The sequence below is a fragment of the Muntiacus reevesi genome, chromosome 2, assembly GCF_963930625.1.
Source record: "Muntiacus reevesi chromosome 2, mMunRee1.1, whole genome shotgun sequence".
NCBI lineage: Eukaryota > Metazoa > Chordata > Mammalia > Artiodactyla > Cervidae > Muntiacus > Muntiacus reevesi.
Window position 1 is genome coordinate 216,517,684 of NC_089250.1, and position 60,948 is coordinate 216,578,631.

General features: G+C 45.6%; 3 protein-coding genes across 9 annotated transcripts; all 3 read right to left on the reverse strand.

The window, feature by feature from the left end:
• Positions 1–2,689: 2,689 nt before the first annotated feature.
• TMEM170A (transmembrane protein 170A) lies at positions 2,690–16,362 on the reverse strand. Of its 2 annotated transcripts, none has more exons than XM_065925029.1 (3): positions 16,045–16,362; positions 8,315–8,416; positions 2,690–5,805 (listed from the first exon to the last, which is right to left on the reverse strand). In XM_065925029.1, exons 1-3 carry the CDS (start codon positions 16,175–16,177, stop codon positions 5,675–5,677), a joined length of 366 nt encoding a protein of 121 aa, XP_065781101.1. In that variant the 5' UTR covers positions 16,178–16,362; the 3' UTR covers positions 2,690–5,674. The 2 variants fall into 2 exon arrangements, with proteins under 2 accessions (XP_065781101.1, XP_065781100.1); XM_065925028.1 differs by having other exon boundaries at positions 8,246–8,416.
• A 3,363-nt stretch (positions 16,363–19,725) lies between these two features.
• CHST6 (carbohydrate sulfotransferase 6) lies at positions 19,726–38,249 on the reverse strand. 4 transcript variants are annotated; one of them, XM_065925036.1, is made up of 6 exons: positions 38,127–38,249; positions 37,731–37,999; positions 32,319–32,473; positions 28,823–29,012; positions 26,718–26,793; positions 19,726–25,923 (listed from the first exon to the last, which is right to left on the reverse strand). In XM_065925036.1, the coding sequence occupies exon 6, from the start codon at positions 25,905–25,907 to the stop codon at positions 24,720–24,722; it is 1,188 nt and encodes a 395-aa protein (XP_065781108.1). In that variant the 5' UTR covers positions 25,908–25,923; positions 26,718–26,793; positions 28,823–29,012; positions 32,319–32,473; positions 37,731–37,999; positions 38,127–38,249; the 3' UTR covers positions 19,726–24,719. The 4 variants fall into 4 exon arrangements, with proteins under 4 accessions (XP_065781108.1, XP_065781107.1, XP_065781109.1 ...); XM_065925035.1 differs by having other exon boundaries at positions 28,823–29,104; XM_065925037.1 differs by lacking the exon at positions 32,319–32,473.
• Positions 38,250–39,216: 967 nt separating this feature from the next.
• Positions 39,217–60,441, reverse strand: TMEM231 (transmembrane protein 231). Of its 3 annotated transcripts, none has more exons than XM_065925040.1 (8): positions 60,207–60,441; positions 59,931–60,100; positions 45,966–46,094; positions 45,232–45,375; positions 43,090–43,171; positions 41,886–41,991; positions 41,481–41,525; positions 39,217–41,068 (listed from the first exon to the last, which is right to left on the reverse strand). In XM_065925040.1, the coding sequence occupies exons 1-8, from the start codon at positions 60,343–60,345 to the stop codon at positions 40,981–40,983; spliced, it is 903 nt and encodes a 300-aa protein (XP_065781112.1). In that variant the 5' UTR covers positions 60,346–60,441; the 3' UTR covers positions 39,217–40,980. The 3 variants fall into 3 exon arrangements, with proteins under 3 accessions (XP_065781112.1, XP_065781111.1, XP_065781110.1); XM_065925039.1 differs by having other exon boundaries at positions 41,477–41,525; XM_065925038.1 differs by having other exon boundaries at positions 39,217–41,525; positions 60,207–60,436.
• Between the last annotated feature and the right edge of the window lie 507 nt (positions 60,442–60,948).

The following is a 60,948-nucleotide window of genomic DNA, read 5'->3' on the forward strand; positions in this document are numbered from 1 at the left end:
TTTAAATCCTTATGATAAACCAGTGATCTAGTAAGCAGTCTGAGTTTTGTGAGTCACTCTAACAAAATTAATTGAACCCAACTTATAGTCAAATCAGTCAGAAGCACAGATGTCTGAAGTTGGGGGTTGAGGATGGGGGGTTGGAGGTGGGTGGGGTGCTACTTCTGGGTAGAGTCAGAATTGAGTTGAATTGTTGAACACCCTTTCTGGTGTCCAGTATGTTTGTTAGTGTGGGGAACACCCAATATACCACTTAAAAATTTAGAGATTTCAGCACATAGTCCCACCAAGAATAGGCTGAAACTGAGCAATCCCTTTAGACAAATATTGGTCACAATACAAACCCCAAACCCTGCAAGTTTCCTGGTTCACTCTTATGATGTTGTTACCGAGTCCAAGCTCGCTCTGCTCACCGCAGGACAGTCCAGTGAATCCGAGAGACGAAGTGTTGAGGCAAGGAAAATGACTTCATTTGGAAAGTTGGCTAAGATGGCAGACTGGTGCCTCTGAGTAACCACCTTGTGGGGCTCTGAATGCAAAGTTCTGTTGAGTCAGAGAGAAATAAGCAATGAGGAACTAAAGTCAAGAGGCAGAATAAAGGAGAGGCAGTGGGAAACTAAAGTGAAAAGGTCCTTAGTCTTGCAAAACACCTCCGAGAGAAGGGCCAGGCTTGGGAAGGGGTGTGTTGATCTCTTCTGTTCACAGGTGGGCAGGGTCAGGTTATCTCTCCATTAGCAGAACAAAAGCACTTGAGCTTATATTCAGGCTGAGGGGCAGGGTCCTCAGAGGCGGCTATTAAGTATGATTATAATAACAAAAGAAAGTTATAAAGAAATGTAGAAGAATCTTTTTTTTTTTTTGGGGGGGGGGCTTTGTCATACATTGATATGAATCAGCCATAGAGTTACATGTATTCCCCATCCCGATCCCCCCTCCCCCCTCCCTCTCCACCCGATTCCTCTGGGTCTTCCCAGTGCACCAGGCCCGAGCACTTGTCTCATGCATCCCACCTGGGCTGGTGATCTGTTTCACCATAGATAATATACATGCTGTTCTTTCGATACATCCCACCCTCACCTTCTAAGAAATGTAGAAGACTCTTGAGAGTCCCTTGGACTACAAGATCCAACCAGTCCATCCTAAAGGAAATCAGTCCTGAATATTCACTGGAAGGACTGATGCTGAAATTGAAACTCCAATACTTTGGCCACCTGTTGTGAAGAGCTGACTCATTGGAAAAGACCCTGATGCTGGGAAAGATTGAAGGCGGGAGAAGGGGATGACAGAGGATGAGATGGCTGGATGGCATCACTGACTCAATGGACCTGAGTTTGAGTAAACTCTGGGAGTTAGTGATGGACAGGGAGGCCTGGCATGCTGCAGTCCACGGGGTCAGAGTCGGACACGGCTGAGCGACTGAACCGAATGACAAAAGCAACAAAGAGCAAGTCAAGAAGCAGTTTCCAACCCAGAGTCAGAACTGGCTTCTTCTTTGCAAGGTTGTCTTGGCAATAATTTATGGGGTCCTTCCCTTCCCGCCAAGTTCAGCATCTTTAGCTTCTCCCCATAGTCTCTTCCCACTGTCCAATCGTGGGTTATCATCTTTTTGATAACAGAAGAGATCCTCTGTTGGGATACATAAGATATTGGAGGTTTCTTGCAGAGTTCTGCATCCTTCTGGGGTATTACTCTGTATCTTGACCGAAGTACTACCATTTCACATAAGTGTATAAATACATAAAAAATCATTAAGCTATACATTTAAGACTTGTGCACTTTACTGTATGTTATACCTAAATTAAAAAAAAAAAAAAGAGAATGGATGGCTAGTCTCCTGCTACACTGTATGTCCATCTGCAATGCCTGGAACTCCAGTAGTTCCCTTGGGACCATGGGCTAACCTACCCAAATGGGACAATCCAATGTGCTGAAAATGGCAGGGCAGAAAACGTCTTATGTCACAGACTATGAGCCAACCTTGGAGACCCTCTTCATGTGGACCATTGAAATGATACATTTTTATCACAAAGGGTTATCAGCTTTTAGCCATCGCAGCGTGAAACTGTACAAAAGCTTTTGATGGTAACATAGCACAGAAAGTGAAGTTAATAAGGCTCAAGTCCACATGTAAGTGTGAGACTGTCACGGCTAATGCCATGACAGGCAGCCTAGATTAGGAGCAGGCCTGGTTTCCCGGGGTAACATAATTATCAGGCTACCTGGAGCCAGCCAATCAACATATGCCTAGCAAGAAAAAAGGGAACCTATCAGGGGAAAGCTGGAAGCCCCACGTTGGGCCAACAAAAATTACCTTGCAACTGTGTAACCAATCCGCTTGCGCCAACTACCCACTGTGTAACCAATCTGCTTGCGCCAACTACCTGCTGCTTTTTTTGACCTAATAAATACCCGAGAGAACTGGGGCTCTGGGTCTTTCGTCCTCATCAAGGGTGTGAGGACGGGAGGCCCTGGCTCGAGTCAGTAATAAATTCCCCTATTGCAAGTTGCATTGTTTCGAGGAGTCTTCTTTCCCGACCGGGGACTCGGACTACGGGCAGAACAGTAAGTAGTGTTTAATCAGATCTTTGGACAGAATTTTACCATAAACTAGTAAGTTGAACATAAAGGAAATACAGTTAAATAGCTATGTTAAGTACTAAGCTTAAAAAGAAAAGCAGCACACTTAAGGTGGAAATCTTTATTACAAAAGCTTAAATTCATTGGCCACTGAAAAAGAAAAAACAGTTCAAGTTCACAGAGTTGAGGGTAATCTTTCTTGATAAACATTTATACCAGAATTAGAAATTTCAGTAGAAAAATAAAATTTAAATAACTTTCTGTGGTACAAAGATTTAATCAGTTTGACTGCAGCATTTAGTGAAATAATCTAATACAAAAAGTTAGGCTGACTTTACCACAAGCAGGATAACAACGCACAAAACAGAAACGCAAGTACATAGAACCTTCTGGACAGCACCAGGACTTCAACTTCAGGAAATGATCTCCTAGGGAAGGTTGGTGTGCACTGCAGTTATATTAAGAATTTCATTCAAACTAGAGCAGCTTTTGATTCATACAATTTAAAGACTTGGGAAACGTAAGGGCTTAAAGATAACTATTTGCATGAACTTTATCTCCCTTGTTTATACATTTCCTAGGTAATGTTCTGAATTAGTAAATAGTACAATGAGACACCTTTGTCTTGGAATAGTCATTACTCTTTTGTATTGGATTTAAGTTTACATTACATGAAATGTTTTTCTCCTAAAACCTTTATCTCAAAGAATTCAGAAATCAGCTTTTCATGGTTGGGGGTTTCTCCTTCCCACTAAAAGAAAAGTGGATGCATAGCTGGGGCAGGGATGGTTTCACATGTCTCCAGACAAGTCAGGAGTTGGCAAAACATCCCAGAAGCTTTATGTGAAAAAATAAAATGTTCAACACAAATGCCAGTACTTTTTCATCTGAGCAACCACCCCCAAATAATTGTGCATTTGAAATGAGAAATTAAAAAGAAAAAGAAACCCTTAGGGGCAATAAACATTCCTTATAATTCAAATAGTTTCTTCCTAAAAACATTTCAAGCCACAAAGCTCAAGTTATATAAAGTCTATATTCATTTATTCACAGAATTGTTCACATACTGGGATGAATGAAACATTCAATAATCTGAAGATCCATTTTATATTTTAAGTTCTTAAAAACAGCGGATAATCAAACAAGAAACAGATGAAAACAAAGACAACTTTCAAAATGCATTAGTTCTTTTGTTTTGGCTCTAGAAGTGAAGTAACCAAACATTTAAGTCATGGATCAATATGTTGAAAGATTAGTATTTGGGGAGAGAGGCCAGCAGACCACTAGCCCACGCTCGATTTATGAAACTCCATCCAAAGGAATGTTTTTGGTGAGAATGCTGAGGCATCTTTCAGTACAGATGAAGGAAAATTTCTTAAACTGAAGGGCTACTTTTCAAAATCCAACTATTGAACTGAGTCTTGAGCTAAAGACATAAAAATTTGCTTGAAATAAAGATTTGCGCATTGGAGAGTAATCTTGTTGGGGAATTTGTAAGAATATTTGCCTGTATACAACTCCTACAATTTTTCTCCTCGTTAGAGTGTATCTGTCACTGTAATTTGATAAGTAGTCTAATGGCTCGTTATTTAAAAGAAAATGTTCACTTACTTTTTGGGATCCTTTATAATTTTTCTCTGTGACTATCCCTGGTAAATTGATTCTCCTGGCTATTTTTAATCGGAAGCCAAAGTGAGTGCATATTGCTTTAAATCAAACAGCCCTGCACCTGACCTCATGGGCAGGTAGCTTCACACTCATAATGAAAATTTCCCTTTTAAAATGTCAGATTTAATTACTAGAAACTATTTTGAAAACAGATAGCAACTACTGTATTTCATACAAACCAGTTTATGTTGTTAAGGATAAAGTCAGATACTTAATTTTTGCAATTCTTTTTCTTTTGAAGGTCACAGTTTTTAGGCCTTTAGATAAAAAAAAAAAAAAGCTAGGCATTAGAAGAAAAATTAAAAACTAAAATTGGGTTTAAAAAAAAAAACTCTGATATAGGGATATAAATTCTCTTGAAAGGGCACAGTGGAAGGTATATCTGAAAATTAAACTTTAGGCACTTTCTGGGAGTCATACCCAACACTGTAAAATGGGCTGAAGACCCACCACTAGGTAACTACATTAAGACTAGGAAATCAATAACCCCTACCTAATTCCAGTTAAAGCTGCACTTTTACAATTTTTTAAGAGCCAGGAGTAAACCAAAGTCACTAAAAATGGTAACAGAATGTTTAAAGTATCTTTCTGTGTGTGTGTCTCAATGTCCAATGAGTATCCTGATCAATACGGCTGAGAATTTTCCATTGGAACGATCTAGTAGGGCGTGTTTCCAATTAAACTAAGTAAAATCAATAGAATACAGTGATAGGAAAAGGAGTTCTGTGGAAAAAATTCTCAATTACCTAGCTTATTTTGAGAAAATGTACAAAACAGGAAATTCACACATCTTAAAATATATAAAATAATCAGAGGTGAAAATAGTTCTCCATAAAATGTCACATCATTCAGGAGTTAGCTTTTATTTCTTTAAATAGTGGAACTGAAGCCACTACTTGAGTTATAGGTTTTTGGTGTGTTTTATTTCTCCAAATTTGTTCTCAACGTTATGCTCAACCAAAACCTATTTGGCACTTACTGTCATAAAGATGTGGCAAGAGTTTGCCAAATTTTAATCAAGATTAGATCAAATAAGATTTCAGTACAGTATACTGTGCTCAGAAGTAAACCAATATGTTCTACAGTTTCTCTGAAACAGGCAAGGCTACATTTTTCCCACAGGACATTGTAAATTTCACTGTGAAGGAGCCAACAGAAGCACTGCTGACTGGGCTTGGGTAAAGATGCGTCTGTAAAACTGCCTGAATTGAATATGTAAAAAGCAGAAAGAAAAGAAACTTGATTTTTTTTTTTGGTTGAGAACAATGAGTCCAAAAAGATCTCTAATTCCTGGAACTTCAAACTGAAGAAAGGACTAAAGTGTTGTTCTTCATACCGTTTGAAGCACTAAGAAAACGCTACATCCCATAATGTATTCTTTCTGAGGGTTCTGTAAGACCGATTCACCATCACAGCACAAGGGCGTGCGCTATAGAGTAGCTAAAATCCGTAAAAAGGAGACCACCACAACACAAAACGTCTGTCCAGCGCCCAAGGTAAGTGCTTCAAATGGGATCATTTCCTTTCCTGCTGCTCGGTACACTCCCGCAATTGCTGCACCTGTTCAAAAATTCAAGTGTGTTAACAGATGAGAGGGGGGTTAATATAATCAGAAAAATATAGCACTTAAAACTCTAAGTAGACAAAACATAAAAAGACATTAAAAAATAAAACTAAGTAGAATGACCTATATTTTTTACATTAAAATTTAAACATTACAGAAATGTTTTTGTTTTCCCTATTCTTTTTGCTGACTACTCTTGGTTTTAAGTATTCCTTATATGGTTTGCAAGTCACCAACAAATGCTTTTAGAAGAGGGACTCTTTCAAACTAAGTCTCCTAGATTTATTGAATAAAATCACCTGGAAGTCATAACCAAAATCACAAAGACTGCAATATTCACATAACCCAATTATAAACTCAAAACATCTCTTATTCCCCAGGAATGTAACAGATACCTAACAAATTCTTGGCAATAAATGATAGAAAATCCTCTGCGTGAGGCTGAGCACGAAATATTTCAGGAGCAGTCACAGGGAAACCCCACTCCCTCTTGTACTATACTCAGAGTTCCCTTCAAGAAATGGATGGAGCGAAAGCCCTGAATGCCCAGATGGTCCACTGCTGTGGCCCAGGGTTCAATCCCTGGTTTGGGAACTAAGATACCACAAGCTGTGTGGCACAGCAGAAAAATAAAAGGAGGGAGGAGGAAGGAGAGCGGGACCCTAAGCCCATCAAGTTGCTATTCATTCAAAGGGCTTGAGGTGAGGGATACACCGGGATTCCTTTCTATTTCCCACGTCATTCTGTTGGCCACTATAACTTCCTACAAGTTGAATAAACAGAATAGACAGACATCTGTTTCTACTCAGGTACCCTGAATTGCTCACAGGGACTCAGCATTGTACTAAGAAAAGTCAAGAATTCATTCATTTGAAAAGAACAGATAGATCCAAAGTTCCCAGATAATCTCCTGACCCCACCCCAAAATGCTCCAAACAAAATTCTCCTTGGTCAGAGAATACAGCTGGGGACACAAGAAAGCACAAGCACGAAACAGATTCTGAATAATATAAGACGATATATGCTGTTTCGATCAAGTGCCAACACCTTGTACCAATGTGATGTGATGGTATATTAACCTATTTGAAGGAGAAAGAACAGTGCGAGTGGCAATACATACACACTGTGCTGTTAACACTACCATTTGAGAGGCATGTGTTCCATTGGGCCTCTTTGTAATTTATCTACAGAAAAAAGTGGGTTGGGTCAGAAGAAGCTTAAAGAACTTGGACTGGGCCCCAAAGTGGGATTTGGATGATGGAGGGAAGATAGTTAAAAGCAAACCAGAAGCAGCAGCAAAATGGGAAGGGAATAGGCTGTCCGCACTAGAGCCAAAGGAGACAATTACTACGTGCTAGACATTCTGTTGTGTGTTTTATGTACACACGTTATTTCATTTAGTCGTCACACAGCATTGCTATTTTACCAATGAGAAATCTAAAACAGGTCCTGGGGGCCAATAATCCAGTAAGAAAACTGGAGCAAAGGATCTCTAAAGATAGCAGTAGGTTATATAGTTTAAAATATTGTTTAAGGCCAGTTATGGAAACTACTTAATGCAGACAGGAGAAAATTAGCCTCCCCACTGCCTTGTCACAAAAGTTCCACCATCTACAGAACTCAGAGAAACTAGGCCACCTTGTCCCCAAAAAAACCCCTAAAGTCAAAGAGACAGGGGAATTTCTGCTTGAAGTTCAAAGTTTAAAATCACAGTGAAAAAAATAATTACAAATACCAAGAAAAAAGTCTGAAAGCACATAACGAAATGCAAACTGTGGTTACCACGTAGGAATACAGTAATGGAGGATTTTTATTTTTGCTTTCTTATAATTTTTAATTTATATAAAATATACATGCTATTTATTTTATTATGAGCTTAAAAATATTCTCCTCCCTGTGACATGAACAAAAGCTGCACCCCCACCCAAAAGACACCACACAGATAAGAATAATGTATAATTAAGAATGTTGCTCAAACTCTTATTCAGAAAGTCCTGAGAGAGAAAAAAAAAACAGGCACTTTTCTAAACAAAATTTCCTCCCTCCTTAAAAATACCTACACCTGGATGAAGGGAAGTAATCGTCAACCAGATTGCAATGCCACAAATCAGTGAAGTGACAGTTGAAAAGGAGAGTATTCTCCTTTCAAGTCAAATATTCTCTTGGTAGTGGTCAAGATCACAAGACATATCTCACAAATCTTAACATGGCTTCCCTAAAGTCATGAGACAAAATCTGACTCAGGAAGTCAAAGATGTTAGCCAAGTAAGAGGGGACTGAGGTGAGAAGAGAACAATATATAAAAAAAAACAGGACCTGCGGACAAAGAGCGCTCTTACTTCTTTATCTCACTCAGACATGTTTCTAAAACGGCTCCTAAAATTAACTGACTATTCATATGAAACGTTTCGACTGTATTTTAAACGTCTAACATACTTGTCAAGATTCCAGCAGTAATTGGTCCCACGATGCCCATCAACAGGATGCTTACAGACATGAACCTACCATATTTGTGATGTCTGAGGGTGAAGAGGGCCAGTAATCCGGCGGGGACGTGAAAGAAGAGAGAAGTCACCAGTGCCCACAGGAACACACCATACCACATCTCTGCAAGGGAAAGCAAAGGAAGGGTGAATGTCACCAGCTTCCCCAGGGCACTCACTACAAAGGCGCGGTCATTATATTCAGTTATTTCAATTTTAAAAGGATTCCGTTGCAGTGGCAGTTCATCAGTCGAATCTCCAAACACTGATGGTTTTGGAGGGATCACTAAACTATGGCCCCCTCTGTTTTTGTGCAGAAAGTCTCAGGGGAACACAGCCACGCCCGTTCACTTAAGTCTTGTCTATGGCTGCTTTCAAGCTCCAAGAGCAGGGCTGAAACAGTGACAGAGACCATAGGACCTGCAAAGCCTAAAATATTTATAATCTGGCCCTTTACAGAAAAGGTTGGCCGACTTCTGACAAGCTACCCCTACTCCCAAACATGGAAGAAAAAGTTCACCCAGATTTGGAAATTCACTTACTTGACTTCCCTTTCACAAGGACAAGTGTGAGCAGTACCGACGGCGCCGTGCATCAAGGCCCAACCTCTGTCCTCGGCGGCGGCTACAGAGGCTGGTGTGCACCCCGCTCCCCAGCGGTGCCACCCTCCCCAGGTGCCTGTTAGGCCCAGGCCCCGCTGCCCGCTCCCACTGGGGCCTCCATGGACACTATTCATGGGCAGCTCATCCCCAACCCAGGAAACGGCGCCAGGCAGCTCCTCCACCTTTAATCCCTGAGTCCTCAGCAGCTCCTCCCCCAGCCACCTAAGGGATTCGGGCTGCCCTTACAGCCCCCGCTGTGCACCAAGCTCTGTGAGGACGCTGAATGGCAGTGCCCCGGGGGTGGAGGACACAAACCCACCCCCAGGAGCTCAGAGGAGCCGCTGCCCAGCTGACAGCCTTGCCGACACGGGGCTCCCGCCTGAGCCCCCCAGGTCTGAGAGACCAGCAGTGCTCGCTATAGCAACTCGAGGGCCCGCTAGGGCGCAGCTCCTCACTGGCTGCGGTGAACCACGCAGGCGGTGAACTGGGGGGAAGCCTTAATCTGCCAGAGACACAGGAAGTTGGTAACTTCAGTAAAAGTGGGTCTGGACAGGACCATGGACTTACAAGAGGAAGGCAGATTTCTCCCTGTGTGCCTCTTCTATTTCTCTCCCCGTCGAGTGAGGACATATCACGAAGACGGCCCAAGAAGGCCCTCAGTCTGACCGCGCCGGCACCCTCATCTTGCACTGTCTCCACCTCTGTAGGTTAGGTCACTCGGGCCATGGTGCTTGGTTCCAGCAGCCCTAGCAAACACCAATGCTCCCCTGTTCCCACTTCCTTGGAGCAAGGAGGCTTGCTGGGCTAGCAACTCACATCTCAACTTTTCTAAAAGCTGAAAGGCATGTGTGCAAACAGGATCTGGTGCAGTAGGTCCGCTCCCCCCTGAGTCTCTGAGGGGAAGAAGCAGTGTGCACCTTACTACAGCCCCAATTTGCATCCGTTCGCTCCCGCACTGCCTCCATATTTTATATAGCATCACTTAAGTCACTCTAAGTAGGAAAGGCTTTATCATATTAGATGAACAGTACAATTTATAAAATGCTTTCATAGGGATGGAAGTAATACAGAACACTAAGGCAAACCTCAATCAATAAAACACTTTTAAAAAGCTAAGTGATACCCCTTTAATACTGCACCTTAATATGCCATCTATTTAACAGGTATTTATTGATCATCATATAGTACTTTTCATTTCTCTGGCTCTATACACTGTCAAACATCTATTTTACAGTATTTCCTTGTTCACTGTTTCACATAAAGTGCATTAGCTTCAGCTTTGTTTACTCTGGCAGCTGAAGTCGCATCATTTCCCCATGGTGAAGAACAAGTCAGGTTATTAACCTGAAATAAATGTCATAAGGGGAAACCAGACTAAGCACTGGTGGCAGAAGATGCCCACATCCTCAACTCCAGAGCCTATGAAAATGCGACCTGACATAACAAAAGGGAGTGTGCAGGTGTAATGAGATTAGACATCTTGCAATGGTGGTGGTGGTGGGGGGGTCAGAGTCAAAGAGATCTGAAGACGCTATGCTGCTGGATTTAAAGATGGAGGAAGGTGCCATAAACCAAAGGATGCGGTGACCTCTAGCAGCTGGAAAAGACATGAAAACAATTCTCCTTAGAGCCTTCAAAAGGAAGAAGGCTCTGCTGACCCATTTTGACTTCTGACCTCCAGGACTAATAGATCTGTGTTGTTTTAAGCCACTAAATTTGTAGTGAGTTGTTTCAGTAGCCACGGCAAGCTAATACCAGTACTGAGAGTTCATTCATTCAGCAAATACTTAGAGCCCACTCCATATGTCAGGCATGTCAGTGAACAAGAACAGAAATTTAAAAAAGACAAAGATCTCTGCCCAGAGAGTGTCTGTATCTTTAAGCATATTCTGCAGACTGGCATTTGAGTTAAACAGAAGGGTCACATAGCAGACCTGTCCGGGGAAACTCTGTGCTCCCTGGCCCTCTAGCCTCCATAGTCAAGTTCCCTCACTTCCGAGCAAGGGCTCAAGGCCAAACTGGTCCCAATCAGCAGAAACAGGAGCACAGAACAAGTGGGCAGAGTGAGGCCTGGCGCCCAGCCGTCCTTTCAGCTTGCCCCGCTCTGCCTTGTTACAGGTCAAACAACTGTGAGAACACAGCCGGTGCCTGCGTAGCCGGGGTTCCAAGCTGACCACCCCAGTCCTGCAACTCCGCGCTGGCCTGCCTAGATGCTAAGTGCCCATCGGCCTGTGTCTGTCCACACTGCCCACTGTGAGACCCCTCTCTTACCCACTCCCACCTACCTGCCAAGGGATTCATCTGTTTCCTTGTGAAATACTAATACAAATCTATCTGGCCTCTACTCCTGATGCCTAAAACCCTTGAAGATAATAGTGCTAGGAAAATCTTTTTTTCTAAGACTTAATCTGTGACCCTGGTTCCTGAGGAAGAGCTCCTAAATTCCTTGGAATTTCCAGGAGTGTCTTTTGTTCTCATGAGGCAACTCGTGGTGGGCTCCTTGACGGGCACTGGTCACCAGAAACACCAGGCCATGACTGTAAGCTTGGAAACTTCAGTCCCACTCTCCATTCTCAGGAGAGAGGAGGGGGCTAGAAGCAAGTTAATAATCAGTTATGCCTAAGTGATGAAGCCTCCATAGATAATTCAAAAGTATGGAGTTCAGAGAGCTTCTGGGCTGGTGAAGACATCTATGTGCTGGGAGGGTGACCAACCCCAGCTCCACAGGAAAAGAAGCTCCTGTGCTCGGGGACCCTTCCAGACTTCACCCTGCCTATCACTTTATGTGGTGTTCATTTCCATCCTTTAACATCTTCGGGAACATATCAGTAACCTAGTAAGTAAACTGTTTTCCTGAATTCTGTAAGCTGCTCTAGCATTTTTATTTGAACAAGAAGGAAGACATGGAAACCTTAGCTGGTCAGAAACACATGAGAGAACCTGAACTTTGACTGGTATCTGAAGTGGGGGGTTGGGGCAGTCTTGTGCAACTGGGTCTTTACCCTGTGGGACTGGAGGCCAGCTCCAGGCAGACAGTGTCAGAACTGAACTGAGTTGTAGGACACCAACTGGTGTCCAGAACTGCTTGGTGAGTAGAAAAACGACATCTGGCGCCAGAAGTGTTGTGAGCGCAGTGGCAGTGCGAGAGTAAAGGGAAACCAAGTTTTTTCGAGATATCCTTCCTCTTCTAACAAGGAGGACTGGCCCACCAGGACTCTCAACTATAGCCTGCCACCTCTCTCCCGAGGCCACTGCCTAACTGCCCACTTATCCCTGGTTTCTGAGTGGGCCCTTCTGGCCTGCCTCAACCTTAATGGTCTCTTGGACCGAGCCCCGGCTACCTCTTATCTGCCCTGATCTGGCCTTTCATCTGTTCTCCACACAAAACCAGAAAGTCAGTGCTAATGGGGACAAGGTTTCTTGTTGGAGTGATGACAACATTCTCAAGTTGCTTTTATGATGACTGCAAACTCTGCAAAAAATCATTAAATTGCATACATGAAAAAGAAAAAAAAAAGTGAATCAGATCATCCTTCCTCTGCTCAAAACCCCTGGAATACGGCTTCAGGGGATCTGACCTCACTCCCCTCCCGCTGTGCCCACACTGCCCCTCCCACTGCACTGGCCTCCTTCATGTTCCTGCAGCAAGCTCCCGTCCCAGGGCCTCTGCACCTGTTGTCCCTCGCCAGAATGCCCGTCTCCGGACGGCTGCGTGGTAGTTCCTCATTCCCTTTCAGATTTCATCTCCGATGGCATCATCTTAGAGGGCTCCCTCATGACCTTAAGTAATACAAGCATTCCACTTGACACTCAAGACGTACCCTTACTATCCCTCTGCCCAATCTTATATTCACATTGTCTGTTCCGTTTAATATTTTTATTTATTTTGCCATTTTGCAAGGCATGCGTTAACTTAGTTCCCTGACCAGGAACTGAACATGAGCCCCCTGCACTGGAAGTGCTGGACTGCCTCCTTTCCATACTTTTAAATTTTGTTTTCTCTTTCCCCTTTAGAATGAAAGTTCTTTTGTTCACTAACACACCTTTACTTGGTACCTAGAAAACAACAGACACAAGATAGACACTGAGTAAATCTGCAGACTGGATGAGGAAATGACTGAGCCAAGTGTGACCTATTCTTGATTCCAGCAATGGCACAACCAAAACATTAGTGGGTTTTAGATTATCAGAAGGTACACTCTGGGGAATTCCTTGGTGGTCCAGCAGTTAGGACTCTGTGCTCTCACTACTGAGGGCCCAGGTTTGATCCCTGAGTCCAAGAACTAAATTCCCACAAGCCGTGCGGCGTGGCCAAAAAAAAAAGAGAGAGAGAGAGAAGATATACTTTGATATTGAAAGTATTAATATAATGAAATTCATACCTTTAGAAAGTGAATTTTATTCCTGATTCAAGGGGGGGAGAATAATTTGCCTTTCTCAGCATTCAGATTTGTTAAAAATGACCACCAAAGAAATTTGAACTACTTGGAATAAGAAGGGTTAGGCAGAAACCTAAAGGTCTAAACTGCAAATGCAGATTTTAAAAAATCAATTCAAAGCTTCCTGACAGCGATAAACCACAGAGTATTTCAGAGCGATGACTCTGCCATACTGAGTTGGCATAAAATGCAAGTAACCTCTTCTGTGGGGCCCAAATAGAAACAATTCCAGAATCAGGACAATAAATGAAATTCATGGTCAGCAGGTTTTGGTGCCTCAGAAAGGATTACACTTTATGTACCTATTGAATCCATCATTCCAGCTAAAGAAGAGACACAACAGGGAGGTTACATGTTTACCCGTGTGTTTACACATCACATTCCAATCAACTTGTGTCCATGGGCTGTGCATGTTTGTAACTCCAGCCCAGAGTCTGCACTTGATCAGTAAATATGTCCTGTATGAATGAGCCATGGTGATCACTACACCCAAGTTATATATCCACTGAAGTACCCATAAACTCAAGTACAGACTGCAGTTTAATATTTCAGAACAATTCCTCAATTCCTGAAAGGAAAACAATATGCTTAGCTACAGATTCTCTACTATAACATAGTAAAACTACTGTCCCAAATCCACTTACCTCAATCTTTTTTTAAAAGAGGCAGCTGAAAGCCAGAGAGACTGGACAAAATGTTCAGTTTCAAAATATCACCTCACATATGACTTATTGATTAGGGAACCTTACAGTGGAGAGATCTGATAAACACCATCTTCACCAAATGATTAAATTTTGTGTTACCAATAAAGGGACAAACTGACATTAAATGTCTCCTAATGTGGTGCTCTGGGAAGTGGACATCACCTATGTAGGTAGCATCCTGAACAAAAATGTTTAATCTGAATCTAATCATGAAGAAATAATCAGATAACTTAGACTACGGGACAGTCTATGAAACAGTTAGCCTGCTCTTCAAAAAATGTCAACTCTGGAGAAACTGAAACAAAGATGGAGGAACTATTCTGGATTCAATAATACTAAAAAGACAACTATATGCAATGTGTAATCCTTGATTAGATCCTGGAATTTTTTTAAAAAGGTATAAATGGCATTATTCAAACTGAGTATCTTTCAATAAGGCCTATACATTAGATAATATACTAGCGATGTTAAATGTGTTAACACATTTCAGTGCAGTGTGTTTTTCTAGGCTGTGGCAGAAAATGTCCTCATTTTAAATGATACATGCTATAAAGCATTAGCTGTCAAGCGCCACTATTTGTGTAACTTCCTTTCAAAAGGCTCTGCAGAAAGTAAACATATTATGTACATGCATATATATATAGACAGAAAGCAAAAGAATCAAAATATTAATAATGAACCTAAGTAAAGGGTATATAGGTATCTGTTACACTATCATTTCGATTTTCCCATAGGTTTGAAAATTTTCCAAATAAAGAGTTGTGAGAAAAGTAACAGGCCAATCCGGTCCAGTAGAGCCTTCAGACTGCATGAACGTTTCATTTTCTGAACACGGTCTCCAGAATGCCATATATTTCTATTGTCATTGTCAAATGTGATCTTAGTATCTTGTGATACCTTTTGCCAGATGATCATTATAGGCATGATTTCAAGCTAACACCCGCGTCTGCCTCAACGTGGTTTTTAATCTAATTAACTACTTCACAGACCTGTCGGGGATAATACTAGAAAGGTAATACATAGCAAGTCCCTGGTGTCCGCTGAATGGCGCCTGGCAGTCGCTGCCCAGCGGATGAGAAATCACAGGTGCCTTGTTTACCAGTTTTAACTGTAGTCAGTAATCCAACCCTCCTTCCTTTGCAGGTCTCAGGCCGGTTCTTGCACAGTTTACTGAGTGAAAGTATCTGTCAGCTTTGCGGGAGGGCCCTACCTCACCCTTCAAACACCCCTGATCTCAGTCTTCTTGCCTTTAAAAGGGCCAACACACAACCCTACTCTCCACTCCAAAGCTTTACTTTCAGCCTTGCCAAGTAATTTTTCCTCCTCTCGTTTTCTGAGCCCGATAGCTTTCTATCTCGATTACTAAATTTGAAAACCTCTGCTCTCAAGCCCAGCCGAGGTAAGTGGGATAAGAATCAGAAAGGAGCCGTGTCTATGTTCTCGAACACAGGAGTTGGAGACTCGGCAACAGGTTTCCAGAAAGGGATTCCTAGAAAGAGAGGCTGGCGGAGAGGGTGGATCTGGACGTGGCTGGCAGCGATCGACAGACAGCCTCCTGGTGCAGAGGCTGGGCTACTTAGCCTAGGCACAGCGGGTGCCTGAGTTCTGACCGACGGCCCTCAGACCGGCCGGGACGACGCACCGTCCGAGGCAAGAAAGCCCAGAGAAAGGGGCTGAGGTCACCCAGAGCCCCCCCAAGCCAAAAGGAGGCGATGACCGCCTCCCGTGCCCCAGACGAGGAGGGGCGGCCGCCACCAGGGCGCTGCCGAGTTCCCGCCTGAAGCCGGGGCGTTTGGGAACTCCAGAGAGCAGGACGAGTTCGGGGGGAGGCCGAGTTCCCCTCACCGACAGTGCCCACCACGGGATCGGGGTGGCCCGCCCGAGGGGCCCGCGGCGAAGCGGCGGGGGTAGGCGGAAAAGCTGCCGCCCTCAGCTCTCGGCCGACAGAGAGCCGACCCCCTCCCACAAGGAAATTAGCCCCGGAGCGCGGCCGCAAAGCGGCCGTACCTGGGAAGGAGCAGAGCGAGGTGGAGTTGGGGCACAGCGTCCCGTTGCCCACCCGCGGCACCAGCTTCAGGCTAAGGATCTGCTGCAGGAGCCCTGCCGACGCCCCGCTGCCGCCGCTCCCCTCGCGTTCCATCCCGCCGCCATTCACCGCAGAGGGCTGAGAGAGAGCGCCCGAGCGGCCGCTGAGGGAGAGGGCCCGAGGGGCCGCTGAGGGAGAGCGTCCGAGATGCCGCCGCGGCGCCTGCTAGCGTACCGCTCGCTCCGCTCCCCCACCTCCGCGGCCTCCGCGTCACCTTCGGCCGCGGCCCTCTTCCTCCTACCCCAACGGCCCTGCCAAGTGACGGCTCCCTCCTCCAATCACAGGGCGCTGCCGACGGCAGGGGCGGGGCGAGCGTCGTTCCCGCCCCTGACGTTGCGTACGGCTCTCGGAGACCTGGCCCCCTACGGGCTACGCCCCCTACTGGAGAAGTCGCTCCTGCTCCGATGGGGCACGGTTGGCTCTGTCCTTTTCTGCAGCGCCACCTAGAAGAAATGAGTGGAACTACATATAGAGAGGGAGAGGGGCTTTCCAGGCGGCGCTAGTGGTCAAGAATCTGCCTGCAATGCTGGAGACACAGGTTCGATCCCTGAGTCGGAAAGATCCCCTGGCGAAGGGCATGGCAGCTCACTCCAGTATTCTTGCCGGGAGAATCCGTTGGACAGAGGAGCCTGGCGGGGTGGCGGGCTATACAGGGTAGCAAAGCGACTGAAGCGACCAATCATACTACAGCACAGAGGAAGGGAGGGAGGTAGATAGACAGATGATAGATTGTGGTTAGATAGACAGGTAGACACACATAGAGGCAGGTAGGTGGGTAGAAAGATAAATACCTATATACATAAGCATTTGGCAATGAGAATCAGATGGTTCAGCAACCAGGTGAAAAAAGCTGAAAGACGATGCAGCAATACCTTCAATATTTGGAAGGAAAAAGATTTTGAGAGAAAACTTCATTTCAAATTAAAAAAGATTGTGTACAACGTAAGGAATATGTCAATAATGTTGTAATGACTTATTACAGTGGCCATTTCACAATGTGTACAAATGTCATATCACTGTGAAAATGTGTGTTAGTCCCTCAGTCGTGCCTGACTCTTTGTGACCCCATGGACTGTAGCCCGCCAGTCTTCTCTGTCCATGGAATTCTCCAGGCAAGAATACTGGAGAATTCTAGTATTCTTGGGAATACTAGAAGGGAATACTATTCCCTTCGTCAGAGGAACTTCCCAACCCAGGGATCGAACCCTGGTCTCCTGCATTGCAGGAAGGTTCTTTACTGTTTGAGCTACAGGGAAGTCCCCGTGTAGTACACCTGAACGCACACAATAGTGTTGGTCAACTATATTTCAATAAAAGGACTGAAAATACAAACTCCAGGAAAAACACAAACCTACAAAAATTATGAAGCAAATATAAAGCAAACAAAAACTTTGTGTGTGTGCGTGTGTTTTTTAGACACCCACCACCTCCTTGTTTCACTTATAGTGAGATGAAGAACTATAAAACTTTCAGAAGACAGTGTTGAATATCTTTGTCTCATGATAGTGAAGGGGTTCTTACACATAAAAAACAAAGACCATAAAGGAAAGGATGTGTAAATTTAATTAACATCTTGTGTTATTCAAAAGTTCATTAAAAAGCATTGAATACAAAATACATTATGTTTTCCTTTTAATTCAAGGACACTAACAACATTGTTAATTAGAGTTCCCTCTTGAAAACCTTGGTTTTTGAAGCTTTCTGATACCAATTCTCTAACACTACAATTGGGATTTTTCCTTAAACAAGAAACTTTTCTAAAACAAAAACAGTAAGCATTTTTTAAAGTCATAAAATATTTAACAATGCTGTCTTTTGGTACATTTCCCAGACTAGCAGAGTGTAAAAGAAGTGGAAGAAACCAATTATTTTAAGATTATATAACAATCAATGATGCATTATATCAGGAAACATTATTTTGAATTTAGAATTCTATTCTCAGTCAGATTGTGAATTTAGAAATTTTTAAAAAGCCATTTAGACTTACAGAACTCAGAAAATGTATCTTTTTTTTTTCTTTAGAAAATGTATCTTTTACATGACCTTTCTAAGGGAAGCTGAGTATGTACCTCAATGAAGTTAAAGAGTGATGACTAATCAAGACAGTATGGTACTGGCACAAAGACAGAAATATAGATCAATGGAACAGAATTGAAAGCCCAGAGATAAATCCACAAACCTACGGACACCTTATCTTCAACAAAGGAGGCAAGGATATACAATGGAAAAAAGACAACCTCTTTAACAAGTGGTGCTGGGAAAACTGGTCAACCACTTGTAAAAGAATGAAACTAGAACACTTTCTAACACCATACACAAAAATAAACTCAAAATGGATTAAAGATCTAAATGTAAGACCAGAAACTATAAAACTCCTAGAGGAGAACTAGGCAAAACACTCTCCGACATGAATCACAGCAGGATCCTCTATGACCCACCTCCCAGAATATTGGAAATAAAAGCAAAAATAAACAAATGGGACCTAATGAAACTTAAAAACTTTTGCACAACAAAGGAAACTATAAGTAAGGTGAAAAGACAGCCCTCAGACTGGGAGAAAATAATAGCAAATGAAGCAACAGACAAAAGATTAATCTCAAAAATAAACAAGCAACTTCTGAAGCTCAATTCCAGAAAAATAAATGACCCAATCAAAAAATGGGCCAAAGAACTAAACAGACATTTCTCCAAAGAAGACATACAGATGGCTAACAAACCATGAATGCTCATTATAAATATGCAGCACTGTTTATAATAGCCAGGACATGGAAGCAACCTAGATGCCCATCAGCAGATGAATGGATAAGGAAGCTGTGGTACATATACACTATGGAATATTAGTCAGCCATTAAAAACAATTCATTTGAATCAGTTCTAATGAGACGGATGAAACTGGAGCCCATTATACAGAGTGAAGTAAGCCAGAAAGACAAAGAACATTACAGCATACTAACACATATATATGGAATTTATATATATGTGGAGAGGGAGGTGGGAGGGGGGATCGGGATGGGGAATACATGTAACTCCATGGCTGATTCATGTCAATGTATGACAAGACCCACTGCAATGTTGTGAAGTAATTAGCCTCCAACTAATAAAAATAAATGGGAAAAAAAAAAGAGTGATGACTAAGAGAAAGATGGGCCAAAAAAAAAAAAAATAGTGGATTTAACCAGGAGTCTTAGATGGACTTCTGTGCAACAGTCCTAGTAGCCACCTAACCAGATAGGAACAGAAGGAGGAATATCCTCAGGAAAAATAATGAAGTAGATTTCAGCAACAGACAAACTGGTTAAGAATCTCACAATTTTAAGAACAGGGTGAAGAAGGTACCATTTTTTATCTCAGTGGGAGAAAAAAAAACCCTGAAAAACAACACAACTTCAGGAAAAACACAAACTTACAAGAAAATTATGAAGCATATATAAAGCAAACAAAAACTTGGTGTGTGTGTGTGTTTATTTTTTAGCCACCCACCACCTCTGTTTCACTTACAGTGAGGTGAAGAACTATAAAACTTTCAGAAGACAATGTCGAATATCTTTATGTCCATGATGGTAAAGGAGTTCTTAAACTAGATACAAAAAGCAAAGACCATAAAGGAAAGAATGGGTAAATTTAATTACTTTAAGGTCTTGTGTTATACAAGGGTTATCACAAAGAAAATATAAAGACAAGTCACAAACTGGGAGACAATATCTGAAATACAAATCACTGACATAGGAGTGGCATTCAGAACATATCAAGTACTTCTAAAAATCAATAAGAAAATGACAAACAAAAGACCTGGATAGAGAAATACAAGTGGCCAACAAAAATATTAATAGGAAAAGATGCTTAACCTCATTAATCAGTGAAACACAAAATGAATCACAATGAGATGTCACTTGTCAACTACCCAACAGCCAAAAATTTTAAAGTCTGAGAAAGTTGATTGTTATTGAGGTTATAGGGCAGCTGGAACTATGGAGGCATAAACAGATATATGTATGCTCAGTTGTGTCGACTCTTTGGGACCTCATGGACTGTAGCCCACCAGACTCCTCTGTCCATGGGATTGTTCAAGCAAGAGTACTGGAGTGGATTGCAATCTCCTCCTCCAGGAGGAAACTCCAGGGTCAGGATCTTCCTGACCCAGGGACCAAACCCATGTCTGCTGCATCGCAGGCAAATTCTTTACCACTGAGCTACCTGGGAAGCCCGTAAATAGATAACAACCATCTGGAATAATGTTGAATGAAGATACTCTTGATCTACCTATTTAGCTCCTAGGCAAATATCCTACAGCATTGGTACCAGGAGATACAGACAAGATTGTTCCTAGTAGCACTGTAACAGTGAATGTGTATTGCTTTAGTTGTGTCCGACTCTTTGTGACCCATGCACTATAGCCCACCAGGTTCCTCTGTCCATGGAATTCTCCAGGCAAGAATACTGGAGTGAGTTGCCATTTCCTTCTCCAGGGGATCTTCCTAACTCAGGGACTGAACCTGGGTCTCCTGCATTGCAGGCAGATTCTTTATCATCTGAGCCACCAGGAAAGCCCAAATATTCCATTAGGTAGGTAAAAATGAAAATTATTTACCTCTTTATAGATGATGGGGGGGCGCTCAGTAGAAAAGGGTGACAAGGGCATTCCTTACACCATTCCAGAGAGTATAAGTTGGTACTTCATTTTTGGAGTAATTTGGCATTTTCACATTTAAAAGATGGATGCTGTTTGATCCAGCAGTTCTATTTCTAGGAATCGTTACTATAGATACACAAACTCAGTCATCTCCTGGAGTCCTCTCCCACCACGAGCTTGGATTCCCGGGAGTGAGTCTTTTGTTTTGTCAAGGAAACTTGATTCCAAGGGGACCAATGAACTCCTATCCATCCTTTATTTGAACCAAAAATTTCTCTTCAAAAATGTTCTCCTGACTCTCCACAGTAAAGCAGGCCACCCTTTACCCATTCTTATTGTTTATTCTTAGAGCACAATCAACAGTTGCATATTTATTTATAGGACTTTTTACTTAGCGTCTGCACTCCCCACCAGAGCAAAGGCTTTGACTCTTCTGTTCCAGGGCCTGATCCGGGGCTAACTCATGAAAACACTGCACTGGGCACTTTGTCCTGAAACCTTATCTGGGTTCACCTAGGGGCTTGCTGGAAACTCGCTGTGCCCTGCAGCTCTTGCAGAGACTTGTCCAGAAGGCCCCGTATGCAGGCAGCAACATCTGAGAGCCAGTCACTGGCATCCTGGAACCTCAGGAGACAGGTGAGAAGGAGTGGGTCACACAGCAAAAGCCATTCACTGTGCTGTCGCCGAGACAACCTGTGACCCTGGCAGGGACAAAGGAAACTTGTGGATGCCAGGATCAGGCTGGGCTCCGAGCCCCAACCCAAATGCCCTCCTGGATCCCACTAGGGATCCGTGACTGCATGTCAGCCTCTGGCACCATGAACCTCTGGCTGGACCTTCTTTGCCCAAACATAGCACTTGCAGATTTCCCGGCTGACTCCTCCACTTAACCATGTGCTCCTTCCAGGTGGGGCCAGAAGTCTGCTTTTATCCCCAGAGGCTATCCTGGGGTGGGGGGGCCACATATGGGGAGGAAAGGGGCCGGTGGCAGGGGCCCCATTACCCCAGCCCACTGCCCACCTTGAGATGTTTGCAGCTCAATGCCAGGACAGAGGAGATCATTTTGCAACATTTAAAAATATCGAATCACTATGTTGTGCACCTGGAACTTATGTAGCACTATAGGTCAATTATATAACTAAAAGTACAATAAAATTTTGGAGAGAAGATGAGAAGAGGTGGAGGCATTAAATCTCCATCTCTTAGAACATTTTTATTTTATTTTTGGCCACACCATGTGACTTGCAGGATCCTATTTCCCCCATCAGGGACTGAACCTGGGCCCTTGGCAGTGAGAACTCAGAGTCCCAACCACTAGACAGCCAGAGAATTCCCTCGTAACATTTATAAACTTTAAAATTGTGTTTTTCTCTTTTTATTGTATCTATCTGAGGTGGTTGATGTTAATTAAACCTAGTACCGTAATCATTTCCCAATATAGGTAAATCAAACCATCACGCTGTACACCTTAAACTTATAGAATGATTCATGTCAATTCTTCAATAAAACTGAAAACAAAACAAACAAACAAAAAAGTCAGGACAGCTCCTTGACACTGAGAGACCCACATCTCTGGGTAATGATATGGCTTTTGAAGCCTGTGATGGAGTCTTCTGCTGCATCCCCAGCTCAGTTTACTTGCTAGAACCATAAGCATCGAAGTCAAAGATGTAAGCTTTTGAGTTCCAGCCCATATATTAAGCCATGTGACCCTAGCATAAGTCATCAATAAATTCTGCATTTTAAATACCTTCTTCTATTGTGAGAAGGGGCAGATGGAAGCTTTATAGGGCCTGAAGTTTCTACAACTAGACAGGTCCTTAACTGAGGCATCCTGAAGTTTCGGCTTCAAGGTCAGTATCCATCTGCTCCCCGCGAGGAAAGAAATGGAAAGTGCCAGATTGCCCTTGACCTGCCTGCTTTGCAGTGAGGACGTGGGTCTACAATCCACGTCCCACCAGGCTGAGAAGGGGAAGCCAGCAACCTCCAGAATTCCCCCTGGTGACTGACGGCCTCAGCGAGAGCAGCTCCCTCCCTCCCAGCGGGAACAGGCGTAGGTGTTCTGGTGGCAACTGTCGGTCCGCAGACCAGCTCTGTATTCCGGCGTGACGGGTATTCTATTTGTGTGGACTCCAGTCTGCTCCCCTGTCCTTCCCAGAGGTTCTGTGACCCTTCTCCCTCATTTTCAACATTTTTTTGAGCACTTGTTGGCTTTTATTTCCTGAATTCAAGACTAGCTCTTACATATCCGGCATCCTCCCCTTTCGCCTATCCCCCACCTCCGTTTTTAAAATCCAGCCTCTGTTTCATAAGACCCTCTGCTGGTGGAGCCAGGTGCTGTAGCTTGCAGCTAGGAATCGTATTTTGTTCTCCTCCAGGGCCTGGCACAGAAGGACCACAGGAGGACAGCCACCCTAGAGCCTTTTTTCTTCCAAGCTCCTGGCAAGCTTTATCTAGTTACACTCACCCCGTGACTTGCCCTCCAGGCACTGATCTTGCTGCCAGCCTCTTGCTCTGCCACACGCTCTGCCTGGCTTGCTGCCCAAGCCTGCCCAGCCTTCTTTCCCTCCACTTTGTCTGCTCACTGCCTCCCTCCAGGCTTATCCAGGAAGCTCCCTAGATTCTGCACTCTGAACCCCGAGCTTAGCACTTCCTACATCACACCTCGCAGCTGCGGTCCTAGCTACGGCCGACTGCTGAGCCCTTGGGCAAACAGGATGGGAAAATCTGACCCTTCTTGGTCCAGGAGACAGGTCTCTGTAGGCCTGATGCACCCTCTCCTCCCCACTGTGGTCCCAGGGCAAACCTCCCTCTCTCTCTTCATCTTCCTTTTCATCCTGTAGCTTTGGACAAGTCTCTTCACTTTTGGATTTTGCTTCTCCAACTTTACAGGCCATAAACTCTAATTTTTATCATACAGGTTAAATATGTTTATTTCCGTAACTAGGAACTTTCCCATCAGGACAAATCAAAGGTTCACCTTACTTAGGCAGGTGATGGGGTCGTGTGGGCTCCTGGGAGACTGGGTCAGAGAGAGACTAAGGGGAGACCCCAAGATAGAGGCTTGGCTGATTTCTTGCTGAAGATACAGATGAATATAAAAGCATTGGCTTTGGTGACATGTGGTGCCAGAGGATTTGGGGGAACAGAGTCTGGGGGGGTGCCGTGGAGGGGATGTACTGACTTCAGGGGCCAGCTGGCCACAGTACCCCTCCAGTCCCAGGTAGGGCTGGGCCAGCCTTCTCAGCTGCAGGATGAGGCATCCTGAAGGAGACTGAGAAGGAAAGAAAGTGCTGCAGAAGGAGTCAAGTCATCACAGAGTCTGGGGCGGGTGCCGTGGAGGGGGAGATGTACTGACTTCAGGGGGCAGCTGGCCACAGTACCCCTCCAGTCCCAGGTAGGGCTGGGCCAGCCTTCTCAGCTGCAGGATGAGGCATTCTGAGGGAGACTGAGAAGGAAAGAAAGTGCTGGCGAAAGAACCAAGTCGTCTGAACTTATTCCCTGTGCCCAGAACGGGGGGAACCAGTCTGCTTTCTATGAAGAGTGTTCCTGTGGGTAATTCAGGTCCTATGTGCTGTTGATTAGTCACTTCAGTCACGTCTGATTCTTTGCCCCCATGGACTGCAGCCCACCAGGCTCCTCTGTCCATAGGATTCTCCAGGCAAGAATGGTGGAGTGGGTTGCCATGCCCTCCTCCAGGGGATCTTCCCGACGCAGGGATCGAACCTGGGTCTCCTGCACTGCAGGCAGATTCTTTACTGCTGAGCCACCGGGGGAAACCATTCAGCTCCTAAAGAGGACTCGAAAGAAAGAGAAGTGGGCAGAAAGAAACTAGTTTGGGAACTTGGTCCTGGCCTGCTACAGGTGGGACCTCCCAAACTCTGGGCCACCGCATGCCCAGCCCCTTTGGCACCACGCGTGGGTCTCCTGGCCCTGGTGACCGCCAGCCCCAGCTGGGGGCCTATGCTACGGCCCGGGGCGCTCGGCAGTGGACGAGGCCCAGCTGAAGCTGCTCGGGCCGCGCGGCAGCACCAGGTCCAGGCTGAGGTCGCGCTGCTCGTCCTCGGAGAACACAGGCCGGTAGCCCAGCAGCTGCAGCGCGCCAGCACACAGCTCCTGCACACGGCGAATCTTGGCGAAGGGCAGGGAGTGGCGCCAAGCCTGCGAGACATTGAGCGCGTCCCTCGACGTGGTCTTGAAGGCCTCGCGGCGTGCGCCGGGCCCGACGCCGTGCGTGATGTTGTGGATCCAGGCCTCAAGCTGCGGCGTGAGGCTCAGGCCCGCGAAGGCGTACAGCTCTCGGATCTCGGGCAGCGGTGCCCGTGCCAGGTCCTCGAAGCGCACCAGGCGGTAGCGGCCGCGCAGGGCGGGCGGCGGCTTGCGCATGGCCGCCTCGGCGATGCGCACGTGGCTGCGGCACACCTCCCGCACCACGCGCAGCTCCGGGTCGGCCTCCACCCACTTGCCGTTGGTGCCCAGCACGATGCCATTGTCGCGCGCCAGCGCCTTGGCCGTCTGCTCGCGTGAGCGCAGCACGGCGCGCGGGTCGCGCACCAGGTGCACGATGCGCAGGCGGAGCGCGGGGTCGCTGAGCAGCGGGTAGAGCACCTGCAGGTTGAAGAAGCGCACCTCCTTGAGCACCACGTGGCTGTAGGAGCGGCAGGCCTCCTGCGCCAGGTGGAAGGGCCGCCGCGCGCACAACGGCTTGCACACCGCCTCGCTGCTGATGGCGCCGCGCGGGAAGGCGCTGCAGGCGGGCGGCGAGCACAGCGCCCGGCTCTCCGCCCACTGAAAGAGGTCCGACAGGTTGCGCCTCCACGGCAGGTAGGCGTCGAACACGTCCATGTCGCAGAGGAAGACGGAACGCACCAGGTCGCGCACCGCCATGTGGAGCGCCAGGGCGCTGCCCTGCGACAGGGCGGCCCACACGTGCCACGCGGGCTCCATCAGGTAGAAGACGTCGGGGTGCTGACTGAAGAGCTGGCCCACGAAGGACGAGCCCGAGCGCCACGAGGACAGCACCAGCACGTGCACGCGCTCCTCGCCGCTCGCCTGGGGCTGCAGTCTGGGCCGGGAGACCAGGAAGAGCAGGAGGCCGGTCTGCGCCAGTAGGAGCGCGGTCACCGCCGTGCTGGAGACGCGCCGCAGCCACATGCCGCCGGCCGCAGACCTGCAGACGGAGCGGGCAGTAGCCGTCGGGGACCGCGGGACGCTCGCCCATCCCACATCCCATCTGGGGATGCCGGAGAGCAGCCCTAGAACTTGCCGACCGCCCCAGAGAGACCATCCCACTGGGGACCTTCCAAGTCAGGAGCGCGACTTGAAGGCATGAGCAGTCTTCGCAGAGCCAAAGGCCAGTTGCACAAGACTATGGGCAATGAATTTCCATTTGTCTCTCTTTCTCTCCTGCAGCCCTTTTCTTTCTCCAGGGGCAACATATATAAAACGGAAGTCCTGCTTTTTGCTTAAAATTCTTATAGAGGAGCAGTTTTAGGTTGTTTACCTAAATAGCTTGCTGGGTGATTTACCAGAGCCTTCCCAACTCAGCCACTTCCTAGCCTGTGATCTCGGACCAAACGCTTCGTTGCTCTGTGACTCAGTTCACCCATCTGTAAAAGGGGATTCATCGTGGTCCTGGAGTACTGGGATGAGCCCCGAGGGCTGGGGCATGTAGTAACTCTCATCACCAAAAACTTGCACTTTCTGCATAGTGTGCTTCTGCATTGTTTGACTTTTTAAATAAGCAGATATTACTTTTGCTATTAAAAATAAATAGACAAAGAACAGCAAGTGTTGCTCTCACCCATGGAGAGTGAAGTCCTACAGGAAGCACAGATTCCCAAGGGAGGATACCCCTCTGGATTGGTGGGAGTTGACCGAAGGAACCAGCTAAGGGAGCGGTAGGATGGAGCCAGAGAAGGGGAGAGATGAGGGCAGGCCCTTTTCCGTGCCGAGGTTACTTACTGCTGTCCCGGGCTGCTGGGACGGCTGCCCACCTCGATCACAGATCCATGGGAGAGGCCTGGAGGTTTTTCAGGGCCTGGAAGGCAGGAGAGGGGCTGGGTCAGATGGCCCTGGACGCTGGGAGGGCTCTGTCTTCCCAGACTGACAGAAGTCCCCCTGGGGTGGGAGTCTAGTTGCCCTTCCCCTGGTTGGAGCTGGGCAGGGATGAGCAGCTGGCTGGATACATTTTCCCAGATGGGCGTGAAATGAAAGTCTCTCCTGCTGGGTTTGAGTCTCTCTGATGCCACTCAGGAGCTGGGAGACCTGGGACAAACGACTTAAGTTCTCCAAGACTCAAGTTTCCTCCTTTGTAAAATGGGGATGATAACATTTTGATCTTAAGGTTGTCGAGAGGAATGCTGCTGCAAACACATATGAGGAAAGGGTTTGGTAAAGCGCCACACATGCCCCTTGTTACTGATGTAGTGGTCAGCTGTGTCTGAGAGGAGGAACCAAGGGGAGTCTCCACCCAGAGAAGACCCCTGAGGTCACCTATGCTTGGAATCCCAGCGTCTCCCAGGCCCCCTGCAGCCCCCGAACACGATGGAGCCCTTTAGTGGATTTTTTTTTCCTTTTTCTTTTTAGTTCTATCAGTTTATTGCTACCAACCCATCTCCCTCCACCCTCATGCACACATGCTCAGTCATGTAATCCCATGGACTTTAGCCCGCCAGACTCTGTCCATGGATTTTTCCAGGCAAGAATACTGGAGTGGGTTGCCATTTCCTTCTCCACCTTTAGTGGATCTTAAGAATGTCCAGGGGTGCAGAGGGAAGGATAAAGTGGGGGACTGAGACTGACATATACACATACTATATATAAAAGAGATGACTAATAAGGACCTGCTATAGCACAGGACTCTGTGATGACCCAGATGGGAACAGTCTAAAAAAGAGTGGGTATGGACAGAATCACTGATTCATTTTGCCATACAGCGGAAACTAACACAACATTGTAAACCAACTATACTCCAATACCAACTAATTAAGAAAGACTGTCCCACAGAGGGTCCTCCAGAATGAAAGGGACACCGAGCCCAGCCCCCACACCCCCAGGTCCCAGAGTTTTCTCCTCTTTGCACTGTTCTTCCTGCAGCCATCTGAAGGATGAGCCGCTCAGGAGGGGAAGGACCTGGAGGTTTCCTCTTTCCTTTCCCAGCATTTGCTTCCCACCAAGACGCCTTCACTGGCCATGTCCCCACTGAGGGCAGCTGGCATCTAGACTGGGGCACAGAGCCCCCATTGACACCCCCCTTGTCAGGGGCCCGCAGGATGCCAAACAGCTCTTGTTTCCTGCTCGGTACCTCTCTGGGTCCCCCGGAAGACCTGGGCCGCAGCCACCCGCCTGCTCTGCACACGTTACCCCCTCTCCTTGAGGGTGTGCTTCCCAGGAGAGGGAGGAAACTCTGACTCCTCTTTACTGACATAAATTACCTCAAGGGCTAGGTGATTTGGGGCTACCTTGGCGGCTTAGTGGTAAAGAACGCACCTGCTAATGCAAGAGTCGCAGGTTCAATCCCTGGATTCAGAAGATCCCCTAGAGAAGGGAATGGCAGCCCACTCCAGTATTCTTGCCTGGGAAATCCCATGGACGGAGGAGCCTAGTCCATGGGGTCACGGATATAACTTAGCAACTAAGTAAGCATACAGCTAGGCGATTTAACACAACAGCCCCTGAGGTGGGCATTATGATCTGTTTTTTTAGTTTATTTATTTTGGCTGCAGCACTCAGCTTGTGGGCTCCCAGTTTCTTGACCAGGGATCAAACCTAGACACTCAGCAGTGAAAGCTTGGTGTCCCAACCACTGGACAGCCAGGGAATTCCCTATGATCTCAATTTTTTAGACGAAGGACCCAAGGTTTGGAGAGCCAGCAAGGGACCCCAAACCAGGACTTATTTTGAGGTTTCTGGCACGTTCTGATCACAGGCTGCTGGCCTCTCCTCTGATGCCGGGACATCCTGCAGAACACACGACCCCGATACTTGGGCCCAAACACAGCTGCTGGGGCTCGCCTCACCCTCCCCTGGCAAGGAGGATCTTACCCCCAGGCCGAGATGCTTGTTACCTGTGCTCCAGGGATGCCAGAGGTCTTCTTAAGTGACTCACACTATACAGGAACTGGTATCTGATCCCGCAGTTGGAACTCCAGGACTAGGAAGCAGATGGGAACATCCTGCCCACGCAGGGTGTCCAGAGAATCCAGGCCCCAGCTGGGAGTTTTCTGAGAAGCCACCTTATATTCAGCATACCACCAACTGGCCCAGGGTTCAAGTGAGGAAGAAGATGTCAGGCAGGCACTGGGATGTGTATTTTATCTTCTTGATTGAGTTTTATTCTCCCCAAGTCCCTAGAAGGTAAAAATCATCCTGTGTGTTTTAGTTGAGGCAATGGGGCTTAGAGACATGAATACACAGCTGGTGAGGGGTAGGGCAGGGTTTGAATCCAAGTGCCAGGCCCCCAGGGTGGGGCTCTGGGTGGCCCCACTCCTAAACCTTTGCCCAATGAAGCTCCCCCTCTGGAAGGCTCATCTGCCTCTCCTATGAATCCTTTGTAATATTTTGTGGGCACATATTTATTATTTGTCTAATTTTTGAAAAGGTGATACAAGGAAGTGGTACAAAATTCTGTGTGTGTGGAGCTTTCTCCTTTTGGGAACCTTCCTACAATGTTGATGGAAATTGTATTACTAAGCTGGTGCAACCACTATGGAGAAGAGTATGGAGATTTACCAAAAAACTAAAAATACAGCTACCATATGATCCAGCAATCCCATTCCTGGGCATATACCTGAAAAGACAACTCTAATTAAAAAGATACATGCACCCCAATATTCATCTGTTGTTGTTGTTAAGCAACCTGAAGGTCCATAAACAGATGAATGGATAAAGAAGATAAGGTACATATATCCAATAGAATATTTCCAAGCCTTAAAAAGAATAAAATAATGCTATCTGCAGCAACACAGATGGGCCTAGAGATTATCATACTAAGTCAGACAGAGAAGCACAAATACTTTATGATATCACTTATATGCGGAATCTAAAAAAAAAAATGATACAAATGAAATTATTTACAAAACAGAAATAGACATACAGACATAGAAAACAAACTTGTGGTTACCAAAGGGAGGAGGGGGATAAACTGGAAATTTGGGATTAACAGATATACACTACTATATATAAAATAAATAATAAGGACCTACTGTATAGCACAGGGAACTGTATTCAATATTTTGTAATAACCTATACTGGAGAAGAATCGTATGTGTATATATATATGTGTATGTATGTATTTGCTATACACCTGAAACAGTGTTAATAAACTATACTTAAATAAAAATAAATAAAAGTTTTAAAGTGTATAAGACCTAAAAGAAGAAAGCATATACATACTAGAAATTCTGTAAATATCCTAAAATTTTATGTGAAATTCTTTATTGTATGTTCATGCACTATTTCATTCATTCTATAAACATTTATTATGTGGCTACTATATGCAAAGCATGAAAGTAAGTATTGACACGTGGCCACTGCCTTCAGCTTAATTTCTAGCTGAGAAGATCACCACGAAGCAAGTGATCATTTAACCACAAGCATGCGAAGTGTCCACGGAGTCACAAAGAGCTGGACACGACTGAGCGACTGAACTTAACTGATAAGAAATATAATGAAGGGCAAGGACAGTGCTGTGGAAGCCTGCAGCTGAGGGCAAGCAGGGAAGTCTTTCCTCAGCCAAGTGCTTTTTGAATTGGGATCTGATGGCTGAGCAAGGAATAACTGTGGGAAGGAGCAGGCAGAGAGAAGAGGTCAGTATGTAGGATGAAGCAGCATCTCTGAAGGCTCCGAGAAGAAGCATTTCATGTTCAAGGCTCAGAGGAAGGCCAGAGAGGCTGTAGGTACAGTATCTCACGGAAAAAAAAAAAGAAACCATCCCACTGAACCCAGCCCCATTCATGGTAGATTTTCTGTTAAAGAAAGCAAAACCTGGTGGCTAGTGCTTTCCTGGACCTCTCACAACCAGACACTGCTGACGGCCTCACAGCCCAGGACTTTCAACTGGTTCTTGCCCTGTTCCATGCAATCTACCCAGAACTGCGCCTTGAATTTCCCCAAACCTCTTCTATTCCCTCCTCCTCACTATATACAGAACATCATTAGTGTACAATTATAATTAGAGAAATAGTTCCTGCCTCCAGGCCTCTGACACAAACTTAGTTCAGTAAGAAGTACGTGAAGAGGAAAGTGTCAGGACTTCCCTGGTGGTCCAGTGGTCAGGACTCGGGGCTTTCCATACCGAGGGCCAGGGTTCACTCCCTGGTCAGGGAACTTAAGATCCCACAAGCTCGGCCAGAAAAAGGAAAGTGTTCTGTAAATATAGTAATTTGGAGGGAAGAAAAGGGACTAAAGAGAAAGAAAAGGGCTCTGTCCTGCTTTCTATGGGCTTCCCTGGTGGCTCAGATGGTAAAGAATCTACCTGCAATGCAGGAGACCTGGGTTCCATCCCTGGGTTGGGAAGATCCCCTGGAGGAGGGCATGATACCCCACTCCAGTATTCTGGCCTGGAGAGTCTCCATGGACAGAGGAGCCTGGTGGGCTACAGTCCATGGGGTCGCAAAGCTCAGACATGACTGAGCTTTCTATAATAATAGCTAATATGATAGCCCATAGAAAAATGCCAATCAGTTTTATCAAAAAGCCTAGAGGGACTTTGTTTTGTATCCCAGGTTAGCAAGATTAAGCTTTCCAATAGTAGAGAGCTGAGATCCTGTGTATTCAGGCCACTAAGACACATTGCCCATCACACACTGGAGAACATGGAACTGGTCCTGCATTGACAGGTACAGTTTTTTAATGTCTGTTCTTTTTTTTTTTTTTTTATATTTATTCATTTATTTGGCTGCACCTGGTCTTAGTTGCAGCATGTGGGATCTAGTTCCCTGACCAGGAATCGAACCTGGGCCCCTACATTGGGAGCTCAGAGTCTCAACCACTGGGCCAGCAGGGAAGTCCCTTAATGTCTGTTCTTTCAGAAACAGTAGCTGTATACTCACAAATTCAGTGCCTACAAACTATAAGGTAAAGGGTATGTGGGCTCAGTCGCTCATTTAAAAAGAAAAAAAGAAGTACGCTTGATGTCACATTTCAGGAGGTAGAGATCGCAAAAATCTTATTTTTTCAAACAAAAAATAACCTAATATTAAGATCATTGAATTGCTTTAAAAAAAAAGTTAAGTATCCTGCCAGAGTAAGACAGTAAGTGTCATGTCAGGGATTGCCCCAAAGCCTGAGTGAGATGATATTAATAAATATTTGCTGAATTGATATCAGGCACTCTGTGATCCAAATCAGAAGGGAGTGATTCCCCACTTGTCCTGTATTTCTTTCTGCCGAGCACCTTAATGTTACGACAGTTTCTAGTCATCCCTGACTAGCTCTTGGTCTGAGAGAGAAGGAGTCCCCGTTTTATCTGATGTGCCCGTGGGAACACCGAGCCGCAGGGCAGAGGAGGCTTGGCAGGGCAGGTGCGGGCAGACAGGCATCTGCCCTCTGGGCCGTACTCACCTGCAGGCCCGCTCTGGCTGCAGCTCCTCCGTCTCCAGCGTCTCCCAGCCCTGCGGTCTAAGGCAGTGAAAGGTAATCCTAGGTACCACCCCCTGGCTCAGATTTCTCTCAGTGTGGCATCAGCTGCAGGCCATTCTGTTCAGGAATCCCAAAAGCTAAAGAAAAGAGATTTCAGATGAGGTGTGTGTGGACCTGAGGCATCAAGGGCCACCCCTGGATACGAACCAGCTCTGATGGAGCCCAGGGGATCTGTTGGAGAGAAGGCTGACGCGGAGGGCAAGAAAAAGGAAAGACAGGAAGGGAGAGAGAAACGAAGAACATGAGATGGGAAAAGCACCGAGGGAGGAAAGGGGAGAGAGAGTAGAAAGATGGATGCCTGTGGTGGTGTGGGAATCATGGAATACCACCTGTGAGGGCTTCCTACGTACCACCCGTCTTCCTCTGAAGATCAGATCAGGAGTATCTCACAACAATCCTATCAGGTGTGTCTGATGTGCTACCCTATTTTACAGAAGAGGAAACTGAGGCTTAGAAAGTTTCAGGAACTTGCCCACACACAACAGTCAGAATCTGAACTCTAGCTGTCTAACTTTAGAGCACTTCACTACATAATGCTGAGTGGAAAAAAAAAAAACAACACAGCAAAACTTTCAGTGTGTTAAAAATACATGAATATCAAAGGACACCATCAAGAAACTGAAAGGATATCCACAGATGGGAGAAAATATTTGCAAATCATATAAATAGCAAGGGACTTGTACCCATATATAAAGAGCTCTTACAATGGAACAATAATTTAAAAAAAAAAAAAAAAAAAAAAAACCCTAATTTTAAAATAAGCAACAGATTTGAGTGGATATTTCTCTAGAGAAGATGGATGCATGGTCTATAAGTGCATGAAAAGATCCTTGATAGCTTCAGCCATTAGGAAAATGCAAATCAAAACTACATTGGGATACCACTTCCCATCCTCTAGGTTGGCTGTCATAAAAAAGACAGATAATAGCAAGTGTTAGTGAGAATATGGTGAAACTGGAACCCTCATAGACTGCTGGTGGGAATGTAAAACGGTGAATTGCTGTGGAAAGCAGGTCATCCCTCAAGTAAACATAGAATTACCATGTGATCCAGCAATTCTACTCTAAAATACACAAATCCAAGAGAATCAAAAATATATGTCTACACAAAAACGTGCTCATGAACTTTCACAGCAGCATTAATCATAATAGCCCCAAAGTGGAAACATCCTAAATGCCTATCAGTTGATGAGTGGATAACTGAATATCATCTGGCAATAAGGAGGAATGAAGGACTGATACGTGCTGCAACACGGATGAACCTTCATGTGATTAACGCACAAGACTGAATATACTGCAAACCAGTGAACTGTACAGTTAACACAACTTCAAAGAATGTGAGTTATCTCTCAATAAAGCTGTTACTTAAACAAACAAAACCCAAAATTATTTAGTATAGGAAGAAATCCAGAAAGATGCGCGCTGAATATTGGTGGTTACTATTCTGTGGCCAGATTACAGGTCATTTTTTTCTTGTTTTATTACTTCGTCAATCATTAACAGTCAGTTCTGTTTAATCGATTCAAAGAGACATGGGTGGAGTTTGCTGACTCAGCTTTTATTGCAGGGAGAGACGCACCCCCAAACCATCTTCCAGCTGACCTGAGTACCTAGGTGGCTAGAGGGGAGGGGCAGAGGATGGAAAACCACCTGGCCTTTGTCAAGGGCTCCAACTCCACACTCAGCCTCAGGGCTCTGGGCTGGGGCAGGCGGTGGTGAAGACGTGTTTGGCCCTAAGCCCTGGCCACATCTGCCATTCCCCTGATGGCCCTGGGGAGCAGCCGTGTGGCATCAGCCAGAGGTAGGGCGGCTATAGTCACAGAGTCCAGATGCACTGGAGTAACCAGATCTGCTTGCAGGAACCTACTGGGAAGTGAAATCAAGTTAGTCTGGGAAAGGAGCTTCAAGTCTCCTTGGCTCAGAGCCATGCAGGGGGCGTTCCAGAGCAGATGAGCAGATACCAACACAGAAGCCCTTTCCCAAGGCTCTGAACTTTGGGGATCCCCAAAGCACACCTCACACAGCACCTAACGTGGCCTAAATCAGCGCACCTGACAGCTGGAGGCCCCCAGGTCTGGGACTCCCCCTCTTCTCCGAAGTAACACTGGCAGGGAGCGGAGGGGATGCGTTTCACCCATTCCTCTCTGGCACCCGCCCCCCGGTGTGGACTGAGCCCTCTCATGCAGGGACAGTCTGGAATATTCTCTGGTTTATTTTTCTTAATCTCTTACTTTGATTCATTTATTTTTAAAAAGTAAATCTTTTTTTAAAGACTAAATCATTTTCATCAGTCAGTGGCATGGAAAGAAAAAAGGAAGGGACTATTTTAGAAGAAAACAACTTGGCCCAGTCACTGAGCTGCCGCCGAGGACTCAGCAGACTCCCTTTCCAGTCCCCTCGCTTCCCAAGGCTCCGTATCCCCTGCCCACCATCTCCTGCGGCCGCCTTAAATTGTATTTATGTCCGCTATCCAGAACCTCCATTCTTTGAACCCCTTTGCTGATGATGCAAGGAAGGGTACTGATCTGCCTCCTGCTGGCACTGAGGATTATATCCATATAAGGATTCGATGAAGAAACGACAGGAAGACCATTACTGCCGTCCAGGGGATTGCTGATGATTACGATAAAAAGAATCTAGTGAAGGCGTTTAGGAAGAAATTTGCCTGCAATGGTACTGCACTGAGCATCTAGAGGATGGAGAAGGAATTCAGCTACAGGGTGACCAACACAAGAACATACGCCAGTTCCTGGTTGAGACTGGACTGGCTAAGGACAGTTCCTGATAGAGACTGGACTTGCTAAGGATGACCAGCTGAAGGTTCATGGGATCAAGAGCTTTTGGCTCACTGAGGCTTAAGTGAGGATTTCCTTGCAATGAGTAGAAATTCCCTTCTGTCCCTGTCACAAATTTAAACACCTCACAGCTTGTATAATGTAACCATCTGGGGTCTGCTTTTAACTTGGACTAGTGGAACTCCTTCATGCAACAAACTGAACAGAACCATGCTGTCTAGTCTTGGGGTCACTCATTTAAACAGAGGTCAAGCAGAGGCGCCTGGCAGTGTCTAGCCTGAACCAAATGAGTAACAGTAATGCTTCAGCCAAGTCCAGAGCCCCAGGATCACAGGAGGCTATGTCTGGCCGGAAGTCCCTCAGCAGTCCCTCTGCAGAGTTCCCTGTCCTGAGAGAACATCACCACCTGGACAGCCCTTGATGAAGCGGAGAATGGAGGATGGGTGAGGTGGCTGTACTGCCAGAGGGGACTTTGGTGGTCGGGGAAAGATCCCTTGCTGTCTCCAATGTGACCCAGTGGGTAGAGCTTAGAGCAACCACCTTCTAGTGAGGGGCCAGGACATCTGGCTTGCCACCAAGGTCTCTTTGACTAGATAAATCCTAAATAATCGATTCCCAAACTAGAAGGTGAGGCCAACCTTCTAATAGTTCAACTTCTGACAAGGGAACAAATTTCAAACCGATGTATCAGTCATAGCTGTAGAGCTTGCAACTCACTAGCAACAGCGGCCCAATGCCATGTGAAGTCACAAACTGATTTTTGGGGTTTTCCCCCCCGTCCTCTTCAGTTCTAATGTTATGTAATGTATTTAAACCCTTATTTAAATAAAACTTATTTTCAGAAACAACAACAACAAAAAGAAAACACAAAACAACCAAAGACAACATGTAGATCTTGTTTGGATTCTGATTCAGACAAACCCAGTGTCAGAAGATATCTTTGAGGTAATCAGAGAAATTTTAATATGGACTGAGTATTAGGTGATATTGGGAAATCTTTGTTAATGCTACTATCACTACAAAGAATACTCTTGTTCATGCATTTCTGTACCTAAATCTCCTGACCAGCCTAGAAGCCAGACTCTATCTCTCTCATACCAGGTAGTAGGGTTAGCACAAGAGCTAAGAGTATGAACTCTATTTGATGACTCCCTGGGTGATCTTGAGCAAGTTGAGCAAGTTACTTAATCTCTCTGTGCTTGCTTTTTTTTTTTTTTTTAATTTATAAATAGGAGAAATAATATATAACTCAACTCATGGGCTTGATTTGAAGATTAAATGAATTAATATTAAAGCACTTAGATAATATCTGGTACATAGTTCACTGAAAAGTATTTGTTCAAGGATCTTTTAAAAATCCTGCGTCACAACTGTTCTATGAATCCAAGAGAAAGCTTGTGCATAAGGGAAATTCAAAGAAAATAGCCCAACCAAGTTCAAGTGACCCTAGCAATAGGAAGAATCAAGCCTAGGCAGCAGTGGTGGTGGTGGTTTACTCACTAAGTCATGTCCAACTCTTGCAACCCCATGGACGGTAGCCCACCAGGCTCCTCTGTTCATGGGATTCTCCAAGCAAGAGTACTGGAGTGGGTTGCCATTCCCTTCTCCAGGGTATCTTCCCAGCCCAGGAATCAAACCTGGGTCTCCTGCATTACAGGGCAGATTCTTTACCAACTGAGCTACCAGGGAAGCCGTACATCCCAAGCAGAAGATAGTCAATCATGGCTGAAAGCCTGGCTTCTGAAGCCAGATTGGGTTAAAATTGTGCTCTACAACCAGTGGGGTGTGTGACTTTGAGCCAGTCACTCATAACCTCTGGGCTTCAGCTGACTGAGGAGGAGGCTCTAGCAGCGTCTACCAGGCAGTCTGGAGAGGATTAAATGGAACAGTGTAACCCTTGGCATGGCCAGGCTCACCGAGCAGCCTGCTATTCTTATTAGCTCTGGCACTTGGCTCCCTCACTCATGGCTTCACCTCAGCCAAGGCTTTTCCACTCTTTGGGGCCTCACTTTTCCCATCCTCAAGCCTCCAGTACAAGAGGGAAGAGAAAACAGAGTGAACATCTGCTGGGCATCTATGCTGAGGCCCAGGGAGGTGGTCTCTATTACTGCCCACGGTCCAGCAGCTGGGAGCAGGGGCCCCCAGACTCAAATTCAGCTGGATCTGGTTCCGAATTCACTTGCCCGAGCTGCTTTTTCTTCAGGGTTCCGTGGAAAAAGTCCTTGGAGAGTTTTTTGTTTCTGGTTTTTTTTTTTTTTTTTTTTTTTTTAATGAAAGCCATATCCTTTGAAACTCAAGTTGCAAGAGACAAGGGATCCTCAAGAAGTGACCTGTGAAGCTGAAGTCCCAGGAAGACCCTTCCCAACCAGCGATGCCCTTTTCACGTTCTCATAAAAACCACCCTCAGCTCCAACTGGCACAGCCCACGGGGCGCTGCAGGGTCACCGCCTCCCCAGCTGGGCTCCCGGCCGAGGCCCCGGCCGCCCAGGGTGTGGGCATCCCGCACCCTCATCCCGCGTAGAGAGGACGAACCAACGTACCCCAGGCGAGGTGTCCCGGCCCGGGGGCGCGGCGCGGGGCAGACGGCTCTGACCCCAGGCTCTGCCGAGACTCCTGGACACCGCCTTCACCCAGCTCCGTCCGCAGCCGCTGTCTCCTCGCCGGACAGTCCGCAGGGTCGTACGGCTCTCCCGTGCCCCCGGGGCGGAGGGCGCTCCGAGAGGCGTGGGCTTGGCAAGCGGGGGCCGTCAATATTGGAGGCACCTGGAGAGCCAAGGCGGCGGGACGCTGGAAACCGGGCAGGAGTCCCCTAAAAAAAAAAGAGAGGTGTCGTAAGAATGGGATGTTGGGGGAGCCGTCCCGGGGTGGGGGTCGGGGGGCAGGACAAGAAGCAGCCTCGGAGCCCTCTGGGCGCCCGGCCCCGCGCCGCGCGCTACCTGTGCGGCCGCTCAGGACGGCGGGCCGGAGCCGAGCGCGCACAATGAGGCGCTTTCAGACGTGGCTGCGGTCCCGGAGCGGGCGGGCGGGCGCCGGGGCGGGAGGGGAGGAAGGAAAGAGCCGGTTGGCCCCCGGGCTCGGACCAGCCTGCCCAACGCGGGCCGAGGGGCCACGCCTCGGGGGAGGGGCGGTCGCCCCGGGCGGGCGCGGGCGAGCCCCGGAGAGGAGGGCGCAGGTGGGCCGGGGGCGGGGGGGGTGGCAGCCAGGGGCGCGTGGCTTGGCGCGGGGTGTCAGGGGGAGCCCACCGCGTCGCTTCTCATCCCACTCGTTGACCAAAGAAGTGTTTCCCCCTCCGATCAATCCCCAGAGAAGGGAGGCTCCTGGGAACACAAAAGGCCCTTGTGAAAGAAACCGAATCTTTATTTTGCCCCTGCTCGCTCTCGGTGGCATCCTCGCAGCCAAAGGAATCCAAACTGCTTCCCAAGCTCCCGGCCTCGGCCTCAGCCAAGCCTGGGTCACCTGGATGGCGGGGCCCCGCGCACTAGCCGGGCTGAGAGGGGCCGGGACACCAGGTGGCCCTCAGGAGCTGGAGACTTGCAGGTCCGGGTAAATACCGGGTATCTTTCAGTAAATAAAGATGTTATTTCCCTCTACAGATAACAGAGTCCAAGTATCTGAACAAGATGGAGAATTCTGATCTCTTGTAGTCCCTGGTGCGCCCTAAAAAGATTTCTGCGCCTGGAACTATAAATTAGCACATTCTTTGCAGGATTCGGTTTGGCGAGATGATTTAAAATCCTTAAGAAAGTTTTTGAACTCATTATTTCTTTCTAGGCTCTGTCTTAAGGAAATAAAACTAACAAAAAGGATTTATATGCACGGTTGATAGAAATGTCATTTATGACAGCAAAAAAAAAAAAAAAAAAAAAAAAAAAGGCAAAAAATTAAAAGGATGTGTGTCAGAATGCAAAGAGCAATTTACAGACAACTCATTTTCTTTAGGTTTCTGTAATTACACGTTTCCCCCCATAGGCATTTAGAACTTACATGGTCACAAAGAAATAAAACTTCTTTTACAAAGCATGAACATGAAGAGAAAGAAAGAAGGCTTTATTATCCTTAGATGATAGGACCTCATCTGATTCAAATAGAAACTGGATAATCATTTGACAAGATAAGAGATTCCACCCTGCCAAATATTGTCTTAGACCCTGACACAGCTATGGGTTACAGCCCAGTTGATAAACTTCTGTATATTTCCCACCTTTCCCCTGCAACTATACAGTGTGGTTCATCTTCAGAAGCCACCAACATCTGATCTGTAAACAATCTGGTATCCACCAGAAGCAGTTGTAATTTTCCAGCCTGTGATTTTCACATGCCATGTGGATTCCACCAAAAACTCACATTTACTTGGGGTGGGGCCAGAAGGTTTTTGCCAAAGAGTTAACAAAAGCTCCAAAGTCTTTGGGCAGAGCCCTGGCAAAACAAGGCTGTTGGTGAGTGAGGAGAAGTGTGCACAACTTCTGGCCTCCCCATCCTCCCTTTTCCAAATACCCTGCCCCTCTGGAGAGCCTCATGGAACCTTCCAGTTTGAACATTTTAATTATAAAGTTACAAAACATCATGGTTCTTTATACATGTTTGGCATGAAAAATAATTTAATAAAATACGAATCCGTGTTGAGATACATCTTCAGCTCTCTTTCCATATTTCATTAACTTTTTGGTGATTCAAACCAGAAACTCTTTTTTATTTAAATCTCAGGGAAGAAAAAAACAACAACAACTCTAGGCATATAAACAGCTCAAAATATTAAAAGGCAGAGGGACCAGTGTTAGGATCTTTTTGTGCTTAAATACTTCAAAACAGCTTTGTTTCCAAAGTTCTTATTTTGGTCAGCCTGGAAGAAAAGGTGCCTTGGAAATAAAAACTCAAGAGGTGTGTGTGGATGGGTGTTAAGTGCGGATCTCAGAGGGTGTGTCCTTCCACTACCAGTGAAAGCAGGGGGTCATAAAGCAGGCCCAGCGGTCCTTAGAGTGTGAATGGAAAATCCCTGGTCCACTCAAGACAGAGGCCCATTCCGTGTCTCTGCGGCAGACGCTCAGAGTCACCAGGGTGATCCAGCTGAACAGCGTCTCATTCCGCTGACGGCCAGGCCCGGAATGGGCTGCGCGGCTGGCATCCTCTGCGCCCTCCCGGCTGCTGTGTGTCCTCCCCAAAGCGGCCCTCTATGATGGGCACCCTGTTCCTGAGGCAGAGGAAACTCAAGTCGCGGGCTTCCCGCTAGCCCTCCAAGTAACCTCTGTGGTTGTCAGGCGGCAGGAGCCAATAGCAACAACAGCTCCTCTGTCCTCTTCAAGCGGGGGAGGGCTGTCGAGGAGGAAGCGTGGCAAGTGGGCAGCCTGCTGGGCGAGGGCCAGGGAGAAAGGACCTGTTGTTGCACGGCTCACTCCCCCGCTGTCGCTGAGGGCCTGTGCCCGCAGCAGCCCTGCTGACCGCGGTCTGCTATTCCAGGGGCTCAGCCGGAGACCAAGAGCCGCCCCGGCGGGCGGGATCAAGGGCTGCTCGGCAGGGCTGCCACAGACCCCCGTCTGTTTGACGCGGCAGGTGGACGCAGGGCCGCGTGTCCTCACGGCGCCCGCCCGCGCGCACATGTGGCCCGAGCGCTCCCCTCTCCCCCTCCAGATCGCCGGTTAAAGGCCTCTCAGTTCTAGAAACCAGTGCTGAGCGGAAATTTAGACGCCCAGGAGTGGAAAGTGCTGATGATTGCGTATCTATCCCCAGAGAGCCCTGCAAAGAGGAAAACCTGGTTTACGACAGGGGGAAGAAACGCACAGCATGCTTCTCAGTTCAAGAGAGGAAAAGTCTTTGCTTCACCAGAGATGGGACTCTTTCCAAGCTGTCTGAACTGACTGTAGTTTCCTCTGGAGATCCAAGTCTGAGGCGAAAAACACAAACAAAAGCAAATTATAGCCTTGGGGAACCCTCAGAAACATTTCTACAAACTAGTCCCTGATTATCTCTGCAGATGCTTAGGACATATAGAATTTGTGTAGAGGAAAATTAGAAAGGATTGTTCTTTGTCTCTGATGGTAAAAGCACACATGGGGGCAAGTGTCCATGGACTCTTTCAGAAATTTCGTAAGATGGCAGTTCTCAGAAGACAACAGCGAGGTGGCCAAGGTCTTGCTTAGAGTTTTCAGAAAGGGTCTTCTTACGATAAATGCTCCTTATACAGTTCTCCCTGGGGCATAGCTGTTACAGGGATTGTGGTCACCACCTGATTTTGGAACACAAATCTTTTGATTCTTTCAAACACCCACAGGAAGATAAGTAGGATACTGACATACTGGATCCAGGCGAACTTTATCATTTCCCAGAATCCTGGTAGATAAGTACCAACAGTTAAGGAGTCACAGATGACATTTTCTATATACATGTTACACCAAAGGGTTAGTTTATACAGAAAATCACAAAAAATGTTTCAAATACCCTTAAGATAAGAGAGACAATCAAAGATTATTAAGATATAAATATGTATGATTCTGACCTAGAAGAATTGCTCAAAAGGACATATGAACAGGAAATGAATATTTTTTCCCGTATGAACTGCAGACAGACAGAGTCATTTGTGGGGGACTACCACTGCAGCAATTTCCAGTCTGAGGCTTCCCACATCTGTTCCTTCTTGAGACATCTGAGGAATCCTCTTTTTTGAAACCCAGCTACTGTTGGCCCTTTAACAGAAAGGATATGAAATGACTTCCACGGGGTATCGGATGACTGCATTAACCACAAATGGAGCTTCTGCAGCCCTTCCCACCAGCCAGATGGGGCTGGGGTCAGTCAGGATGGTGGTTACTGCAACACAATGAGGAGTTAATCCATGAATGCTCTCCTTGGCAGTAAATATTGAGGGCTATAAAATACTCTGACCTCCCAGGCCAACTCTACACTTCAGAACACATTCCAAAGAAATAATTCAAAAGGAAAGAGAAATTGAATGTTCAAAGCTGCTCACATAGTATTTGTTAAAACACTTGTCAAAGGATGTTAAAAACAGTCTGTGTTCTACAACTGTCTAAGCAAAGGAATACTATGTTACCTCTAAAAAGAAAACCAATGAAAACTTTGTTGCGGTGTGGGGGACATATTTATATTACAAAGTACAGAAGACAAAAACTGTCTCTAAACTGTGACAGGAGCTGTATAAAAACTCTGCATATGGACAACAACTGGAAGGAATTAAGGGAGAAAAGTTGATTTGCAGATAAATGTTTTTAAGTCGTGTTCTAAAATGCCTTTATTTTTGGAATAAAGCTGCTCATGTATTACATAAAACCAGAAAGAAATACTGGAATTGCGGTCCCGACTTGTTAAATGTCTGTGTATTGTATCTATGATGTCTGGTTGCCAAGTAATGCTTTAGGTTCCTTTAGAGGAAACCTCAGACCACCAAGCAACCAGAAATGCTGAGCCAAGCATGCACTCAGGTCTTGCCTCTTGGAGGCCCTGGGCACCCTCTGCCTTTCAGCCAGAATCTTGGGTGCTTTCTCCTTCTTCAGCTGCTGATATGCAGTGAGTCACTTGCGTTCCCTGTTTCCATCTGAACACTGTGGAGAGCAACTTGTCTTTGGCTTTTCTTACAGGTGTGCTGTGGGAAGCAACTTATATATGTATACACATAAACCCACGAAACCAGCGGTGGGATGAATATGGCAGTGAATTGGCACTAACCTGCCGGACCAGAGGAGCAGTGGAGGGGATGGTTAGTTTGTAGGTCTCTGGATCAGGAGAAAACGAACAAATTCTGAGCAACCTATTCACCTTCCATAGTTGAGCATTCACTGGTTTTGACATTTTGATATGACAAGGGCTCTAATTCTGTTTGTTTCCAATACCCTCATTAACCTGCAAAGTCCTTGAGAAGCAGCTGGAAGAGCTGTCCACAGGACTCACCGTTCCTTTCCTGATAGGCAGCAACAATGCGGGTGAGGTCGTAGTCACTGGCAAGCGGACTGGTCCCGTTGATGACGGACACCTGGGACGCGGCGGGAGGGTGTGGTGTGAGCAGGTGGTATAAGCATGCAAGAGACTTGCGTTCCTGGTTTTTCTAACCCCTGCTCCCACCCAGGCTGATCTCAGAGGCCACTCTCTTGCACTTGGGGGCCTATTCCAGCATGGATAATCTGTTCTTCAAAGATGAATGAACTCTTTTGAAACAATTTAAGTCATTCACTTTCAGTCTTTCTTTCTAGAGGGAAGGAAACAAGGGGTCAATATCCATCTTTCACGGGTTTTAAAGCTACTTATATTAATTCCCCTCTCTATTCCAACGGGAGAAATGATTCTTCTAATTTTTTCTAAGAGACTACGTTTTCAACCCCTTTGTCTCTTTTCTTGATCTTGTCTGGATGCTCCCTAATAGATCTCTTCGAAATGCAGAAATGGAAAGAGGATAAAGTGCACACATAGTAATAAGCACATAATCCTTTGAAGACGTGAGAGAGCAGTTCTCTAGTATCACATTCCTGCTGACATAACATGGGCTTCCCTGGTAGCTCAGATGGTAAAGAATCCACCTGCAATGTGTGCAGACCTGGGTTTGATCCCTGGGTCAGAAGATCCCCTGGAGGAGGGAATGGCAACCCACTCCAGTATTCTTGCCTGGAGAATCCCCATGGACTGAGGAACCTGGTGGGCTACAGTCCATAGGGTCGGAAAGAGTTGGACAAGACTGAGAGACCAAGCACAGCACATTAAATTTATATTTTATAGTCCCTCCTGTTAAAAAAAAAATAGTATGTTGATAATGGTTATGGTTATGGTGACCATGAATCCCAGTTTATCTGGGACAGTCCTGGTTATAGTAACTGATAACATTTCCTATTAAGTTTCAAAAGTAGTCCAACTTATATGGGTCTCCTTGTGATAACATAAAGGTTTGTGACAAGTGATCGCATGTATGAGTCCTGGTCTCAGACAGACCGTTCGTGGCTCTTCGGGCTTTGGGGAAATTAATCAATCCCTGTAGGCTCCAGTTTTCTCATGTGTGAAATGAGAATTCATTCTCTCATCAATTCTGAGTGCATACTTGGGCAGTCACTGTGTTAAGTGCTGGGGCGAGAGAACACAGAAGACAGCAGAGCTTTCATCGCTGAAAGTGAAAGTCGTGTCTGACTCTTTGCGACCCCACGGACTATACAGTCCATGGGACTCTCCAGGCCAGAGTACTGGAGGGGTAGCCTTTCCCTTCTCCAGGGGATCTTCCCAACTCAGGGATCGAACCCAGGTCTCCCGCATTGCAGGCGGATTGTTTACAGCTGAGCCACAAGGGAAGCCCCTTTACCACTGAGGGAGATGGCAAATGAACAAACTGGAAACCTCCCTTTAATATTTCAGGTAAAGGTTAAGAGTAAACCTGGGTGAGGGATGATGGAGGGACAGGTGGATGTTCTTTAGAAGGCGTGTCAAGGAAGGACTGTGCTCAGGAGCTTTGAACAGGGACCAGACGGAGCAGTAGGGTAAGCGATGTGGATACTTGCTAGATGAAGAGTTAAGTGCAAAACCCCTGAGGCAGGAGCTGCTTCGTAGGTTTGAGGGACAGCAAAATGGACCCCAAGGCTAGAAAGGAGCAAGGGGGAAGGTGCCAGGACACGCAGCTGGAGAGCAGGGACGGCAACTGAAGGCGTCTCATGAGGCTGCTGTGATGACTGAATGAGACGATGTATTCATACCTCTTAACTCAGGCTGGCCTATCTTACAAGCTTAGCAAACAGTGATTAGTAGGCTTTTTCAAATCTTTAACGTGAACTGAGAAAGATCACCTGAAATACACTGTGTGTGCTTGCATACCCCAAAACTATAAACAATTCAATTCTTAGATAAAGACAAAGATTCTTCTCCCTCTTTTTTAAAGATGTAAACAGGGATATCTGTCTCCATATTTCAAAAGGATTCACGGAAAGAATTCCTCAGAGATCCTTTTCTGTTCCACTCAGAGAGAAGTGCTATTTCCAATGTTACTTGCTCCCTCTTCAAAGCACTTGATAAACAGTACAATATAGAAGCAAAAGAGACGGCAGGAGGAAGTGTCCCTACATTGTACCGGACGTCCAGGCCACCACAGCTGAGGGGCTGCTTCTGCTGCAGCCTCAGGTCTCCATTCACATATAACTGGGACCCCGGAACAGCGAAGGAGGACTGGAGAAATGCCATGCTCTGCATCACGAATGTCGACATCCTCTGAAATCATTAGAAAGAGAGACCATATCAATTTCAGTCAGATCCGAATGGCTGTGGGCTCTGAGCATCACCCATCTGCGGTTGAAGCCTAAGCCATCCCCCAGTGCCGAGCTTAGCCATGCAGGAAGCGCTCTGCCCAGAACCCCTGGAGCTATTAATAGCTCATGGAAATTAATAGCTCATGGAAATTAATGTGACCTCCACAAAAAACATTCAAATTTAGCTTTGGCGGCTAAATCCTAAATGACACTTCTGCAAAGAGTCTTCTGCAGTGCGAGTTTTCCCAGAAATCGGAAAGGGGGGCCCTGTTCTATTGAAAGACAAAAGGGAGGACTTCTTTGGTGGTGCAGAGTAAGACTCTGCCTGCCAATACAGGGGACATGGGTTTGATCCCTGGTCCAGGAAGATTCCACATGCTGCAGAGCAACTAAAGCCAGAGCCCGTGCTCCAAACCAAGAGAAGCCACCGCAACTAGAGAAACCTCACGCACAGCAATGAAGACCCAGCACAGCCTAAAAATAAATAAATAGTAAAAAAAGAAAAAAAAAAAAAACTATGAAAAAAAGAAAGACAGAAGGGAGATAACTCACATGCAGCTGGTAGGAGAAAGTCAGGATGAGCTGCACGCCTAGAACCTGCTCCGTGGGCTGCAGGGGGAGCTCCAGTTCAAAGTGCAGCACATCCATTTTCCCGTCCTGGTTCCTGTCTTCTTCTCTAGCCTAAAGTCCAAAAAAGGCTGATGACCCTGGTCCTTAATAAGTCCAGGAGGATTCCACATAGCCTAGAAATTCCAAAAAAGGCTGATGACCCTGGTCCTTAATAAGTCCAGGAGGACTCCACAGCGTGGAGTATGCTGGACATACACAGTGACTCTGCCACACACAGACATTGTATCTCTCACCGAAAGGAAAAATAGAACATCAAGTAGTTATAGGTGGATCAATACTGGGGAAAGAGACACGGCCCTGAACTGCACACTTGTACTTCTCAAATATTCTAGGGCCAAACTGGTTGGGACCTGGAAGCGGCAATAAAAGCAATGTAACATCTGGATGCATTATTCTTTTTCAGTTGTCTCATTTGATCTTTTTTGTTTTGTTGCTGGTGTTTTCTTTCCTTTTAAGAAATATGCCTGAGTTTGTAGGGAAGGTTTAAATAGCACCTAAGAACAGATTTTGAAAAAATTTCAATCATTTTGCATTTCCCAAACAGACTCAGCAGAAAAACAGCAGGCTCTGTTTATATGTTCTTTAACCACAATGTCTTTGCTTCAGATTCTCAAAGTTGGATTGATGTCAGGGCTTTAAAACCTAGTGCATCTTTTAGTACCAATCAGTACAATAAAAAAGAAAGCTAAGTAAAATCAGTAAGGCAGTAAGACTCCATAGGTACTTTATAAATTAGGGACATGAAAGCAGTAAGAACAGAGATCCAAGGAGGGAGAAAGACAAATCATTGCTCATAAAAAACTGCCAGAATCCAGTCTCGCCTCACAGTGACCCTAAGAGGACGAGCAGGAGAGATGATCACTGAGAAGTAATCACTGGGGACATGATTCCATGGCGTAACTCTGGACCTCGTTACAACTGAGCCTGTTGGTAGGTTCCCAGAGAATTCCACGATGGTGTATCAGCATACTCCCCCCCGAGTTCCCCATCTACTGAGTCATGTGGTTTTCCTCCATACCTTTATGTGGGGGAAGAGACTCTTTGTTCTTTTTCAGGCTAATAAGGTCGCTTGAGATGGAGTTATCTCAGTTTTCAGAACCTTTCAATCATTTCTTTCCTTCTAGACAATAATGTCCTTATCCTGGGCCTTGTTATAGAGAAGTCTACCCTCTCTCTTCTGCTGGATACTATTTTCTCTGTCTCATTCCGTCGGCTTTGCAGGTGCAGCACAGGGATATCTGTTTCCAGGGCTGATGATCAGGTTACCGAGGCAATTATGTATCAGCAATTATGAGTAGGATGGAAAAGAGGCTGCCTTGTCTTCCTGAGCATTTTTTTTTTCAGTTGATATCTGGGAAGACTTGGAAGACAAAGTCGGGTTACCTCTCTGTGGTGGATCCATAAGTTTTCTGGATCTTGAGGGTTATACAGGAAGACAAGATCAACAACTTTTGAGAGAGAAGGATAGTGGCCAGAAGGGAAATGCCAGAAGAATCTGGACTCTCATACAGTCTCAGAGGGAGAGAAACACATTTCATTTGACCTTTACAATCAGTCAAAGGTAAGCAGAGCAACTACTATTCCCATTGCATATATGAGAAAATCAAGTCTCAGGGAGATTAAAGGATTTATGGGGTACAGCTAGTATTGGTAAAGACAGGATATGAAACCACATATCTGACTTCAAATCTGGTTCTGTTTCCAGGACTAAAATGTCCAGACTTAAACTCAAGGAGCAGATGTTGGTTATGAAAGATCTTTTTGCAAAAAAACCAGGATGCTTTCACTCCAGATTCACAGAGGACAGAGATCTGGTGCAGTACCATAGTTGGCGTCTACCTGTTAAATCCACTCATTAACCTATCAAATATTTTCTGGGCCTACAATGTGCCAGAGGTGCCAGGCATTGCTTCAGGTTCTGGGAATATAGTGGCAAACAAAATGGACAAAGTCCCCGCCATAATGGAGCTTCCATTCCCAGCCAGGGAGGCAGAGTGTAAGTCAGTAAACAATGTGCTGACATCAGGTAGTGCTAAGTGCCACAAAGAAAAGTGAAGCAAGCTAAAATCAGAGAAGATCAGGGTAGAATTTAACAGAAATTTATATAGAAAGTATTCAGGAATACCTGACTGTTTGAGAAGTCAGATGAAGTGAGGTGATGAGGTACAGAAACATCTTGAGAAAGACTAATCCAGGCCAACAAAACGCACGTGCTCTGGGTGACAGTGGGTCAGTGTTTACAAGGCTGAGATGAGGCCAGAGGAGCTGAGCAGAGTTCATGAGCTGGAGACAGTGAAAGACGAGGCTGATACAGGGCCGTGGCGATGAGTGATCGTGCAAATGATGCCTCTCCCACAGAGGTGCCTGCGTGCCAAGGTACTTCAGTCGTGTCCAGCTCTGTGACCCCGTGGACTGTAGTCCGCCAGGCTCCTTTGTCCATGGGATTCTCCAACAAGAATACTGGAGTGGGTTGCCATGCCCTCCTCACAGAGGACCTGTCACCAAGTAAGACTCTCACTCCCCTGAGGCTGGTAAGGTGGGTTACATCGCTGTGCTATCACCTGGACCATGGATGGGATCAGTCATTTAATTCCACCTGCTTTTTATAAAGGCTGTATTTACTGATCTGGCTGTGCTGGGCCTTCGGGGCTTTGCGAGCTTTTATCCAGCTTTGGGGAGTGGGGGCTACTCTCCAATTGCAGAGTGAGGGCTTCCCATGGCGCTGGCCTCTCTTGCTGCGCAGCGCAGGCTCAAGTGCACTCAGGCTTCAGCGGCTGTGGCTCCTGGGTTCGAGAGCACAGGCTGATATTTGCGGAGCCCGGGCTGAGCTGCTCTGCAGCATGTGGGGTCTTCCCAGACCAGGGATCGAACCTGTGTCTCCTGCATTGGCAGGTGGATTCTTTACCACTGAGCCATGAGGGAAACCCTAATTCCATTACTTTAAATGAAGCTTAATACAAAATGCAGCGGCTACAAAGATAGGTACTTCTTTACAAAGCTACAAAGCTAGTACTTCTTTAACACAGGTTCAAGGTTAGTAAATAAAATCCAGTGGATGTGTCTGGCTAAGAGAAGTCATAAATCACACACACCATCCCCCTATTTCTTTAAGGTGTATGTCAACTTGTGGCAATCTCTATATCCATGGATTGTCCTGTCTCATTTCTCTGCATATCCTAGAAGTTTATTACTAATAATAACTAGCAATAATTAGAGAGATAGGTACTATCATACTCTTTATATAACTACACTGAGGTCAAAACAGGGTATAGAACCCAATGACAGAACTGGGGTTGAGACTTAAGTTTGCTGACTCTTGATTCTATAACAGCCAATAAGAATGCTAATTTCAAAGATTTCTGGGGTTAAAACAGGTTAATCCTCTACAGATATCTGTGAAACCAATACTAACATACTAGATAGGATAAATACAGGCAGGCACTGCTGGGTCTAGTCAATGCCCATCAGTCCAACTGTATCGTTCAGGGTCCAGTCAGAAATAAAGAAACAAAATCAAGCTGTTTTAACAGGGGAATTTAGTATAGGAGATAATTGATAACATAGGCATTAGTAGGAGAAAAAAGGCAAAAAAGGGGACAGTTTTTGCAGGATGCCTACCTAGGGCTGGAGAAGAAAAGGAAGAAGCTGGGACGTCTCAAGGAGCTGCGACTCAGACCTCAAAAAGGGAGGGCTGATACCTTTGGAGCTTGGAGGGAGAACCCATGGAGCCAGGCAATAAGGCTGGAGGAAGGACGTGCTCCTGCTGTTTGCATCGCACCTGTGATGGTTCTTCACCCTGGCTGTAATTTCCGGTTTTCTGCCACTCCCAGAACAAGGCTTACCATGCCCCCTACTGGCAGAACCTAAGAGGGAGCCATTTGTCAGAGGATAATGTGGGTTTCAGCATCTCAACGTGAGCACCACAAAGCAGAGGGGTGGGTTCGGAGCTGAGACAAGACCTCACAGCCAGCAAAGCATCTGACTGTAAGCATAGCTGTGAATTTAACTAGTGCCATTGTTTTCAGAGTGCCCTGACTTGGAACATTTTTTCCTTATCAGGGATTCTACACTATTTGATAGTTTGTTGGAATTTTATTTGGCTCCTGCTTGTTTTCATACCTTTTGTTCTTTTTTAAAAAAAATTATTTACTTACTTTTAGGTTGCTCCGGGTCTTGCTAGGCACAAGCTTTCTCTAGTTGCAGCGAGCAGGGGCTACTCTAGTTGCAGCGCATGAGCTTCTCATTGCAGTGGTTCTTCTTGTTGCAGAGCAAGGGCTCCAGGTGCAAGGGCTTCAGTCGTTGTAGCGCAAGGGCTTAGCTGCCCCGCAGCACGTGGGATCCTCCCAGACCAGGGATCGAATCCATGTCTCCTGCACTGGCAGGCAGACTTCCAGCCACTGGACCACCAGGAAAGTCCCATACCTTTTATTCTTTGGAGTCACATTCTTTTATTTAAGGTTAACTTCCTGGCCGACACCTGTGTCCACTTTATCGTGCACTGGTCATCACTGGGGTGTCCCCCTTTTTCTTTCTATGTTGAAAATGCTCTCTGACACCAGTCTTTGGCTCTCCAGCAAGGTAGGAACCACGACTCCATGTCTCCTAGACTTATAAAATCCTTGCTACCTATACTTCAATGAATCTAAGGGTATGGAGGAAGGCATGGCAACCCACTCCAGCATTCTTGCCTGGAGAATCCCAGGGACAGAGGAGCCTGGGAGGCTTCAGTCCACAGGGTCGCAAAGAGTCAGACACGACCGAAACAACTTCGCTCCAGAAAAGCAAAAATACTTCTGGTTAAACTGTTGTGTGACACAGTGCTTTCTAATCATGCAGGGAATTTATTTTATACTCATTGGGAGAGCTTTTAGACCTAGGCATATTAATATATCATATTTATGTACATAGAAAAATATATGCAAAATAAATTGATCCAGGGATTCTTAAAACTTCTTTATGTTTTGATTCTTTTGAATCATTTTTTGACTCAGTATTATCCATACTTTTCTCTGCAGCTTTGTCCTTTGTACCATGCAGCCCACTGGTGTTAGGGCATTTATTTTTTTAATTAATTTATTTTTTTAGTTCTACCACTATATTGCTACCAACCCATCTCCCTCCACCCTCATGCGCACATGCTCAGTCATATAACCCCATGGACTGCAGCCCGCCAGGCTCCTCTGTCCATGGACTTTTCCAGGCAAGAATACTGGAGTGAGTTGCCATTTCCTTCTCCGGTGTTAGAGAATTTAAAAAAAATTCACAAAGGGAAATAAAATCCATTGGTCTGAGTTCTAAAGCAGGCTTTCCAATTATGTGCTACTTTTAAGGGCCTCTTGAACTTCCCCTTACTTGCCTCTCATTTGGTTCTTAGGGTTAAATGTTTTACCATTGTCTCTTTTTTAGAACACTTCTTCTATTTATTTTTGGGGGCTCCATGTCTCAGTCGTGGCATGCGGGGTCTTCAGTTGCAGCGCGAGGGCTCAGTAGTTGTGGCTTGGGGGCTGAGTTGCTGTCCCCTGCATGTGGGATCTTAGTTCCCCGACCAGAGCTCGAACTCTCGTCCGCTGCATTGAGAGCTGGATTCTTAACCACTGGACTGCCAGGGAAGTCCCTCCGGGGGTTTCTTTCAAGTTGCTCATGTCCCTTCTGCCAGTTTTGGCGCTGGCACGTCTGACGTTTGCGCATGCGTAGGCAAAGGGGCCCAGACAAGCCTGTCTTCCAGTCAAAAGCTATTGTGACGCCACCGACAGGCAGACACTCCGATTTCAGAGACGCGAAAGAACACGTCTGCCACCCAGTTCGCTCCGCTCATCTCCCTGCACCCTCCTACAGCCTTCAGTCCCACATTTTACGGGTCACAGATGCTTAAGAATCAAGTCAGGCTCGTTGAGGGAAAAAGGTCATTCTGTGCTTTTTTCGTCTCTCAAGCGTGAAAAGCATCGAGACGCTGTCCAAGGTGAACTATTTGTGACTTCCAAGGCATTTCCCCAAGTTATCAACTGCAAAGCCACCTCCAAGCATTTCATCAAAACTTTGATCTAAAACCACTGCTCTTAACACTTTCCGGCACTTTCCTGGACAGGCTGTAGTCAGTCTACCTTTATCCAGAGTCAGAAAAGCATTTTGCTGCACCAAGGGTGAAGAGTACAAGATAGGGAACAAGATACGGAATATGAGCTGTATCCTGACTGCTCACTTGAGAGCTAGAAATTACGTCAATTCTGAGTCTCATTCTTCTCATCTGTAAACGGGGGTATAACCTCTACCTCAAAAGGTTACTGTGAGCCTTAGAGATAATGTAATATGTTAAAAAAAAATTAACAGCTAACACTTTACTAAGTACTTGTTAAAGGCCAAGTACTACGTAGACAAATTTAAATGTGTTACCTAATGATAAAATGCTTAGCTTATGCCAGAGGCACAGTAAATCTATATCAATTTTTATTACTATGGTTTGTAAGCACATTACCAGGGTTTTGCCTACCTGCTTTTAAAAAAACTGAGAGAGAATTCACATATAAAATTCACCCTTTTTCTATCAATACAATTCAGTAGATTTTGGAGTATTCACAAAAGTTGTGCGACTTATCACCAGTAATTCCAATTTCAAAACATTCTATCAGCCCAAAAAGTAATCACATACACATTAGCAGTCACTTGCTCTGTCTCTCCTCCATGCCAATTAATTCCCTGTCCCTGGAGTCCTTACACTGCCTCCTGTCTCTACAGGTTTGTCTATTCTGGACATGTCATCTAAATGGAATCCTACAACATGGACTGTATTGTGGCTGGATTCTTTCACTGAGTAAAAAAAGTTCACCCATGTGTTAGCCTGTATCATGACTCCATTCCATTTTGTGGTTGAGTGATCTATTGTATGGCTATAACACATTTTGTTGTCCACTCACTCACTGATGGACGCGTGAGTTGTTTCCACTTTTTTAGAATTGTTCTTGTTATTATCAGTAAGGCTGCTATGAATATTTGTGCACGAGTTTCTGTGTAGACTGTCCTCACTTCTGAGGTACACAACTTCCTAGGGGTAAGGATGCTGGGAAACATGGTAACTATGTTTAACTTTTTGAAGAACTGCAAACTATTTTCCTAATTAACTGCCATTTTATATACTTATCTGCTTTTAAATGCTTTTTTACTGCTTTTTGGTTTGCTTTTGTTTAACAAGGCACTCTCTAAATTTTTCCTTTAAAAATTGTCACTGTATCAGTAATTTAAAAATCTTCAATATATATTACATTCCCATGGAACAAAAGGCTATTTAGTGAAAAGATTTCTCTCCCACTGAACCTAAGTTCCTCCTCCAGAGCAATCAGTGTTGTCAGTTTCTTTTGAATTCTTCCAGAGATAGCAGAAGCATGCATGTATGAATATATGAATATACACATTCATATATATTTTTTTCTATTTTTATACAAATGGAAGCATATTATATACAATTTTTTTTATACTTAAAAATTTCTCTTGGAGTAATTCTGTATCAGTATATATAAATCCGGGCTTCCCTGGTAGCTCAGCTGGTAAAGAATCTGCCTGCAAAGCAGGAGACCCCGGTTCAATTCCTGGGTCAGGAAGGTCCCCTGGAGAAGGGATAGGCTACCCACTCCAGCATTCTTGGGCTTCCCTGTTGGCTTGGATGGTATAGAATCTGCCTGCAATTTGGGAGACCTGGGTTCAATCCCTGGGTTGGGAAGATCCCCTGGAGTTGGGCACAGCAACCCACTCTAGTATTCTTGCCTGGAGAATCTCCATGGACAGAGGAGCTTGGCGGGCTACAGTCCATGGGGTAGCAAAGAGTCAGACATGACTGAGCAACTAAGCACTGCATATATATGAATCTAACTTCATCCAAAAAGAAAGTGATCTGTTCCACTAGGTAAATGTAACACAATTTTTAAAATGAGTCTTCTAGGGAGGGAGGTGGGAGGGGGGTTCAGGATGGGGAACACATGTACCTCTGTAGCGGATTCATGTCAATGTATGGCAAAACCACTACAATATTGTAAAGTAATTAGCCTCCAATTAAAATAAATTTATATTAAAAAAAGAGAAAATAAAATGAGTCTTCTATTACTATATTAAGTTGCTTGCCATCTTTTGATATTACCGACAATGTTGCAATGCATAGCTTTTTTCAGATGTCATTTCACATGTGTGCACAAACCTTAAGATACCTTACTAGAAGTAGAAACAGGCACATGAATCAGTAATTTTGACAAATATGGACAAACAGTTCCTCAAAGATGCTCTACAATCTAAACTCCCACCACTGATATACAGGAGTGCTTGTATGCATCTTGCCCACAGTGCTAGGAAACCTCAATTTTTGCCTATTTGATAGATTTTTTTAAAAAAAGATATCTCAATTATCTTTAATTTGCATCTCCCTAATTATGAATGCGATTTCATATGTTTAAGAGTTATGTGTGGAGAAATAGAATATTGCTTCCTATATCAGTAAACAAAAGATATCACAGTCATCAGCTATTACAGCCACCATGGAAGGTGAGCGCTGAGGAAACTCAGGATGTGAAAACACAGAATACTGGCCCCAGATAAGTGAGGTACATATCAAAGGACTGATTTCACTGAGCCCGAATTCTTGCATTTTCCCATACATAGCAAGGCCTTAAATTCTTAACTTGAGATCTAGTTCTCTTTTATTCAAGATCTTCCCTGGTGGATCAGAAGGTAAAGCATCTGCCGGAAATGCAGGTTCGATCCCTGAGTTGGGAAGGTCCCCCAGAGAGGGCAATGGCAACCCACTCTAGTACTCTTGCCTGGAAAATTTCATGGACTGAGGAGCCTAGTAGGCTACAGTCCATGGGGTCGAAAAGAGTCGGACATGACTGAGTGACTTCACTTTCTTTCTTTCTCTTTGTTCCTACTACTTGCCCTTTGTTGCAAATTATCCAAAATATCCTAGCTCCTCCCTCACCTCCTCTGAGCAGATTCCTCAGGGTTACTTGAGATGCAGCCTCCAGGGCTTGAAGTCCTCAGTATATCTGCCGTAAATTATAACTCAACTTTTAGGTTGTGCATATGATTTTTTTATTCAGTGGCATGTTTCATCTTCTATGAACTGTCCATATTCTTTACCCATTTTAAAAACTAGATAGTTGGTCAGAGTTAAAAAGCTGGCTTAAAACTCAACATTCAAAAAACAAAGGTCATGGCATCTGGTCCCATCACTTCATGGCAAATAGATGGGGAAACAATGGAAACAGTGACAGACTTTATTTTCTTGGGCTCCAAAATCATTTCAGATGGAGACTGCAGCCATGAAATTAAAAGATGCTTGCCCCTTGGAAGAAAATCTATGACCAACCTTGATAGCATATTAAAAAGCAGAGACATTACTTTGCCAACAAGGTCTGTCTAGTCAAAGCTATGGTTCTTCCAGTAGTCATGTATGGATGTGACAGTTGGACTGTAAAGAAAGCTGAGTGCTTAAGAATTGATGTTTTTGAACTGTGATGTTGGAGAAGATTCTTGAGAGTCTCTTGGACTGCAAGGAGATCCAACCAGTCCATCCTAAAGGAGATCAGTCCTGATTATTCACTGGAAGGACTTATACTGAAGCTGAAACTCCAATACTTTGGCCACCTGATGTGAAGAACTGACTCCTTGGAAAAGACCCTGATGCTGGGAAAGATTGAAGGCAAGAAGAGAAGATGACGACAGAGGATGAGATGATTGGATGGCATCACCAACTTAATGGACATGAGTCTGAGCAAGTTCTGAGAGCTGGTGATGGACAGGGAAGCCTGGCATGCTGCAGTCCATAGAGTCGAAAAGGATCAGACATGACTGAGTGAACTGAACTGAGGCACTTTATGTTAGGAAAATTAGCCCTTTATAAGTGAAACAAATAGTAAAACTTTTTTCCCTAGTTGTCATTTTGTGTTTTGACTTTGCTTTTGGTTTTCATCAGGCCAACAGTTCTTAAAATTATTTTATACTTGCATTTATCAAAAAAGTTTCTTTTTATGCCATACTGAGAAATCTAAAAGTTTTCACTCATTTGTTTCAGTAGTTTTGTGATTTCATATTTTAAATTTAATTTTGGCCTGGACTTTAATTCTGCTATACAATCTCTGAGTACTAGCTTCATCTTTACTCACTGATTTAAAATGCCACCCTAGGGGACCTCCCTGGTGGTCCAGTGGCTAAGACTCCAGGCTTCCAATGCAGAGGAGCCTGGGTTCAATCCCTGCTCATGGAACTAGATCCCACATGCTACAACTAAGGCCTGGCACTACCAAATAAATAAATATATATATATTTTAAAAAATGCCACCTAAGTCATATTTGGGTTCATTTCCACATTTTATACAATTCTACAAACCACACTACTTTATTTATTAGAGCTTTAAGGTGTAGTTTAATATCTGGTAGACTTCTTGTGTTATTCTTCTTTTTCTCCTTGAATTTTTACTTACTTTTTTTCTTGTACTTCCCTTATATCTTCTAATTCATTTATTTGTATCTCATGATTTCAAACTATTTTCAAACCAAGAGGTCAATCAAGAAGTAAGCAAATAATTTACTGTGAAAGATTGCATATTACAAGGTCATAATTTACTTACAGACACAGGCTTGGAATGGAGAGGGAAAAAAACTAAGAAAAAGGAACTTTGGCTTTATGTCTTACGGTGCAAAATTACCCAGCATTAAAAAGTATTGATAGCTCTGGGTTCCATAAAAATAAGAAGCAGTTTCAGCTTCATAAAATCGCAACACACATACGCCAGAAGGAGAGGCCTGGTGGGCAGTGCTCTCAAGGGAGTGGCTTCTGGTCACAGAGATAAGAGGCTAGCTAGTAATGCAACTGGGGAGCCAAACCAGTTTATGGTGGACGACCAAGTGAAAAGAACACAAAAATGAAACCTAATGCTGTATCCTTGTTTTCATGACTATTTTAAGTTTTCATGATTATTTCTTAAAGACTCAAGTACCCAGGAGAATATGATAAATAAGAATACACAAATGTAAAGAAAAAAAATTTCTACCCAAAGTTTAAAAGACAGGGAAAGCTAACCTAGAGTAAAACTAACAAGTTAATTTTTTGTGTGTTTGTAATACAAACAACAACCACCTTTGCTTCTACTGTTGGAAAGGAAACATGGGTAGAACCATGGGTTTACAGGGAAAAGGAAGCATACCTTGATGCTGGTCTCACATCAACAGTCACCTTTCCAGTTCTATTTTTTAAATAAATTTAAAGGACCTGATCAGTTAAAGGATCAAAATGTTCAATGATGTTTGTTAAAAAATCCAATAGGCTTCCACCCACACAGCAAATAAATTCACCCCATTTACTTTATTATTTAGAATTGTACCTTCATGTCTTTAAATAACATTTGCATTGGCACTTCTCAATTTCTGTTTCAGGCATCCTCTATTGTCTTCCCACAGAGAGGGATGATTTAATTTTCTTTGCCTCTTCCTACCCCACACCCCCAGAAGAGTTAAACTCTTCTTTTGTTAGTCAACATTTAGTGTTCACCTAATTATGATTATGTAAATCCTATTCATATTAAAAACCAGAGACATTGCTTTGCCAGCAAAGGTCCATCTCGTCAAGGCTGTGGTCTTTCCAGTGGTCATGTATGGATGTGAGAGTTGGACTGTAAAGAAGCTGAGCGCCAAAGAATCGATGCTTTTGAACTGTGGTGTTGGAGAAGACTCTTGAGAGTCCCTTGAACTGCAAGGAGATCCAACCAGTCCATCCTAGAGGAGATCAGTCCTGGGTGTTCATTGGAAGGACTGATGCTAAAGCTGAAACTCCAATACTTTGGCCACCTGATGCAAAGAACTGACTCATCTGAAAAGACCCTGATGCTGGGAAAGATTGAGGGCAGGAGGAGAAGGGGATGACAGAGGATGAGATGGTTGGATGGCATCAATGACTCAATGGACATGAGTTTGGGTAGACTCCAGGAGTTGGTGATGGACAGGAAGGCCTGGTGTGCTGAAGTTCATGGGGTCACAAAGAATCGGATATGACTGAGCGACTGAACTGAACTGAAATCCTATTCATAACTCTGATTATTTTTCCTTTCTATTTTTCTGGAGTTAATAATTATTTTATTTGCTTGCTTAGTTTTCTATGTATTTTTGCAATTTCAACAAACAACTTCTACTCCAATTCCTCACAATTTGATGCTTAAAGGTGTATGATTTATTCAAAATCTTGTTCACTGCAATATTCTAATAGTGAAAAAGTAAAAACAAAAAATCCACCAACAGGAAACTGGTAAATCCATTATAGCTTTCCATATCATGAAATATTTGGTTGTTTAGTCACTAAGTTGTGTCTAGTTCTTCTGTAACCACACAGACTGTATATCTCACCAGGCTTCTCTGTCCATGGGATTTCCCAGAGAAGAACACTGGAGTGGGTTGCTATTTCCTTCTCCAGGGGATCTTCCTGACCCACGGATCAAACCCAAGTCTCCTGCATTGGCAGGCGGACTCTTTACCACTGATTCATCAGGGAAGCCCCTAGCAGACCTTAAAATGAAGGTTAATCAACAAGTCTAGATACATGTACCAAACTGAGCTTTTAATTTCATGTCATTATATGTACCTGTAACTCTACTATTTTCAACAAGCAGGCATTTTTATAATTATAAAAAAATTAAAGTAATCATAAAAAGTAATCAGAACCATATTTTGTTTGTGATTATTCATTTATGGCAAATCACATTTAAATTTTTTTTGGCCACTTTATTCAGTTACTGGGGAAAAAGTCTGAAAAAAAATTTTTTCAGCTACAGAAATCTGAATGTAGGCCCATCATCTCAGATATCTAAAGAGATTCAACTCTGGAAGAAGGAAATCCAGAATTTTCCTACTTCCAAAGGAAAATGCTTTCAGAAAGTGAGTTTAAAGGGGTGACTGGAAAGGAAGCACTCACTTAACTTGAACCAGATACTACATGACAGACAGTAAAATGCTTCATTTTAGTCCCAGGCAGCAGCAGGACTGAGCGGCACCTAAGGAGGTGAGCCCAGGGAGGCGGGCCTGGCCAGCAGGACGTTCTGGAGGTCAGTTAGCCAAACAGCCCGTCGGCTTCCACGTGTCAGTCCGCCTGAAATGGCCTGCCCTTTCCTCGCAGACAGTGGGCGCAGGCACAACTCAGCGGCACAACGGGGTGATTAACCAGAACAGAGAATGAGATGCATGGCGTCACTGACTCAACGCACAAGAGTTTGAGCAAACTCACGGAGATGGTGAAGGGCAGGGAAACCTGGCGTGCTGCAGTTTACGGGCTCACAGAGTCGGGCTTCCCTGATAGCTCAGTTGGGAAAGAATCTGCCTATAATGAAGGAGACCTGGGTTTGATTCCTGGGTCGGGAAGATCCCCTGGCGGAGGGCATGGCAACCCACTCCAGTATTCTTGCCTGGAGAATCCCGTGGACAGAGGAGCCTGGTGGGCCACAGCCCATGGGGTCGCAAGGGTCAGACACGACTTAGCTACTAAACCACCACCACCACCAGAGAGTCGGACACGACTTAGGGAATGAACAACAACGCGACTCACGTAACAAACTCCGCGACCACCATTCCCTCAGGAAGGTCCAGGCCCACAGAAATGCCAGGGGCTGGAGACTTTGCAGAGAACAGAGACGCTGACAGCAGCAGCCAGCTTTACCGGGGCGGGGGACAGCTTGAAGAAGCCGAAGTACCAACAAACAGGCCCCCAGGAAAGGAAACAGAAGTTCGTGTCTGGGGTTCGTGACTCCTTAAGCCGCACCCCGGGCCCCCCGGGACGGGGACCGGGGTCTCCCGCCCGTCCGCGACCTCCGCCCATCCCCTCCGCAGCCCAGTCTGCGCGGCCGGGCCCAGGCGGGAAGCACTCACGGAGACGAGCGGGACGCGCAGATGACCCTCCTGCAGCCGGTTGAAGGCGGGGAACGTGCTCCAGGCTAGGAACCCGCCCGGCTCGGATCCTAGCAAGGCCACGAGCAGCACCTGGTGCTGGAAGCGCACGGTTGGCTGCTCCTCGTAACTGCTCCGTTTCAGCCAAAACCCTGAGATAACGAGAGTGCGGGGCGCAGAGATCCGGATCAGGGAGGCGGCGCGGGAGCCACGGAAGACCGCGGGGCGCGCACCGGCCGGGGCGGGGGGCAGACTCACCGTGGCTCCGGAAGGCCACCAGCAGCGGCGGGATGTACGTGAGCGCGGCGGCCAGCAGCAGGAAGAGCGCCGCCTTGGAGCAGAGCCCTGCACGGTAGCCCCGCTCCACCGGGTGCGCGAAGAGCTCATAAAGCGCCATGAGCGGCGCGCGGGATCGAGGCCTCTACGCGGTTTCGGAGCGTCGACCTAGTGTGGCTTCTCCTGGTTGCCATAGCCGTGGTCTCCACGGCAACCGACGGGCCCAGGGAGAGTGACCAATAGCGAGCAGAAGGGCTTCAGTGGGGGCGGGCCCAACGGGGCGGGGCCCGCAAGTGCACTGTGGTCGCGCTGTACTCGCGTCTTCCCAAAGCTCATTTCTGTGCGCCAAAATCGTGGCCGTTGTTAACATTTTTGTAAAATAAGGTTTTTCATTAATGTTGACTATTTATTAATAGTCACATCTATTAATCCCCCATGTGGTTCATTGCATATTTAGTCCAACCAATCACAGCACACCCTACGTTGGAGGCAAACAGAAAACACAAATGTGGCAGTGGTCCTAGACACTTGGTCCTGGGTTAAGACCAAACCAGGCCCATTTGTTTCCAAATTTTCTACCGCTTTCACTATATTCCATAGCAGAGCAGATACGGAAACAGACCTATCTCCCTGCTCTTCGAGGGGAAAAAAAAATAATTACGGTATAGCTCTGCTATACTTTGCTATCTTGATTGGGCACAAGCTTTAGGCTACTTATTTTAGG

Excerpts from the sequence above, each read along its gene's own strand:
- TMEM170A (XM_065925028.1), bottom strand. The coding sequence starts at position 16,177 with ATGGAACGCGAGGGGAGCGGCGGCAGCGGGGCGTCGGCAGGGCTCCTG. Across the intron at positions 8,417-16,044 it reads CTCGCTCTGCTCCTTCCCAG|AGATGTGGTATGGTGTGTTC; the intron begins GTACGGCCGCTT and ends TTTCCCTTGCAG. Across the intron at positions 5,806-8,245 it reads TACTGCTGGAATCTTGACAA|GTGCAGCAATTGCGGGAGTG; the intron begins GTATGTTAGACG and ends ATTTTTGAACAG.
- CHST6 (XM_065925037.1), bottom strand. The coding sequence starts at position 25,907 with ATGTGGCTGCGGCGCGTCTCCAGCACGGCGGTGACCGCGCTCCTACTG.
- TMEM231 (XM_065925038.1), bottom strand. The coding sequence starts at position 60,345 with ATGGCGCTTTATGAGCTCTTCGCGCACCCGGTGGAGCGGGGCTACCGT. Across the intron at positions 43,172-45,231 it reads GCCTGGACGTCCGGTACAAT|GTGTCCGTCATCAACGGGAC; the intron begins GTAGGGACACTT and ends GCCGCGTCCCAG. Across the intron at positions 41,992-43,089 it reads TGCCTATCAGGAAAGGAACG|TAACCACCATCCTGACTGAC; the intron begins GTGAGTCCTGTG and ends ATTGTGTTGCAG.